We start from the raw sequence: 72,089 nt of genomic DNA on the forward strand, positions 1-72,089 counted from the left end.
TAATTGCTTTAGAAAGTATTTCAGTGTAGATAAACAGTTCATAATAGCTAAACAGGCAGATTGAAGGACAAGCAAGGTATTCAACACACCATCCTTAAACTAAGCCATGACCTATTTGCAAAATATTATATATGACACAAGGGACAGCATGTAACCCAGAGAAGCAAGAAGATCAGAAGTGGGTGCTGACTCCCAGCATGGGTGGCTTCAGAAAAGGATTGGACCAATTCATCAAGTCACACTTGATGTCGATGTGACCTCCTGTGAAGGCTACCATTGAGTAACTAGTGGGCCTCCTTGTGCAGTTGGTTGAATCAGAACAGACTCCTGGACTAGATCAGCCGGAGATCTGATCTAGCCAGCTACTGCATATGTATAGCAATAGCAATAGCATTTAGATTTATATACCACTTCATAATGCTTTACAGCCCTCTCTAAGCTGTTTACAGAGTCAGCATATTGTCCCCAACAATGTGGGTCCTCTTTTTACCAACTTCGGAAGAATGGAAGACTGAGTCAGTCTTAAGCCAGTAAGGATCAAACTGCTGGCAGTCAGCAGAATTAGCCTGCAATACTGCATTCTAACCACTGCGCCATCATGGCTCATTGGCCATGGGATGATAAGGCCAGGAACTGAAGAAACAACAGAGGGAGGTAATTAGTGGGATAATGCTCTATCATAAGAGCCAAGGTGGTGCAGTGGTTAGAGTGCGGCACTGCAGGCTACTTCAGCTGACCGCTAGCTGCAGTTCAAATCTCACCGGCTCAAGGTTGACTCAGCCTTCCATCCTTCCGAGGCTGGTAAAATGAGGACCCAGATTGTTGGGGGCAATACAGTATGCTTACTCTGTAAACAGGTTAGAGACTGCTGTAAAAGCACTGTGAAGCGGTATATAAGTCTAAGTGCTATTGCTATGAGTTAATGCTCTTCAACATTTTCATAAATAACTTAAGAGGAAGGGGTAGAAGTTTGCTTACAACATAAAGCTGGAGCTGTGGGAGTAAGCTACTTCAGAAGACAGCCTCAATGTTTGAAAGATCTTTATAGGCTTGAACACTGAATCTTAGCCCACAAAATACAGTTCAGTTGTAAGAAATGGATGGTTCTGCACTTAGGTAGGAAAAATATAGGTGGTGCCTGGCTCAATAATACTTATGAGCAGTTATGAAAAAAATCTGGGCATCCTAGTAGGCCAGAGATTATCTATGACCCAGGTGTGTATTGTAGCTGCCCAAAAGCTATAGTCTTGGGCTGTATCAACAGAAGTAATAGTGTTGAGATCATATGAAATGAGTCTGACTCATGCTGCATTGGTCAGACCACTTCTGGAATCCTCTATCCATTTCTGGTCACCAAAGTACAAGGAGGATGCTGAGGAACTGGAAGGAGTGCAGAGAAAGCAACAAAGATGGTGAGGAGCTTGGAGGCTATGAAGAATGGTTAAAAGAAATGGGTATGTTTAATCTAAAGAGAAGGATGAGGGGAGACATGCTAGTGATCTTCAGATATTTGAAGGGCTGTAACATGGAACATGATGTAGAATGATCTTCCGAAGTTCCCAAGGAAAGAACAAGAATCAATAGATGGAAATAAATTTGCTTTCAACAACTTTTCCTATACTTATCAGCCTATGCAGGTGATTTCCTTTCAAATTGCAGATCTGGGGATAAAAATAACATAATTTACAGTGTGTATCTACTCAGAATTGAGTCAACTGAACCCAGTAATTTTATTAGCAACACTACAGAACTTACCGTTTCCTTCCAAGGTTTCGTTTTTCTTTACAGTGATGTCTGGGGGGGGAGTTCTCGGGTACTGTATTGACTTAATTTAACTCTTCTCATGATCAACCAAGTTAAATTTGACATTGTATTTTTTTTTCATTGTTTTTCATTGTATTTTTCATTGTATTTTGTTATTCCCAAATTCAATAATCCTTGATTTATGACCTGGAATTTCCATTCCATGATAGTTGTAAACTGAAGCACTCATATGACTGACACAATTTTGTAACATTAAGTGTCTGCTTTACTAACGCTTAAGTGAACATGGTGTTTGTAAAGCAAACACGGTAGTTGTTACGCAAACATTACAGTCATTATGCGAACCCATTGTCAATAATGGCCATTTGTTGCCAGGAACCAGAAATAAACGCTGGTTTCCAGCAAAAAAAAAACCCCTCATAAGTCACAGTCATGTGATCATGGGATGTTGCAAATAGCCATAAATGCAGCCTGGTTGCAGAGCACTCAAAATGTGATCACATGACTATCAAGTGGGTATCTGAACTTCGGATCTGGGTCATAAGTAACTTTAAGGGGGGAACATTGTAACCTTAAACAGTTGTTAAGCAACCGGTCATAAGTTGATGACCACATGTACAGTCTTTTTAACATTTGCATGCATTGTAATTGTTGCAGTAAATATGCAAGTTGAGTTTATAAAATATTTAGGAGTGGAATCTATATCAGGGTTTTATTAGATTGCAGCCTCTGTGAACAAATATGTAATGTTAGAATAAGTGCAGTTTCTCTTCAGACATGTGATCGTCCCTCTCCTGGGTTAATAGATAATCCTTGATTTACAACAGTTCGTTTAGTCACTGTATGAAGTTACAGCAGCACTGAAAAAATTGACTTATAACAGTTTTTCACCCTTATGACCATTGCAGGATCTCCATAGTTATGTGATCAAAATTCAGACTCTTGGCAACTGATTCATATTTATGGCGGTTGCAGTGTCCCGGAGTCATGTGATCACCTTTTGTGACCTGACAAGCAAAGCCAATGGGGAAGCCAGATTCACTTAACAATCATGTTACTCACAATTGCAATGAATCATTTAAGAACTGTGGCAAGAAAGGTCATAAAACGTGGCAAAACTCACTTAACTGTCTTGCTTAGCAACAGAAATGTTGGGCTTCAATTGTGGTCTTAAGTTGAGGACTACGTGTATCTGCTAAATACAGTACCAATTAATGCCTTTGTGAATGTTGACATATAGGAAACATAAAAAGAAGCACCAGAAATGGAAAGATTGACAAAAGAAAGAGAAATAGGACAAAGTATTCCCTCCCCCCCTCTGAGGAAAAAAACAAAGACCAGGAGAAGAGGGAAATTGGGAAAGAAAAGAAAAGAGAAAGACAAAAGAGAAAGAGAAACAGGATGAAAAAATTGTAAGAGGGCAAACACAGGAGCAAAATTGACAACTGTTTTATCATTCATCATTCTATTCCTATGCATGTAGTAGAAGTTGCTCTACAGAAGGCAGCACTCTTCAGAGCAGGTGCTTTACAATGTGATGGGAAACTATTCTATTTAAGGAAGAGGTAAGGGCAAAAGAGGAGGTCAAGATGATATTTAATTCATGCTCACATCCACCCTTTTTAATTTAGCTGTGCCTCTGCCACAGGAACAAACCATTCCATTCTTTCATTCTGTGATTTGGCTATTCTCGGCTCACCATTGTTCCTAGGCACAAAAAGCCTGTCATCTGGGATTCCTCTCCCTCGGCAGCTTTCATTCCCACGTTTTCACAAGAACATCTATCTGCTGGCTGACCTCCTGGCTGCTATTTCGAGCAGGGAAGCAGCCCGTCTCCTCACGTCCTCACCCTAAACCTCTCTAGCCCACAGAGCCCAAGGCGGGCTACCCCTAATCTCTTTGCAAAACGTTTTGAAAAACAAAAAACAAAAAACGGTGAGCAAACTCTCGCAAACCAAGTGGTGGGGACTGCAAAGGCCACATGATGAGGGGAGGCGGGGAGAAGAAACTCCACCCCCGCAAAAGCCATTCTACCCCGGGCAAGGGGCCCGCCTGTAGCCAGAGGCCACTCCCTGCTTGGGGCAGCGGGTGAAGAGCGCTGCTTATAAGAAGGGGCTCTTCTTGGTCTCAACTCCTGCCGCGCTCCCGCCTTCTCTGCGCGCCATGGAGATATGCATTCAGTGCTGTGTGTTGGGGAGCATCATAACCTACCTAATCTTGCAGATCCTACGCTGGATCCGAGCTGACAGCGACCTCACCGTGCAGTGGACGGAATGGTGGGGCAAGAGTCCCGGTAAGTCACCAGCGGAATTTCTTCTCTCTCTCTCTCTCTCTCTCTCGCGGTGGCGCTCAACTTTTTCGCTTCAATCTGCTTGGAGTTTGTTGCTTCCTCCCGCGCGGGGACGTGGCACAAGTTCTCCGGGGCTGCGCGCGGCCCCTCGATTACAACAGTTCGCAAAAGAGATTAAAAAAAAAAAAAAAAAGAATCGGACGAGGGAGGAAGCGGCAGTTTCACAGTCGGGACAAATTGCGAGAGTTTTATTATACGCCCTCCTCGCGCCCAGCAAACCGACAAGGGCGCGGCGCGATCTCCCGCACAGGCGGTGGTTAACTGTCCGTGGAAATTTCGGGGATGCTGCGAGATTTGTTAACATTTTAAGCGGAAAGCCTTCGTGAATTTGGAATCTGCCAGATGTCGGGATTACAGTTTCTTGACTATTTGAAAACAGCTCTATTTACTCAAGCATTTATCGGACCACGTGGCCAAATTATCGTTTAGTTTAGTTTATTTTGCTGCTCCCCGCTTTTTTTTTTTTAAACTATTTTACTATTCTAAATGAATTTTGTTTTAAAGTTTTGAGCATTTGAGCAAACTTTTTTTTTTTTAAATTCTATTCCAAACTGTTCTGGGATTTTCTGAGGAAAAAGAGTAATAGGAAAAAGTAACAAAGTTCAAATAAACTCTCTAAGTGAAGCCTGGGGCTGCCAGTTCTGGGCTACAAAATGTCAGACTGTAGGATGTTTGTAGGCTGTGGCTGTCATCTGGAGTTTGTAGCCCAAAACTGGTAATCAATCAAGCACTGGCCATGCTGGCTGCAGATATGGAAGCTACAGTCGACACTCTTGGAGATCTCCAGGTTCTGACTAGGGTGTGGGCAAGCCCTCTCTTCTGTCCCTGTAGTATTACTCATCAGAGTATGTTTTCAGGCATTGCTTCCTAATCCCAAGTAAATATACCCAGGCTTCTTTCAGCTTGGTTGCTAGAACACAAAGCTGCATTTAACATATTTTGAAACTGTCATTGAGCCAGTTTACTTGTGGAAACTGGACAGAAGTGGTTGATCAGGCCCATGTCTGATTTCCAACTGGTTACTAGTGGATTGCAGAGGTTTTACAATCCATTTATTTACTGATCATGAAAAGGGCTCACCTCTCCCCTACATTTTGAGGCAGGGAAACTCTCATGGGAAGGGAGAAATCCAGGAGTTTGTGGGAAAGGATTTTTTTAAAGGCTATTCACAAACACTTTTTTTTTTTGAAAAGTATTTTTTTATTTTTTTCCAACATAAAACATAAAATATATCTTTCAAGAGCGAAGTCTCGATCAGGTCATAGATAGGTACAAACGCTTAAATATTAAAAAGCTCCATTCATAATTTTCCATTACATCTTTTAAAATTGAAGATCAGAACATAATTAAAAAAAAATTTTTTAACATAGATTCTAGTATCTTGATCAGAACCATTTTATTATATCCCCACCAATTTAATTTCCAAATAGAAGCTTAATTCATTTTATATACCCATTTATAAATTCAATTATATTTGGTTCTTTCCCAAGCTCCCTTCATTATGCCTTTTAACATCAATATCAAAACATAAGATTTTAAAAAATATTCTAACCTCTTGGTTGATTATTTACCTTACAATTTTATCACCACACATCTTAGTTTCAAATTGACTATACCTCTATTTTTTATTTCAATTTATAAATCAAAGTTCTATTCATATTTCTTAATCTCTAGACCCCTCATCAAATCTTTAAATCTTAAACTTTATCAATTTACCTTTAATTTTACATATTTCATATTACACAGATTTATCTCAAAATCCATATCCTCCTCCATATCTCCTCCTATTGTTTGGCTGATTTCCAGCATATTTTATTTTGGCTGATTTACAGCATATTCTCCTCCATACCTCCAACTTTTGTTTGGCTGATTTCTAGCATGTTTTATTTTGGCTGATTTCCAGCATAGTCACCTCCATACCCCCATTCATTGTTTGGCTGATTTCCAGCATATTATGTTTTGGCTGATTTCCAGCATATTTTATTTTGGCTGATTTCCAGCATATTCTCCTCCAAATTTCCACCTCTTGTTTAGCTGGTATACCAGCATGCTTTCCTCCACGCCTACTTCTATTATTTTAGCTGTTTTATTTTAACTAATTCACAGCATATTACATAAATTGCTTTTTCAACGCATTCTCCCACAATTTTTAACTCAACATTATTTTAACAGATATCTTCTCACATATTTTCTCCTGAATTGTAAATTTCCTTTAAAGTCATCTCTCTTCATATTTATTTTAAAATTCAAAAATTCATTTAAGCGTTCAAAACATTTAAAAACTCATATTCTCATTCAATCATTTATAATCTTATTTCATGACCAAATTAGTATATGTCTATTTATATAATCAAGTTTAAAAGGAATGGAAGTGAAAAGTAAGAAAGGAAACAGAGAGAGAGTAAAAGTAAAGAGGAAAAAAATAGCAAAAGAAGGAAAAGAAAAAAAGATAACAAAAGAGAAAAAGGGAGAAGGAAAACACTTCATATCAGTATTCAGGCTTCAGGTATGCATTAAGCATTACATTTCCATTTTAATCAAACTATGTTATTTTTCTTATCTTGCAAGCCACTATATTCCATTTCTTCTTTTTCCAATCTGTCCAAAACTGTTCCTTTTCAATTTCAATATTATATTGTGTCACTACACATAAGTCTGATAGGGTTTACCTACTTCCCTGTAACAACACCTAACAAAAGAGAAATAGAATCAACAATTCATCTGGTAGATTGAGTCTACTTTTATATTGGTGATTAAAGCACACGTGTACACACTCACAGTACACAATTCATTTTCTAGGGCGATGGCACTAGTTTTTACATAAAGCCAAGTCTTGTGAACATGATTTTGTATATGGCTTCATTGGATTAAATGAAGGGTTGCTTCTAATATCCATTTGTTTAAGCTTTAGTTAGATTTAGCTGCAGTACAGTATCTACTAATACATTTATTAATACCATGTAGATCTTTTACTAGAGTAATTACATTTTTTTAAAAAAGCCAAACTGTTGAAAGAGAATTATAAAGTCAGAAGGAACATTAGAGGTCATATTGTTCAATTCGTGCTCAGTGAATGATCCATTAGACCATCTCTGATCAATTATATACAGTACTTGAGGATCTTGAGGAGAACTTAACATTTCAGGTGACGCCTGTTCCACTGGAACAGCTCTTATAGTCAGGAAGCTCTTCCTGGTGTATAGCCTGAATTTCTTAAATTGTAGGGAATAAATCCGCCTCTTCTGTGTGACAGTCCAACAGATACTGAAAGACTGCTGTCTGCCCACCATTGTCATTTCTAAAACACCTAAACTTATAACAATCAAAGTCTCTGAGTAGTTCTGTCTATCCTACTTCAGTTTCTGGACTCTCAAGGTATTTAACTGACTCCCCAGCCAAATTGAAATCTATACTCTGATAGTGAAAAAATATAAAAAGATTGCACAATTGTATCTTACCCGTTTGATTACGTAGTAAAGAAACTGAGCAGTAATTGGATAATTTTTTTTTATTTTCTAAAAAGATTAAATAATTGCATTGCTATTTATTCTGTACATAGTTGTGTGCATGAACAAATTGCTGATTAAAGGCAGGAATCTAGAAGTAGTTATTCTTAGTGCAATTATGAGGTTTTGCCCGAAGCATTTGAAAGACAAAATCTTTGTGTGGGTGTTAGTTGACTGAGTTTCATGTTTAATTAATGAAATATATTATAATAATAATGATGATGATGATGTTGATGATGATGTAGGGTCATCAAGGATTTCAAACATATGTCTACTTTAAGATTAGCAATAATATTTCAATCCATTGAGTTTTGTTTGCTCAACAATAAGAACTGGTTGAATTAATGGAACACTTACTCTTACCTGCATAGCACAAGAATTATTGCCGTAGAAACATTTTCCTCAAGTGATGCAAAACTTGAGGAGAATGTCAGAGTCAGAATGTCATCAGTCAGAGTGGCTAGTGTTGATATCTTATGAGGACAAGCTTATTGTTCTGACTGGCAGAATATAATGGATGGATTGATACCTGTTGGCCATATTAACTGTCTATCCAGACCTTCATGGAAAGCTGTTAACATTAGTAAATTCAGTGCTATAAAATACAAACAGGAAAAAAAACCCCTCATGAAGGATGAGAAAAACATCTGTGCAATCCATAAAACCGATAAGCTGAAATCAGCATTTGATTTATTAACATTTTGCATATTACCTTCCATTAAATTATTCTATGGCAGATTTCAAGATTATTTTAACATGTAAAACCATAGGTAAGATATGAGCTATAACTAAAATGAAAGGGGCCCTCAGCAGATCTTTAAAAAATAATTTCACCTGGTATTTCAAAAAAGACAAAAGTGATGTTGGAACTGGAATTATTAAGATAAGAATTATATTTATAATCTTCAACTAGAAACTGATTTAAAACATGAGATCCCCCCCCCCCAAAAGCAGTAGTCATCATTTTCATTAAGCTCCACAGAGCTTAATGAAGCTCTGTGGATGGGGCAAATATGAGCAAACACAGATTATCACGGTAAACAAGAGGGAATCATATACAAGGAGACATTCTCTCAGGTGACCTGGACCCAAGAAACAATTAATTGGCATATTATTCTATTTATATATCATTTTATACATTTTCTTTAAATACTGTATCATGATATGTACATCAATTGACTCCTGGTGGTTTACAACAGTAAAAATAGTAAAAAAAAAAAAAGAAAAGAAAAGAAAAGAAAAAGAAAACCAAAACAATGGGAAAGGCTCAGATTCTTTCCATTAGACACAAAAGCCAGCTGGGGAATCTTGGATCAACCCAAATCATGCCCAGTCTTGTGACAAGGTAGCTGAAAAACAAAATCCCTGATCTCACCATGCATTGACAAACTTTGCTGTAAGAAGTAGGCAATCCTAGGAGACCTTGCAGCCAGCTGGAACAGATGCTAGAAAAACCCAAACAATACCAGAAATACAAGAAACAGAAAGACTTCACTCATCGATCCCGAAACACCTCCAGAACAATTCATTTTTTAAAATTAACTTTTGAAAAGCTCTTAAGAACGCTGCTGGCTTGGCTTCAAGAGGAACACCTATTTTTTTTTGTAAGAGGGCAGTCTAATAATATCCTCCTTCAAGTAAGGGTGATCTGAGTGGCTCACAACAATCAAAACAAAGAAATTATAATAACCAATAAAAGAATAAAACATGGCAAGAATAACAAAAGTCACTAATGCTAATGATTGAAATTCCTAATTGATGGCTAAAGGCCACATTAATCAAATCACCTGGAAGACAATTAAATTTTTTAATCTTCATAGTACTTTATATATTTATAGATTGTTAATTCAGTGCTGTACGTAGCCCAGAGTCATTTTTTATGATATGACAGCCATATAAATTTGATAAATAAACTTGCTGTAACTCTGCCAAGAAAACTGCAAGAATGTAGCCACAGATGTCTAGTTTGAACTAGAAGGTATTATTACTTTTAACAATACAAGGAGAATTACCAGATCTATCTACGGCTAAATATGCATCAGAGGTGGCACACAGTGGCTCAAATGCTAGGGATGTTATCTAGAAAAATATAATTTAACACCATCAGAACAAACTACTGGAGATTCTGTGATCAAATTCCAGAAAGAGAAGTACAACTCATTTCTTCCTGTTACTAATTAAATAGTGCTGTGTGTTATATAAAATGCTGAGTTGTCAATAGCAAGAACTGCATCACAGTGTTGATCATAACATTGCTAAAAACATTTAAGCAAAGAAAGAGCTGAAATAAGTGAATAAACATAATTTTCTGGGAAATTTAAAGGAGAGTCAGTTCAGATCCCCTGCCTACTGTATAATAAATATTTTCATTAATGTTTTGGATGAAAAAAATGGATAATTATTAACATCGCAATATTAGGTGGGGTAGCTACAAGGCAGAAAATAATATTCAGAAATGTCTGTATAAGTCAGAGAAATAGGTATAAAGAATCACAATGAAATTTGAGGGAAAGTGCGAGAGTTATTCGCTTAAGACATTACAATCAACTGCACATAAATACCGTACCTAGCTTGGTATAGTACTTGTGATAAAGATCTTGAAATTGTAACTGAAAACAAACTGAATAAGAACCAGCAGTATGATATGACTGCAGAGAAAGAACAAGCAGATCTAAGGTGCACCAAATCAAATCTTTGGAGACCATGAGAAGAAATTATCCTATTTAATTCTGCTTTGGTTGGCTCTGACTTGGGAATTGAGTCTCCCATTGTTTCTGCCCATTCAGTGCATTTACGTAGAGAAGGGTGCACTCCAGGTCTGCTTAATTAAAGTCATTCTGTTGGACCAAGGAACCATGGCTTAACCATTGCTCTGGCCCTCTGGAATAGCACCCAAATCCCAAAGGTACGCGTGGCTCCCACTCTTCAATGTTCTGAAAGTCTCTTAAAACGTGGCCTTATTCCCAGGCCTGGGGTTAGAGTGGCTGTGGTAGAACCCCTGTTGAATCTTAAATGCTGAGAGTGCTGTTTTTGTCTCTGCAACCTTCTGGTTTTAGCTGTGTTGTAATTTATGCATTGGAAATATTGCAAGGAGTCTTTTTGGTGTTGGGCAGCCTTAGCAAATCTAATAAACAAATAAATACCCTGTTTCCCCTAAAATAAGACCTCCTCGGATAATAAGCCCAATCGGGCTTTGAGCACATGCGCTAAAATAAGGGCCCCTCTGAAAATAAGCCCTCCCGAAAATATTAAATCACATGTGCAGCCGGTCTCCGCCATTTCCTCTGGTTAGGGTTAGGGAGACAGCTGGAAATCAGGTAAGACGGCAAGAAGAGCCCCGTCTTGTTCCATGTGCCCCAAAATAATAAGACCTCCCCGAAAATAAGGTCAAGTGCTTATTTCGGGGTTCAAAAAAATATAAGACAGGGTCTTATTTTGGGGGAAACACAGTAGTTGTGTGTGACCATAAATAATATGAAGAGGAAGGATTTGTTTTCTCACTGTGTTAGAATTTCAGCACTGAATGTATTCAAGATGGCAGAGTTGCAGCATAATGAAAGACAAATACAGTCCTTACAGTTTTATGTTTTTGTGGAGTCTAGAACATGTGCTCAACCGCTAACAAGAACCGCAAAGAGATCCAGAGTCAGCAGAAGAAAATTATTCTTCTTTTTCTACCCAGCCTGCAGTTAAATTGTGAAATTCCTTACCAGAGTTATAGTAAGGGCAATCACTTTAGATTGAGGTTAAAAGGAGACCGAATACCGTACTTTCCTGGAGCTTCAGATTATCAGTGGTTGCTGTATTAATGACTGCTTACTGTAGATGCCATTTGACACTGGCTGCTGACAAGCGATAGTAGAAAGGAGTTACCACCCTCCAGTGAGTTTCCCAAATGCATTCAATTAACCTCATGTGACACAAAATGTTATACCAGATGCCCAATATATTTTGTTCTTATCTAAACAATATTCCATCTGTTTGCTGTATTGAGCCAAAAAAAAAAAAAAAAAGGATTGTTGAGATTGGTTACACCTTTGTGCAGCAATCGTCTTCAATGTGGTGTTTTCCAGATATATTGGAGTTTGGTCATGCTGGCTGGGTGTTAACATTTGTAGCCTGGTATAGCTAAAAGGCTTCAACATAGAGACTGTTTACAGTTTTGATCAGTTTCCCTAAAAAGGGAGATTTTGAATAGTTCTAAATGATATAAGAGAGGGCAAGCAGAACGATCAGAGCCTAGAGCAGTGATGGTGAACTTTTTCGGTACCGAGTGCTGAAAAGGGAGCGCGTGTGCGGCACCAAGTCCCAAAAAGGGAGCACTTTAAGTGTGCACACTTGTCAGGGCCGTGACCAGGAAGAGGAGCTGCCCAGAGGGCATGCGGCAAGCAAATCTTCCGATTACTGCCGCGCATGTGCACGTACTGATCCTCTGGCCGGTGTGCATGCTCATGCCGGAAAACAGAAAACCAGCTCTTCTGGTTTCCGGCACTGCTGCACACACTGCTGCGGCTGATCGTCACGTGCGCATGCATGCCACAAACCCATAAGAGGAACGGGCGATGCCGCGCATGCCAGGTGACATGGCTTTGCATGCCACTTCGGGCATGTGTGCCATAGGTTCGCCATCACGGGCCTAGAACAACTCCTGTACAGTATGAAGAAAGATCTTTACTGGGGGAAAAAAAAGTAACAGCTAACACAATTCTGAAAAAGGGTGCAAAATTTGAAATGAATAAGCAGATGTTTTTCTCTATTTCATGACACCAGAATGCAGAGTTATTCAAAGGAACAGAATTGGTGGGGGTTCTAGACAAAATAAAGTATTTCATCTATTATTTAGTTCATGGGATTTGCTATCAAAATATGTTGTGGTAGTCTTCCTTTCAAAGATTAGGAGATTACAGGTAATCCTTGAATTATGATCATAATGGAGCCTGCCCATTAGGGTAATAAGTCGTGGGTCATCATGTAATCAACCTGATTCTATAACTTTTTTTGCGGTGATCGTGACTTAGTGGTCATTAAGTGAATCCACAGTTGTTAAGTAAATGCCATGGTCGTTAAGTGAACTCATTTTTCACTATGGGGCGATTTTGCAAAAGCCAGAAGTAAATGCCGATTTTCAGTGGAAATGTCTTAAACTGCAGCCATGTGATTGCAGGATCCTGCAAAGGGCCATAAATGCAGGCTGGTTGCCAAGCACTTGAACTGCATCATGTGACCGGGTGGGGGGGCTGTGTGCGGTCATCAGAACTTCAGAACTGGTTCGTAAATACCATTTTGGCAGGGGTGTGTGTGTCTGTCCGAACTTCAAATGGTCACTAAGCAACTGGTTGTAAGCCAAGTACAAGGGAAGCGAGGGAGTCAAGCTACTTTCCAAAGAACCTGAGGGAAGGACAAGAAGCAATGGGTGGAAACTAATCAAGGAGAGAAGCAACCTAGAATTAGGGAGAAATTTCCCGACAGTTAGAACAATTCATCAGTGGAACAACTTGCCTCCAGAAGTTGTGAATGCTCCAACACTGGAAGTTTTTAGGAAGAGATTGGATAACCATTTGTCTGAAATGGTGTAGGGTTTCCTGCCTAAGCAGGGGGTTGGACTAGAAGACCTCCAAGGTCCCTTCCAACTCTGTTATTCCTATTCTAATCTTAATATAATCTAGCACTTTTTTTTTAGTTTTTATTGTAAGCCTCCCACAGTTGCTGTATCACTGAGATGGGTGCCTAGAAATTTAATAAATAAATAATACCTGTAGTTAAATAGTAATAGTAATATATTATAGTAAATAGTAATATATTAACTTTGGTATCTCTATCATTATGAATATCAGGATTCTATTTCATTCCTGGAATGCATGGGGGTTTCCCTTTGGCATCTAATCACCATTGTGGGAAACTTTGGAATAGATAGATCTGTGGCTTGATCCAGCATAACCTTCCTTGGGCTTCTACATTTGTTTAAAACAAAGTTTATTGTCATTATATCCTGTATAGAGCAAAAGCAAAAACAAGATTTCCACCATTATGTGCTATGAAAACTCCAGAGAGGCCTTCTGTATTCCAGAGCATATACCTGTCTAGTAACCTGTAGCTAAAGATGTAAATAGATATTTGGCAGACTTTCTTGTTTGCTTTGTTGCCTGTACATTTTGTTGCCTGTGCATTTTGAAAATGGGTTCTTTCTGTTGACACAACAAAGTCCAAATGGTACACAGTTAAAGCCAATGACGTCCCTAGGAAGAATTACTTTCTGTAAACCACCTTGTAGTTCGATTGTTTGCATAAAGAGTTCACTCTCTTCTGCTGCCTAATGATGAACTGGCCTCTGTTGTGCCTCAGCAGCCTCTGAGTAAGTTGAAGGTAAGAAAGAACGTTGACCCTTTAAACAGAAATCTATTTATGATGGTTGAGGTTTTGTAGAGTTTAATCAGAAAAAGGTATGATGTAATACATTTATTAATCTTCAAATGTCTTAAGATACTGCTATCTTTGGTCTTAACATTTATATTGTATTTTTAAATTTCTGTTAGGAACGTATAGTTGCATTCATGAAATAGGTGGCCAGATACAATGATTTAAATAAGTAAATACCCTGTTTCCCCCAAAATAAGACATCACTTGATAATAAGCCCAATTGGCCTTTTGAGCACATGGCAATAAGACCAAGTGCATTTCCTGGGTTCAAAAAAATATAAGATAGGGTCTTATTTTTGGGGAAACACGGTAAGAATTTGGCTAACAACCAAATTCTTCTTTGCAGATATGTACATTTTCATGAAAGTTAAGAATTTGATTAACAACCATGGCTATAAATAATGTCTTGCATGCAGATATGTACATATTCATGAAAGTTGCTATTGAGCACCTACCTAGGAGATGACCTACATGATGATCTTGCAGGGCCTGAGGGAGGGGTCAAACATGTCATCAGTCTCAAGTCCCTTCATGCCCGCAAGAGATCCAAGTCTAGCCCACCTTGAATTCGGTTGACTCTTATCTACCACCAATTTGTTTTGACCATTAGTAGTTCATATTCTTGTAGAAAGCATTAGCATGCAATAAATCTATGCTCACTTGTACTGCCTGGACTCCTAATATCCTGTGCTTGACACCTATTCTTATCATATTTTTTGGTGTTTTTTTTCTTCTTCTCCAGAAAAGGAGCTGCCTAGGAAAGTTGTCTGGGTGACTGGTGCCTCCAGTGGAATTGGAGAAGAATTGGCCTACCAGCTGGCCAAGATTGGCTCATGGCTTGTGTTGTCAGCAAGAAGAGAAAACGAATTGGAAAGGGTGAAAAAGAAGTGCCTTGGTAGGGGCGATTGATTCTAGAAGTTTGTGTATGCGTTTTTTCCTTAACTAGGTTGCAAGAATTGCAAATAAAATTACAGAACAAAAATTAGTGTGCCCCTTTTGGCATATTTATAAAGAGCTGTTCTAATTCCAGTTAGGTTTTTGCAGCATCTGCTTGACCTTGCCTGGTTAATAAACTGGTCTAGTATTGAGTTGGGATGCTACCCAAAAACCAAGGCAGTAAGAAAGAAAATAAGAAATATTCTGGAAGGAAGCAACAGCAAACCATTTTGATACTGGTGCTAATTAAACTTGGCAATTATAGGAGGTATCATGCTGACAAGATTGTGAAAAACTGAATTATCCATGGACAGCTAATTGTCAATAAGATTATTTTGTCATCCTGATATTGTTTGTGCCTTGGGCTGGTTGAGCTAGGCTGCAGTTGCATAGGTTTCCTATAGCCTATCCAGGTTTCCTTCCCTTTCTTGATATATATAGTGGAGCAGAGAGGAAAGTTTTGGTGTTTTGCAAGGCTTTCTTGCAAAACTAATGTTGCACATTACCTTTGCTAATCTCCAGAAAGACGCCAGATTAATTATCTTTGTTTGATTTATGGCAAGTGATTTAATCATTAACAGATGCCATCATATGTAATCCATGACTTGAATTCTAATGTTGCTGATAACCTAATAATTCAAAGGAGTATACAAATAATAAACCAAGGGAATGACCTGGATACTTTTCCTATATTAGATTTACCAAAGAACTTGTGAGAATACTTTTTGGTTTTTTTCTAACCCAATGTGCCCATGTGATAACTCTCGGAAAAGTGAGCAAAATGTGTAAGGAGAAACTCAGTTCAGTTCCAAAAATGGGATGGATCTGGCTATGGAGGAAAACCCCCCAAATCCTCTGATCATCCATAAAGGAGAAATGAGCACACAGCAGCTCTGCACGATATTTCCATTCTAAGACACGCACACCCCTCTCTCCTCTCTCCCAGGCATATGCCTCAGAGTGGATTTATATATTCCCACCCTATGCTTCCCATGCATGCATACACACAGACACAGCTCACTGCCAGTAAAGAATTACTGAAATCCAGTTCTGCCTGCTTTCCTTACCTTGCCTAAATTACAATATGAAGAGAAACTCCCCTTACTGTTATATTCTGCTCATAGATAAGCGGGGGCTATATAAAAGCTTGGATGAAGCTGTGCAGAAAAGGGACATTTCCCCAACTTCATGCCCTTCAGACATGTTGAACTGCAGTTGTTCCTATCCTCGGCTCACAAGACCCTTGTTGGGAAATAGGCTGAGAAAAGCAGCTCCAGAAATTATATTTGCCTTCTGAATACTTTTTTTAAGGTCACATACCTATATTCTCTCTCAGATGCCATCTTTTCTTTTTCTGACACCAGACAGTTCCTCCCAAGTAGCAGGGAAGGGACAAACCCCTTGTTGTGTTTCAGAATCCATTTCTGCAAAGTAGTTTTAAAAATAGGCCAAGGGTCACAGGCAATCAATCTGAGCAATGCAGGTTTCTCAATCCTGATTTAACAAGCACCATGTTCTGAAGGGCTGAAATGTATATTTGAATTAAATCCCAGAGGGCCTCAGTAACAATATGTACTATGCTAACTTGGCATATTAGTTAGGGGAAAAGAATTATAGTAACAAAAAGGTACAAATTGTCAAGGGCATGATTTCCAAGTTGCAACATAAGGCTGTGAAAACTGCACTTTTAAACTATGATGTTGGAGAAAACTTATTTATTATTTATTAAAGAAATGTTTATAACCGTCCAACTCACATATAGGTGACTTCATGAAGGTTACAATTTTTTTAAAAAATCCATCATATAATAAAAACTGTCTCCACCATCCATGGTAGGAACAATATAATCAAATCTGCCGCTTGATTGGCTTTGTTTCTATTTGTGGTCCCCAGGTTCTCTTGCAAAGCCATGCTTTTAGGGCCTTTTGGAAAAGCAACAGAGCGGGAGCCAGCCATAGCTCAAAGACATGTGAGAATATCTTGAGTTGCAAAAAGTACAAATCATGCAATACCAAAGAGGTGTTCGCTGAAACCTGAGCTTAAATATTGGGGGCGCTAGTCATTGGAGAGACTGTTCAGATAAATAGAATAAAATTGGAAAACAGCCAATAAAAAATAAGTGGACTAAATACAGTCACGCATGACAAACTTAAAAGAATTCCAAAGAAGCACTTACTGGCCAAATGATGCCCATCAGATCGTGAAGATTCAGAAGTGTGTGTAAAATTGAGCATCAAAGGGAGGGAGGAGAAGAGAACTTTGGATGCCCTTTTCTGCATGTTGAGTTGTGTTTATGGGGTGAGATCAGGGGTGGGTTCTACTTACCTTTACTACCGGTTTGCATCGCGCCTGCTCTTCTGCGCATGCACAGAAGCTTCTGCACATGCACAGATCACCTATGCTGAAGTCCGGGTCAGTGGGCGGAGCCTCCCACTGGTTTTACTACCAGTTCTTGCGAACTGGTCCGAACCGGGGGCAACCCATCACTGGCTGGGATGGAGGGAAGATCCATTGTTTCTTCAAGACATTTTGTTTTTATCATTTTCCCTTTAGAGATCAGCAGCCTAAGTGATAAAGATATCCTGATTTTGCCACTTGATTTGACTGACAGGGGATTCCATGAATCTGCCACAAAGACAGTCCTTCAGCATTTTGGGAGGGTAAGTTTCATTTTTTGAGGGGGAGAGGGAGACAGAGAGGGGGTTGTGATTCAATGTAGCCAAGAGGGAGCATGAAAATGCAGATATATGTAAGAAGCCCTATAATATATTCCAGACAGTGATGTTGAAAGCACATAATGAGCTGGTGCTTCAGAAATTCAAACAGAGACAGTTATTTGAGGTCTAGCTGCGTTCTGAATCCATAGCCACTTTTTTTTTTTTTTAATTTGATTTATATGCTGCCCTTCTCCGGAGACTCAGGGCGGCTTACAATGCGTTAAGCAATAGCCTTCATACTTTTGTATATTTTATACAAAGTCAGCTTATTGCCCCACAATCTGGGTCCTCATTTTACCTACCTTAGAAAGGATGGAAGGCTGAGTCAACCTTGAGCCTGGTGAGAATTGAGTAATTGCAGGCAGCTGATGTTAATAACAGCACTGTTAATAACAGGGCTTTAGTCTGCTGCGCCACCAGGCTCTGCACCACTTCAGTTCTTGATGCTGACAAGAAGCCATAGTATAACCAATTTCTCCTTCATTTCCTTTCTTACAAAAGATTGATGTTTTGGTGAACAACGGTGGACGTTCTCAGCGTTCTCTTTTCGTAGATACAAGTATTAATGTTTATAACGCTATAATGGAACTCAACTATCTGGGCACTGTCTCCTTGACTAAATTTGTCCTGGACCACATGATCCAAAGGAAACAGGGAAAGATTGTCACGATGAGCAGCGTCATGGGAGTCATGGGAGCTCCCTTAGCAACTGGGTATTGTGCCAGCAAACATGCTTTGCAAGTAAGTCTCTTTTCCAGCTGCTTTGGTCAAGTGAGGTTTCCGAAATGTGTTGGGAGTGCAGCTCTCAGAAATCCCCCAACTAGCATTCGTGAAACTGCAATTCCATGATATTTGCAGGAAGGCAGGCTATGTTTTACAATTATGTAGAGAACTTGTTGATGTTTGAAAGGCCCTGTACTAATATTAAGGCTTGCTAGGCCACAAAGATTTGGCTAAGAAAGAAACCCCAGCATTTATTCTGCTTCCCCTGGACTTCGTTGCATTTATATCTGGGCAGTTCATATTAGTCCTATGGGCTAATCAACAACAATAAAGTATTTCACTTTGAACAATATATCTGGTCAGTTGCTCGTATTATGAAATTCAAATACATACCAAAGGTGGTGACATTTGTTTATTTTTCTATATGTCTGATCTGTCCCGATCTGATCCCTTAGGAAATAAAAACCTTCGACTCCATTTAGTTAAAGCAAAGGGTTCCTCTACTAAGGGTGTTAGTTGCAGTAAAGTCAAGCCAGCTCTAAAATTACCGCACTCGCTGGATGCAAAAATAAGGTGTAGGTTTGCCCCCCAGCCTATCCCTGCCCCTGTGACCAGTCTGTTTCCAGCCAACCAGAGCTCACCAAGATGTTTTGAGAACTCGGGTGTGTGTGTGTAATCTGCATTTTTCTCAGGGTGCCTGGCTGTGGGATGCTGGTACAAACAGGATGCGGCTGCTTTGGTCCTTCTCACCAGTCATTCCCCCTCTAGATTTCCTATCACGTATACACAAAGCTTTATTACCCTTTCATCTTCCCCCCTTCTTTTTATGGTAGAATGCCTGTGAGGCCCCCAAGCCCAGCGAGACAGATCTGATAGCATAACTTTGTAGTCTGTGGATATCTGTGTCAGAAATCCAGTAAAGATATTATACGTATTTTAAAAATGCTGGGTTGAGTAGGTTGAAGTACTAAGTACAACAGTTGTTTCCCTCTCAATTAAATTTGACCAGAATTCAGTGACTATAATAATGTGGGTTTCTGTAATAATTAGCAACAGGTGGTTCCTGAATGCAGTTGCTATATCTGAGTTGCAACTGGGTTGAATGACTATGAGATACCAGCAAAGAAATATAGAAAATTGTCTTTGTTTTGCTAGTGGATACTTGGATTTTTGTAGGTTAATTATGGCAACCCTACATCAAATCTGGGTCCCGCAGTACAACCAGCACACTTATTTTTTTTTCTAGCTTGGGTGATATTGGTACTTGGTATCAAGATCCACAGCATGGGGTTCAGAAAAGTACATGTTTTTTTTTTACATGTGTAGATCAGTTTTAGCACAGTCATTACCCAGCAAATAAAATAGGCAAAGTAAGAAAAATGGAGAAGCCAAATAGGTAAAACAGAGATAAGCTTCTATAACAAATCCATTTCAAATGGTATTATGGATCCCTTACTGAAACCTTGAAATTAGATAACAAAAATCTTACAACATTGTAGGTTGTGTTTATAATTGCATCTATATGCATTTAAAATCTTTGAGGCACATGATAGTTTACTCTGTTCGTGGTTATGGTGGTTCTAATAAAATTACTGCTTTTCTTTCTTAGGGTTTCTTTAACTCTCTTCGGCCTGAGCTTGTTGATTATCCTGAGATAAGTATAATCAATATCTGTCCAGGGCCTGTCCAGTCACAGATCATCCAAAATGTCTTTACTGAAGAAATTTCAAAGGTAGGAATTTATTTATTATCTCCTCTTTATTATTTTTACAAATAATTCAAGGTGGTGAACATATATAATGCTCCTTCCTCCTCCTCCTCCTCCTCCTCCTCTTTTCCCCACAACGGTCCTGTGAGGTTTCATGTCGAAAGTGGGACTAGAACTCTGTCTCCTGGTTTCTAGACTGGGGCCATAACCACTAGACCAGGGGTGTCAAGCTCAATTTCATTGAGGGCTGCATCAGGGTTGCGTTTGACCTCGGTGGGCGGGCGGGCGTGTGTGGGCAGGGTGGGCGTGGCCAGCTCGACGTCACTCGAGTCTCTGTTTTCGGCTGCAACGGCCTCCTGCAGCCCTCTGCCAGTGAAAATGGCGCTTGGGAGGGCCGTGCGCAGCCCCCCTGGGCTCCGTTTTCACTGGCAGAGGGCTGCAAAAGGCCATCGCAGCCGAAAGAGCCTGGGAGGGCTGTGCATGGCCCTCCCAAGCTCCATTTTTGCTGGCAGAGACACTACGGACCGGTCCTTCACTGTTTCCAGGGCTGGCCAGCGGGCCAGATCTAAGCACCCTACAGGCTGGATTCAGCCCGTGGGCTTTGAGTTTGATACCCTTGCACTAGACCAGGGGTAGGCAAATGTGGCTCTTTTACAACCTGTGGACTTCAACTCCCAGAATTCCTGAGCCAGCCAACTGATTGAAATGACTTAAAGGACAATGAACTCTAGACTGATAGTAAAGAATGAAAAGAAATGCAATCTGCTCTGGTTAATTATTGCCCTGTTCCGTGATTGCTGATGACACTGCAAGATAGGCCAGGTTTGGGCCCCTAAGTTGCGACTGCAATTATTTGCTAAGACCATTAGTTTAACTGCCTAGAGACATGTGCACTGTTAAATGTTGCTTAACAGGAAAGGGATGCCCATGGCATTTAATTCAACCAATGGCGCACTGGCATTCTCTAACAGCATATCTACTCCTAATGTGTAACTTGAAATTTTGTTGTTGTTCCTGTTCCGATTTGGAGTTTTAGTTTTTCCTTAAGATAGCAAAGGGGAGGAGACATTCCTCATTAGAAGTTCTGTAATGTCAAGCAGCTAATTTTTTTAAAGGAGGGACACAGATTAATTTGCCTAGTAAGCTACACTTTTAGCACACTCTGATTTTGACTCATTTTCTATTGTATACCCACCCCATTACCAGGTTAATGAAAATGTTGGGGACCAATCTCACAAAATGACAACTCAACGCTGTGCTCGTTTAACCCTGGTTAGCATGGCTAATGATGTGAAGGAAGCCTGGATCAGTGACCATCCCTACTTGGCAGTATGTTACTTGTGGCAGTATGCGCCCACTTGGGCATGGTGGCTATTGAACCGCATGGGAAAGAAGCGGATAGAGAACTTCAAGAGTGGAGTGGTATGTTCTTCAAGTAGAACCTTTTTCCTATCCTGGTATCATTTAAACCTACTAAATTGACTGATCTGAGAAGGTAGCATGTTATGCAAAATGCCAAATTTGTATCTCCAGATTTAAAGTCTCCTTGCAAGAAATCAATATTTTGGCTCTATATACTCTTTAGGGGTGATTCCAGTTCTGTTTTTTAGCATGGACATCTATAGTTAAAAACTATGCGCTTTAATTGCAGTTGGGTCTGCCACCTTGATTTTTAAATTCCATCTCTCTTTTGTTCATACTTGTATTTGTTCCTGCAATTCCAATACCTGCATGATATAATGTACCTGCCTGTTTGTTTTGGGCTGGACATTAATGGGGAGCCAAACACAAACGTTCCTACTTTGAATATTAGGTACACAATCAGAAAGCTCATCATTTGTTTTTGTGTATGTTCCAGAACATGGCCTTTTGTTCCAGGTCCAGATTTTTGGCTTTCTCAGAGGCTGAAATGCAGATATAGGCAACTCCTATTGCTTGATGAACGCACTGGGCTTTGCCCAACATTCAGAGGACTGCATTTTAACAATGCTTGGGACTGGGATCCAATTAATCTAATTTTTGGAATAGTTGAGGGTTTGTGGGGTAGAATTAGCTTCTTGTGTCCTTATGCAGTTTTCCCCTTAAATCTGCAAAATGCAAGAGAGGAAACAGACCACCTTTTTGGCTATCTATTATGGAACTGGAGGTTTCCCGACTTCCCAGTAGTGGTGGGGTTTCACTTTTCTTTCCGCTGTGGATGAGAGACAGGAGAATATAATCAGGAGCTCTATTACAGGTCAGACCATCAGTCTTCCCATTATTTGTACTGAGTTCTTCCCAAGAACTAAAATTATTATTATGGTTTGTTGCCCAACTCCCAGTGACTTTTTTTTCCTTTCAGCTCTATTGGGAGGCATTTCAAAGTTTAAAGGAAAATATTACCACTTTCTGATTTAAACAGAAGGTGAATGCTTTCTATAATACAACTGCAGAATCGAGGCAAACCAGATTCCCCAGGTTTTTTTTTAAGTTGCCTCAATGTATATTCTGGAAATTTCCAAAGCCAAGTCCATAGCTTATCATGTCAAATAGGGCATTAAAACCAGATGTGATCCTTCCACCACAGGATTTTTAGCATGCTTTAATTCCTGACACAATTTTTTTTAAAATTAATGAAATGCTTCAGATTCAAGATTTCATTTTCAAATGTTAAAAAATATGTAGTCCTTGAAGGTGTATTGGATTAGCTAAGACTCACTAGTTTAGTATGGATTATACATTATCACAGTTTTATATTGTTTTAAAGTAAATAGCTGAGTGGGAATTATATGTTAATGGAACTTATTTTTTTGCTTTTTCTGACTTCTGCATATATGTTATATGCATATGATTGAAGCATTCCAAGAGTCTTGCTTACTTTATTTGACTGGCCTTGCCTCAGTAGCTTGTATTGTTTCTTACAGGATGCTGATGTTTCTTATTACAAAAAGTCTTCATAAGGAAAAGGAGCAGCTGAACATTCCTTCAAACATGAACCAGCATAAGGAAAAGCGAGGCACCTCTGCTTGAAAAGTTTATGGTTTTCTTTTGCAAACACTTTGGCAAAAAATTTTGCTGATGCAAAAATGTGCAACAAGACGGGTGTACCTGTATAAAGCTTCTAGCTTTGCAGCATGAGATGGCTAAGAAAGTTCATTCACTTGTTGGCTTTTCAACATATATACCAAGATGATGATTCAAATCTGTCTTTCTCCCAACCCATCTCCTCAAATACTGGCTGGATTTATATAACACTAGCCTATAACAAACTTTTCATAGTATGCCAGGAACTGTATTCCTAAAGTGAATTGGCCAGGATCCATTTTCAGGAGTTCCATGGATGCCTTAAGCCTCTGTAGTGCTTTTTTAGCCAATTAAATCCCCTTCTTTCAAAATGCAAAAACAGCAACATTTTTGGGGCCAGTCAAGATAAGGACTGGGGATGGAGAAATTAATGGCAAAGGGACACAAACAAGATCCAGCCACATTCTGGATCAACCACCATGATGATTCTGCTCTCTTAGTAAATAGCTTTTTATAATATGTGAGCTCAGCCATACTTTTAAAAATACCTATTTTAGTAAATCTCTCAAAAATGTGCTCCACTTCAATTTTTCATAAGATAGCTTCATAACTTGGGAGAATTAAAACTTCCATCTGCTATTTCCAACTCAACAATGAAGTACTAAAATGCCAGTGTTGATTCTTGGAGTTACACTGTATGCTTTACAGTTCTACCAACTGCAGATGAACCGAATGCTTTGTCACTCTGACAAGACACTAAATAACGGATTTTATAGTACCTCTCCTGCAAGCAGTATAGCCTTATGATGGTAAATCTGCTTGGTCAGGCCCCTGGCAACCCAAACGTCATGGCTGATCTGTTAGGTAGTATATTTGTTTCCCATTGTGACTTGGCTTTCTGCTTTTTTGCGTATCCTCACAACTTCTTCTGTTGACCTCTATTTTTTTCCTCATTAGTAAATAGGCAGGATTTGTTTGTTAGTAGGAACATGGTTACAAGTCTCTATGTTTGTGGTTGTCCAATGATGCTGGAAAATTCCATCTTATTAAACCAGGATATTTCTTTCCCCTAATATTCAATTTTGTAATTCTTAATTACAAATTTTTCAAAATTGGACAGACATTAAATATTTTTCAAGTATCCCTTTCATAATACAAATGTTATGATTTTGCAAATGAAAAAAAATAAACTTATGCTATAACAATAATAGATATAGACTCCATCTTATAGTAAAATACTTATCTATGGTTTAAGGTATATAAACTTATACCCCTGTGGAAGGTACTTGTCAATACAGTATTGGTAATGATTTGGGGGATTTTATATAAAAATGTATTCAATATACAACATTAAAATGCATAATTATCTTATTGCCTGCATTAAGTCTTCTCCCATTGTCATCTGATGCTGAAAGGCATGTCCTCAAAATCCCTCTCCAAAGAAGTGCCCCCATTCCACCCAATTTTCAGTGAAGGAATGAAGTGGCTTCATTCTGGGAACTACAAGAAAGTCAGATGAAGAGGTTCAGAGGAATAAACAGGATAGCCAAGGGGAGGATCTGCTGCTTGTATGGTCAAGTTCCTCAGGAGTACGGGGTGTGCTTGGATGCTATAGCGTTCCTCATCATCATTTGTGGCATATAGGAGCTCCCAAGAAAGGTTACCCCACTGTCCTCTGACAGCTTCGTCGTTCAATTTTCCCACTTGTACTAGGAATTCCTGAAGCGTGAGTATCCTGCCAGTATAAACTCCCTGGAAAATAAAGATAAGTACAAAAAGTCGCTTTGTCTTTGAACACCGCAGAGAAGTCAGATTTTATTTTTCTTTAGTAAGAAAAATTTGGGCCATAGATATTGTGAAATATCAAGATCAAGATATGGTTGGTCTAGATCAGGGGTGAAATCTAAAAATTTTTGCTACTGGTTCTGTGGGTGTGGCTAAATTAGTGGGCGGGGCTTGGTGGTAAGGACTGGGAGGGCGTGGCTTGTTGGTCAGGTGGGCGTGGCCAAGTCAATGTCACTTCTTTGCCCTTTTTTAACCTACACAACACAACAGGCTCACCCACAATATAAAAGCAGCTGTGCTAGACCCAAAATGGCCCCTGCAACAAGCAGGAACCTCACACAGCCACAAAAAGCCCAAAAAAACAACTTTCACACTTTACACACACACAACACAACACAACTGGCTCACCCACAATGTAAAAGCAGTTGTGCTAGACCCAAAATGGCCCCTGCAACAATCAGGAACCTCACACAGCCACAAAAAACCAACTTTCACGCTTTACACACACAAAATTCCACGTACAGCTTTGTGAGATTTTCCTGTGCGCTGCTCCCACTATCCAGGAATGGGTTAATGCTTCAGCCTTTGGCAAACAACTGAGTGTTAAAAAATACTAAAAATAAGGACTTCCCCTTTCCCCTCTGCCTAGCCACACCCCCACTCCCATGATTCCCCAGTCTTCGCTCAGTTGCTTGGCAAACGCTGACGTGTCTCTCGGGAGCTCCTGACTTCTTAAGGTATTTGCCTCCTGTTCTTTTAACCGTTTCACTCCCTACCTTCAGGGACGCTTAGGACATTTTCTTTATTTTTGATTATTTCCTTTCCCCGGGTTCTTGTTTTAGTTCTGCCTTATTTTTGGTTTATTTTTTCTTCTCTTTATCGCTGCTCACAGCGGCAGCGCTAATCAGCTGGGCGTCGGGCTCGGAAAGCCGAGCCGCCCACACAGCGCGCCTCTCGCAAGCAGGCGCCAGATTTAAAACTGCTACAAGCCCCAGGATCAGCTTGCAGCCACCGCGTGGGGCGAAGAAGAGAGCGATCGGCTAGGATTAGAGCCGATCGCCTCGCAGAGCAGCGTGCAGCCGCGGTTCGCCCGGCTAGCCCTGCAAGCCGCCGCCGCGCTACAGAGGCCCCCCACGGAGCATCGAGGGACCCGCTCCAAGCGGCGCTGAAGCACGGCAGCTGGCTGGACCCTCGGGCCTCCAGCATAAGTCCGTTGCTACCAACAGGCACCAACCCCGCACCACGTGGCGCCCGCCATCTTGAATACCACGTGGGCCGCCATTTTGGGGCTAAATCGCGCCAGCGCCCTCTAGAGGCCCAGCCAACCATTCCCCAAGGGCGGTGCCTGTTTACTATAAGAGTTAGCTGGCGAGACCTTCGGGCTCTCAGCTGCTCTTATCTCGCCTGGCGGGGCGAACTGAAGGAGCTGCCTCAGAGTCACACGAGAGGAGAGGGGTGGCCTTGATCCCTGCAAGCACCATGGCTGACTCCCCCTTTTCCTCAGACCCGGACCTGGAATTGAGCCCACCCCGCAAGGGGGGCAAATCTTCCAAAAAAAGTGCCCGGAAGCGATCTGATGCGCCCAGCCACAGGTCCAAATCGGGGGCGGGGCTGCCTTTCCAAGACAGGGATGCCCAAAGACGCCACCAGGCACTCGAGAGGCAGTGCGCCAAGGCACAAAAGGCGCTGGCTATGCCACCCAACAGCGGGCCAGGTCCAGAAAACACTGCCCCACCCACGCCTAGGGAGTCTGACCCAGCAATGGCAACCTGGACAGACTTAATACAGACCCCGGCGACCCCAGTATTGTCGGAGAGGGGGCCCCAGAGGGACGGATCTCCCGCCCCGGGCCGGAGTGAGGCAACTCCCTTATCACCTGCAGCGGCATCATGCAGCCCAGCACCAGGCGCTGAAGCACAGGGGGCCCCGCCACCTCCAATGGACTTTCAAGCCATGTTTTCCACAGCCCTCTCATCTTTCTTAGCCGCCAGCTGGCAGCAGGCGATGCCACCAGCACAGGCCCAGGGGTCTCATCCTCATCGAGTCCAGAACAAGACACCTGGCCCCCTAGCACGGGAGTCCTCGTCTGAGGATTCAGATCAAGCAGAGGACGCCCCAGAGGACATCGAGTTCTCGGAGGACGAAGGCCTAAACCCAGACACCCCCGCTTTCACTGGGCTTTTCCGGCCAGCACTGTTTAGATCGCTCCTGCACAAGGCTCGACTCACAACTAACCTGGGGGTGCCAGGGGACGTGAACCCAGCCCCACCTCCTGCAGTGGGGCCCCACGATGCCCTCTTCAAGTCATCCAAACAGGAAAAGGACAGCATTCCCTGTCCACAGCTGTTCTCTGAAGTTATCCAAAACGCCTGGGGGCAACCAGCTTCTCAGACTACACCAAGCAGCCTGGACAAGAAGCTCTACTGCTCAGCCCCGGAGCTAGAGGATCTGCTACTTCTCCCGACAGTGGACCAACCGGTCGCAGCACTCTCATCCCCATCGCCAGTTTCCACTGAGGCACTGGACGGGCTCAAAGCGGAGGAGAAGAGGACGGAGTGGTCCTTTCGTAAAACACACCAGGCGGTAGCCTGGGCGATCAAAACAGCCACAGCCACCTCCTTCTTCAATAGAGCGGCCCTCATTTGGCTACGCCAGATGCAAGAAAGGCTCCCTCCAGAAGACACCAGGCTGCAACAAGATATCAACAAGATCATTGCGGCCACCGAGTACGCCTCTGATGCCTCCCTGAACTCGGCAAAGTTCGCCTCAAGGGCCCTAGCCTCCACCGTCACGACTAGGAGGCTGTTCTGGCTCAGGCCCTGGAAAGCGGACCTTAAAGCTAAATGGAAGCTGGCCTCAGCTCCCTACAAGGCACCTAATCTTTTTGGAGCAGCTCTAGATCCTGTCCTCGTGGAAGACAAGGACAAGAGGAAGGTACTGCCGTCGGCCTACCGCCGCCAAGAGCGGAGGTACTCCCCGTATCCAGTCCAACAGCCCTTTCGGCCTGGCCCAGGACCCAGGGGGTCCTTCCCACACCGCTCCAATTATATGGGAGGCGACAGATCACATGACAGACAGCAGTTCCGAGACCGGGGCAGGAACCAACATTCCAGAAGACCTTTCCGGGGGGCAGGCTTCAAACCCGCCAGAAGGGGGAAGTGACTCCAAGACCGAGGGGCCCATAGGGGGAAGGCTACATCTCTTTCACCGCCAATGGGCCCGGTCAACATCGGACTCGTGGGTAAGGCGCACCATCTCATTGGGATTATCAATAGAATTTGCAGGGCTGCCGCCTCAGCGCTTCGTGCGGTGCCCGGTCCCACAGTCCTCCGAGCTACAAGCTCTAATGTCCCAAGAATTAAAGCATCTGCGAGAGATCAGAGCCATAGAGTCAGTACCACCAGCCCACCAGGGCTCCGGGTTCTATTCAAGCCTGTTCTTAGTCCCCAAGAACTCGGGAGGATGGAGGGCCATTCTGAACCTAAAGAAGTTGAACCTGTCGGTGCACTATCACAGGTTCAAAATGCACTCGCTACAGTCTATTCTAATGGGGGTGAGACGGGGGGGACCTCCTCCAGTCAGTCGACCTTCGAGAAGCCTACCTCCACGTCCCTATCCACCCGGACCACAGACAGTACCTGAGGTTCGAATACGGAGGCCAACACTTTCAGTACCGTGCCATGCCCTTCGGGCTATCGTCGGCTCCCCGCACCTTCACCAAGCTAGTGGCGGTGGTGGCAGCCAGGCTTCGAACCATCCCGGTCCGAATTCTCTGTTACTTGGACGACATCCTGATACTCTCATCGTCTCACGACCAAGCGGCCAGGGACTCGCACCTAGTCCTCGAAGCTTTTCGAAACCACGGTTTCACAATCAACCTCGAGAAGAGTCACCTTCAACCGTCCACACGGATTCTCCACCTAGGCGCAGTGATAGACTCCGCCAGGGGCCAGGTCTTCTTATCCCCGGACAGGGTCCAGAGTCTCCAGCAACTGACCCTTCAGATTCTGTCAGGAAGGAGGGCCTCTCTTCTGCAACTATCATGCCTACTGGGAAAGATGGTCTCCTGCTTCGGCATCGTGCCATGGGCACGCAAACATTCGAGGGCCCTCCAGTGGTTTCTCCTCCCGTTCCAACGTTCGGGGAGGTCCAACTCCAAACACAAGGTTCAACTCCCCACCAGGGTGCGTCTCTCCCTCAGATGGTGGACTTCCACCGCACTCCTCAAGGGGTCAGAGTTCCTAGACCCGGACAGATTGATCCTCACCACAGATGCGAGCCTGCGGGGGTGGGGAGCACACCTGCACAACGGGGTGGCACAGGGCCAGTGGTCCAGAGCCGAGCAACACAGCAGCATCAACCTGCTGGAACTCCGGGCGATCAGATTAGCACTACGCCACTTCCAGGCCACACTGCAGGGCCGGCACGTGCTGGTCCTGACGGACAACATCTCGGCCAAGGCGCACGTAAACAGAGAGGGAGGCACAAGATCCCGCTCCCTGATGCTGGAATCAGAGGCCCTATTCGAGTGGGCAGAGAAACACCTGCTATCTATCAAAGCAGACCACATCTCGGGGTCGGCCAATGTAAGAGCAGACTGGCTCAGTCGAACAACAATAGACCAGGCAGAGTGGCAACTCCACCCTCGCCTCTTCAGCAAGCTAACCTCCAAATTCGGGAGACCAGGGGTGGACCTATTTGCGTCTCCAACCAACGCCCAACTCCCTCGTTTCGTGTCTCGGTACCCGACACCACAAGCAGAGGACCACGACGCCCTCCATTGCAAGTGGCCGACGGGACTTCTGTATGCCTTCCCTCCGGTCCCGTTGATCCCTCGCCTGATTCGAAAGTTACTGGCAGAGAAGGCCGACCTGCTCCTGGTGGCTCCAAACTGGCCTCGAAGGCCGTGGTTCGCAGACCTGGTGGCTCTGTCGGTGGAGCAACCATGGGTGATTCCACCCCATCAGATTGTACTATGCCAAGGCGAGGTCAACCACCCAGAGCCTCAGTGGCTCCAATTAGCCGTCTGGCACTTGAGCGGGTCATCCTAAAGAAGGACAATCTACCTGACAGCGTAGTCAGCACTATTCAGGCGGCCAGACGCCCGTCAACAACTCGTATCTACGAGGCCTCCTGGAGGGCCTTCTGCAGCTGGAGTGCCGTACACCATGTGGACCCCACCAGGGCCACGATTCAAGACATTCTATTGTTCCTGCAGTCAGGGTTAGACAAGGGGCTGGCCCCAGCGACCCTAAGGCGTCAGACCGCAGCCCTATCGACGGTCGTCTCCTGCGCTCCATACCGGACTTTATCACATCACCCGCGTATCAGGGAGTTCCTGCACGGGGCAACAAACTTGCACCCACCAACGGTACACCGTTACCCATCTTGGGATCTGTCTCTAGTACTACAGGCCCTGACAGGCCCTCCCTTCGAACCACTAGACTTAGCCACCCTCAAGCACCTAACTCTCAAGGTGACCTTCCTCCTAGCAATCACCTCAGCAAGGCGAGTGTCAGAATTAGCAGCACTGTCCGTGCGTAAAGACCTCTGCATTTTCAAATCCTCTTCGGTGGTCCTCCGGCTGGACCCGACCTTCATCCCAAAAGTGAACTCCTGGTTCCACCGAGCCCAGGAACTTATTCTGCCGGACTTCTGCCCGTCACCAAAGGACCACAGGGAGAAGCGCTGGCACACCCTTGATGTCCGGCGAGCGATCCAGACGTACATACGCAGAACGGCAACCTTCCGTCGCACAGAAGCCCTCCTGGTCTCTTTCAACCCGGCGTCCATGGGCCAGAAGATTTCAGCTCCCACGGTTAGCAGATGGATCAGAGCTTGCATCGAGCTATCTTATGACCTGAACTCCAAGCCTCTACCGGCCAACATTCTGCCACACTCAACTAGGAGCGCGGCCACCTCGGCAGCCTGGGCCACTCAGGCCTCTGTTGCCGACATCTGCAGAGCAGCAACCTGGTCCTCTGTGTCGCCTTTCATCCGGCACTACAAGATCGACACCTACGATTCAGCCGAGGCGGCATTCGGTCGCCGGGTGCTCCAGCGGGTCGCGACTGGAATGGACCCAGCGGGCAGTCAGCCCCCCACCCTGGAGATTTAAGCTTGGGTATATCCCATTCCTGGATAGTGGGAGCAGCGCACAGGAAAATGGACGTTGTCTTACCTGAACGTCCCTTTTCTGGGCGCTGCGTACACTATCCAGTCCCGCCCGTACATTTGGGCTTCCTGCCCGGTGGGAATTTCCCCGTTTTCTCAGTTTGAACATGTTGAATATTGTTGTTAATAAAGTTATGGTTATTAATTCATCATGGTCGTGTCACTGGTAGTCCTTTTCGCCACACCTTCGCTCAGACTGGGGAATCATGGGAGTGGGGGTGTGGCTAGGCAGAGGGGAAAGGGGAAGTCCTTATTTTTAGTATTTTTTAACACTCAGTTGTTTGCCAAAGGCTGAAGCATTAACCCATTCCTGGATAGTGTACGCAGCGCCCAGAAAAGGGACGTTCAGGTAAGACAACGTCCATTTTGTGTATTTGTGTAGTTAAGAGTGAAACACTACAGAAACACACTAAATCTCAGAAAGCTGCACAAATATTATTTTATTTTAATTTATTTTTTATTTTTATATAAAAGCAGCTATTGCTGAGCACATTGTAAGCCGCCCTGAGTCTCCGGAGAAGGGCGGCATATAAATCAAATTAAAAAAAAAAAAAAAGCTAGGTCTAAAAAAAGAACAACTAAAAAAAACTCCAATTAATCATTTTTTTAAAGCTCCCAAAGGGGAAAAAAACTTACCCAATAGAACAGAGGTCTCCAACCTTGGCAACTTTAAGACTTGTAGACTTCAACTCCCAGAATTCCTCAGCCAGCTTTGCTTTGCTGGCTGAGGAACTTTGGGAGTTGAAGTCCACAACTCCCTGCCTGCTTGATTGCAGGCAGGGAGATTCAGTTGCTTGCTGATGCAATGGATTGCAGGGATTACAGCAAGGCATTGCGACCAGCAACTAAGGTAAGCAAGCTGAGGGGGGGGGGGGGTTTGCTACCGATTAGCAGGCAACTCAGCTGAGATTGTCAGAGCCATTTAAAAGAAAAAAAAGGCTCTGATGATCGCACTGCTCAGTTGGGCATGGGGGGGGGGGGTGGCAGGGATTTTTGCTACCCGTTCTCCGAACCACCTGCCTCTATTGCTACTGGATCGGGTGATCCGGTCCAAACGGGGAGCATTTCACCCCTGCTTTGCTCTCAAATTATTGTTACATGGTTTTATTAGAGATGATATGTTTGAGGCTCCAGGCCACACACAAAAATGGGGGCCCCTACAGGTCTCTAAAAATGGTTATCAAATTGTAATTTTAATTATAATAGAGGTGGTAATATTAAAGCATGGCTAGTGTGTGGTCATATTACACATAATTCATTTTAGTACAGGTAGTCCTCCATTTACTATCATTTAATTGTTTGAAGTTACAATGATGCTGAAAAAAGTGATTTATGATCAGGCCTCACACTTACAACCATCGCAGCATCTCTATGGTCATATAATTAAAATTCAAGACATTTGGCAACTGGCATGTATTTACGATGGCTGCAGCATCCTGAGGTTCCATGATGTCATTTGCAACCTTCCCCAGGGACAAACAAAGTGAACTGAGTGATTTGCTTCACAACTTTGGTGGCAAAATGGTCATAAAATCGGGGGTGAATCGTTAATGACTACTTTGCTTAGTGATGGAAATTCCAGTCTGAATTGTCTTTAAAGAACTACTTGTATGTCATGATCCCACTTTAAAAAAAAAAAATGCATCCCTCCAAAATATAAAGTCCTCAGTCAAGAAAAAAATTGTGCATCTCTCTCTTAAAAGATCAAGTACAGGAATTAACTGAAAAATATTCATACAATGAAACTTTAAGCCCTAAAAAGACATCTAAAACATAACGTAATAGCTTTTCTGAAATCAAAACAAGTGGATATCAACTGCAAAGGCAAATTCTGAAGTTTGGAAGTGACACAAAAGTACAGCTTTTCTCTAACAGGATTCCACTGGAAGGAATGTCACAATCAACTCTGGATATCTTAATTACAAGGTAAATTTTTAATGAAACAGGTCTTAAGCTGTTTTGTTAAGGAACTGATATTAATAAACAAATCCTTCATTGATATTTAGCTTTGCCATCTAAATCCATAATTAAAACATTAATTAATAAATTGTGCCACCCATCCCTGAAGGCTTCTTTGTGCTATACTAATACAAGGGCTAGGATCACAACACCAGCTTGACAAACAATTACTTGACAAACAACAACAGAAAACATACGTAAGTATTGCCATTAAATTCAAGAATGGAATAAGTGGCATATTAGTGAAAAATCCACTTAAAAGTCAGGAAACTCTTACCATATTTGGGTCATGCCCCAAAGAAAAAAGATACGGCGTTTCTTGTAAAACAGCTTGTGGCCATTCCTTTTCAGACACCAAACCAATGTACCAGTCATTTTCATATTCTTCAAGATAGTTTAGCAGCTCTTGAAAGTCTTCAACTGGACCCAGGCTTGCTTTATCAACCATAAGCTTCACTGTATATCTGATAAACACACAACACAAAGAAAAATATAATGAAAAAAAAAAGAATAATTCTAGAGATATATCTGGAGAATAGCCTCTGTAACAATATATAAGTGGTTGGCAGACCTACAGTACTAGGTTTAGCTATCAACTTGATAGATAACTTATCAATCCGACAGATAACATCTCTTATCATACCGGTATATGTTTTGAAGCATACATTGCAAGCGTTATGAAGGCAGTCATACAGCCTCCAACCTATTACTCAGTTAATTCAAATCCAATTTCTCAATATTAAGATTATAACCTCCCAAGAATTCCTATTTTTAGTCTTATGATGATAAATATTTGTCTTTATTTAGCCAGTAATTCCAAATGCTGATAATTGCAGACTAAGCTACAATCAGATTTGTTGATTTTAGTTTGCCTTTAGCAAACTGAAGGCATAGAGGTTTGTAAATTAGAACACATGGATTAGCATGATATGGAAGCTCACTCATTACAGTTTAGCTGACTGCCATAACTTAGTGCAATATGTGAATCAGATTGTTAACTTCCTTCTAATATGTTGACTTAGCTCTAGTTTTTCATTAAGCATTTATCAAACAGCACATATTCATCTGGTTGGGCATGGCATCTTATTTGCTAAACACATCAAAGCAAAATTTAAAATTGCTTTGAACCTGAATGATTTTCTAGCAATTTCACACCGAAAAGACATCTCAACAATTCCTCCCTCGTTGAACACTGGAACAAAGTGAATGTTGTCAGGAGGTATATACATCTACCATTATTTCAAACCAAATGGTCTGGACAGCAATAGCCTGTGGAGTAGATGAGTAAAGCAGTCAATTGCCAAGTGATTCTTGCGCATAATTTAAAAGTTATATTTTATAATCTTTCACTGAATTTCACTGGGCAAACAATCCACATCTATGCATCTGCTGATGTTTATATATTGCACTGAGTGTCACATAACACAATGATCTGCCTCCTAGCTGTGGGTGTGCATAAGGAACGGCTGACTCCTATGCAACACATTTATTTTCTTGCCACAAGAATATAAGAAAGCTTTGTCACTGAGAATTTCAAGGACACATTAGTGAGATTTTATTACAAAACAATAGCTCTTCCGCTACAGTATTATAAAAATGGATCCCTTAGAATAATTATTTTAAAAATTCACCAATACTATTTGTAGTATGTGATATTGCTCTCTCTCCTGTTCTGAAGTTTTTGAAGCCTTTGAGTTTACTTTTTTTGAGCAATACCATTTTCAGAATGTCCCTTACTATTCTACCTGTAGGGCTTTTACAAAGAAGATATACCTGAAATACTACATCGTCCATTCCACAAGTCTTCTGTATTATAAAGTACAAACTTCAAAATCAAAATCTTGCCTGGGAGGCTTTATTAGCACAGAAATGATATATATACATGGGCACTTTTGGGGATGTGCCTTCTCATCTTTACCCCTTTGGCCTCTGACAAACTAACAGGGACAGCCAACTCATAGACCATGATTCAGAAACACCTCGCTCCCGGATCATATGTACGATATACGTTTCTTCAGCTGGCATGATCTAGCTGGCCTTGCCTAGGCTTAGATGCTTACCAGGGATGAGAATGATCTTGATTAGCATGTGGATGGGGGACCTCAATATTCGTATTCAGAATATTAGTATACAGACTATTATTCGTATCTTAACTTTATTGTCACTTTAAATGTACACTAATCGGCATACATTAAAATGAAATTTCGTTGCATACAGCTCTCAAAGGGTCACCACCTCCAATATACACTACATAAACATGACAAAATAAATAAATAAAAAATTTATGCATATACTCACATACCCACATATATTATGTGACAAACAGAAACAACGCAGTCTAGTTCGGATGCATACACGTACATGGTGAAAAAATTAATTACCTGAATGTTTTTAGTGTTAATTGATATAACTCTTGTTTTCCTATTAACCAGTCCAAACAGACTGACCATGGAAGGCTTCCATTGTAGGCTCTGAAAATATGACCAGGAGAAACAATAGTATCATCTAATCCAAACATTGCAATGTAACAGGATAAGGCACTCTGGACATACAAATCCTTCAAAGCAGTGTCTTTAAAAAGATCTTTGAGTAAATTCGAAGGATTTTCTTTCAAATGAAATAGGTCTAGCTGGCCAAGTAAAAAATGATACCACTCTACTGGAAACTTCTGCTTCATCTGATTTAATTTGGCAGCCGATAATGGTGCAGTTCTCCATTCTTCAGGAATGCTTAACAATTCAGAATAGAAGTTACTGAATTTAATAGGGGATGAACCCATATTTCCCCAGTGTTTTCCAACATCTACAACAGGAAGACCAAGAACAACAGTTTTATAGAGTTTATTCACACTGGCTACTTCAAGTACTTCATCATCTGTGGTATGTATTTCTACTGAACCTGGAAGAGAATAGAAAGTTCTTGGTGAACCATCTTGTGGTACTGTGACATTTGTTTTTAATGTTTTTTTGCTAGGTTCATCATCAAAGAGATTGCTATCATCAGTCCACTCTTCTGTAGATTCCACACTGAGTCCATCTTCATCTTTCCATGAATCTGGTCTTTCTACTGCCTTATTTAAAACTTCAGACGGTCCTGCTGAAGAGTATTCCTGTTGGGGTTTAGGTATCTTTTCAAGAGGTCTAGGTGTTTTTGATTTCTTATAACAGTACTGGATAAGCATCCATAAGAGTACTTTTATGAAGTCTTCTTTCAATTGCTTCCGATTTTCAGGGGAATCAATTATTCCAGATAAGGTATTTCTGGCATCTGAGTAGAGTTTTACAGGAAGAGCAGCACAAGGTGTTAAAATATTTCCAAAATGGGAGTTGAGGGAGAACATCTTATTATGTTCCTGATGTTCAAAGGCCATTGCAAAAATATCATCAACTCTGTGAGCTTCAGCAGTATGACAGGAGGTTTCCTGCAATTCTAAACCCTGGATTAAAAGAAAAAAACAACAAAACCCAAGGTGTTTCAAATACCTAGCAGCACAATGCTTCAGATATAGGTTGAATGCATACCAATTTACTGACCCATATCAAATCATAATGTTGAGGATAATACTATTTACAACACTTCTTGATTTGGATATCAAAATAATTTGGAATAAGAAGAATGAAAACAATGTGGAAGAAGAGGGAGGAGAAAAGATCATCAATGCTAACCATATAAACCAGGGGTCTCAAACTTGCGTTGTCACGGTGGCATCATGTGACGTATCAGGACTTTTTTCCCCTTTGCTAAACCAGGCGTGGGTGTGGACCACACATGACGCATCTGGCCCACGGGCCACGAGTTTGACATAATATAAGCCATACTAAAACATTATGCTCCTTTTCTATTTCTTTCTTTGTTTCTCATTTAAACCCAGAGCAAGGGTTTAGATTTGTACTATAATTATCACATGGTGATACCTAAGGTGGTGCATAATTTAAAAACCAATCAAAAAAAGCATTCCAGCCTTGTACAAAAACAGTTCCTCTGTGCTAGTCATTAAAATTGTCCAACCTTATTAGGATTTGGTTTAAACTTGCAAAAAGGTGCTGCTGTTCTAAGGAATTTGCTTATTAAAAATAAAGTGATGTTAAATGATACTGAATCATTTTCAGAGTGTGCACAACTTTACAAAATATCTCAGTATCAACTTACATGGGACAATTATGAGAATCATTAATATTAGATAATATTCTTGCTCTTATTATCCGAAATGACTTTCAAAATGTGTTTGATTAATTGTATCTGTGACATTTTCACTAGGGAAATGGAATTAAAAATGCTAAAATACAAACAATGACATTGTCAGCACTTCAACCTGTATTTACTCTAGTGCTGACATAAGAAGGTGAAGCGAAGGCGTCTGGAAAGGGACGTTTGACTTTTCACCTACTTATTTTCCCTGGAGATATTATCCCCTAGGACTGTGATGGCGAAACTATGGCACGCGTGCCACAGGTGGCACGCGGAGCCATATTAGTGGGCATGCCAGCTCAGCTCTGGGGTCCATGCGGGCACCGGCCAGCTGATTTTTGGGCCTTCTGGGCCCATCAGAAGTAGAGAAACAGGATGTTTCCTGCCTCTGGAGGGCCTGGGGGCGGGGTGGGGAAGGCCCGTTTTTCTTTCTTACCTGGCTCCAGATCCTAGAGAGACTCCAGATCCTAGAGAGGCTCCTAGAGACTCCTAGAGACTCCTAGAGAGGTTCTGGAGGCTGGGGACAGCAAAAAATGTCACTTCCTGTCCCACTGAGCGTTGGGAAATGGGCCCTTTCAGCCTCCATAGGGCCTCCAAGGGAGTGGGAAAGGCTGTTTTCGCCTTTCCCAGATACACAGAGAGGATCTGGAACCAGGTAAGAAAGAAAAACGGGCCTACCAGGCCATCATGTGCCAGGAGCGGGGGGGGGGGGGGTGAGGGGAAGGGCACGTGCACGCGCGACCCTCCCCTGCCCCCCCCTCTCCTGGCACGCGATGGCAAAAAGGTTAGCCATCACTGCCCTAGGAGATGAGATGGGAGAGGGGGGAATTCCTTTGAGCTGGAGTAGATTAGGAGTAGAATGATTTGGAAGATGGCCAATGAGTGCAGGGGAGTGGGGAATGGAAAGGGAGGGTTTTGGGACTGGAAGTCAGTGTTGGCTTCGTTTGGAGTCAGGTTAGAATGTTGTGCTTAATAAATAGGAGTTTTTCTTCAAAGACTTTGTTGAATGCAATTTGTTTGAGACGACCTCAAAACTTGACAGACATTTTGTAATTAGCCCCATATCCGATTCCTTCATTTTATATAACACAGAAGGAAAGTCAAGCTGGAAGTAGTGGAGAAGAAAAAATAAAGATAATTTTTTCCCCTTGTTTTTATCTTCTTTTCCTCCATTTCTCCAAGTAAAGGTTAGATAATGGTATAAAGGTTATTAGATAAGAATTTTCTTGCCCTACACAGAGAAGTCAAAAATTGGAACTGCAGAATTAGTTTGTACCCCTAAACTAAATCTATTATCCCTGACTTTCTAAGAATAAAAATATATCACTACTCTATATTATTATATAGTAGCAACAATTAAAAGTATAGAGGAATGGTGGAATATAGTGATAACTGTTAGACAGGCAATTGTAACCATATCATAGCTATAAAGTGTTACCGGACTAGAATGATTGGGGCATAACTAAATATTCAGACAGGAATTCTTTCATAGCTATGAAGCATACTGGACCAGTTACTTTCTCAGAAATTCCTCTTTGTGATTATTACAGATAAGTGATAAAGCAACACAAGTCTTTAGAGGAAGGAAGGATAAAAGTGTAAAAGACTGCAGCATGGAATATTATGATTGGTTATAATGCCAGGGAATTTCTAGGAGCCTGGCATTCTGACAAATCAGATATCAATAGACACATAGACATTAACTACATCTATAGACTATGCAAAAGAGACACTCAACCAGCCTAAAAAGAGAAAAAGACTCCAGCATCTCTCCACCAGTAATCAGCACTCAGATCAGCATAGATTAACTCCAAGATTAACTTCAAACCAACAACCAAATAAGCAATATCCCAATTAAGAAACTGCCAAAGAGCCATCAGTTATCAAAGAATCTCTAAGATCACCCACACAGACAGAATATAAACTGACAGCAAACAGCTCTCCTTACTAGCACTGATGATGTTACCTAGTTAAGGTAATGAAATGTCTGCAAGAAAACAAGCAAGCTCAGAGACCACCACCAAGGACCTCTCAATATTATGATTAACTTTCATCCATGTATTCAAGCTCTTACTGCATGGGTGTCAAACTCGCCATGTCACATTGCCATCACATGACATATTGTGATGCAGAACTGGAGTTGGTGTGGCCTGCGCATGACACATCCGGCCTGTGGGCCACCAGTTTGACACCTCTGTCTTACTGGATACTCCCTCCCACAACCCCATCTGTATTTGTTTGGTAAACTTTATTTGATGGGAGACTACAAATAGAATAACAGAGTTGGAAGGGACTTCGGAGGTCTTCTAGTCCAACCCTCTGCTTTTTGTTTTGGTATACTTTATTGTTTCTCTAGCTCAATGGTGGCACCATTTTGGCTAGTTTCTAAACATGGAATTTGAGAGAATAGTAGGGTATTGTATATGTAGTCAGAAAATACAACAACCTCTTAAATGGAAGCTAGCATAAAAATGGCTGTTGGTTTTGACTTAATAGAAAATTAAATTGATTTTAAGTGAATCAAGTAAGCTTTTATTTTCAACTCTTCTTAGTTATATTAGAAAGTTAGTTCATGTACATGTTGTACATTTAAGAAGTATGGTGATTTCTACTAATATGTAAAGGAACTACAGCAAAACAGCACATGCTTTTAATGCTACTTGCCTTAATATTGAGACAACAGTAAGTATAGCCTCTTTCTAAAACAAGGATCCATATTAATCTGTCTTGAAATCGGCACAAGTAGTGGGATCCAGGTGAACAGGAACCTTTGGAAACAAGAATCCCCAAATAAGGATTAGCTTTTACTCAAGGATATTTTGATATACACTATCCACATCTTAATAAAACTTGATCATATAATGTAATAACACTAGTTGGAAAAGTGGTATATAAACAAACTAGACTGCATTATGGATTCAGTTTAAAATCACTATGTGAAGCTTATTATAGATACGAATTCTAGATACATGGCTATTAACAGAGCTTGCATTTTTTCAGCTATTTTACTGCTTAGAAATTGTAATAAATGTGGTGGTTTTATAACACAAATAGAATCTTATAATGATAAAAACGTTATTCCTGAAATATCTCTGTGACAAAAGAATTAGTGACATTTTGATAACTACATTATTTTCAGGCATTTCTGCTGGAATTTAATACAGTTTTGCAATTTTCTGCAAAATATTAATTACAAATATATATTAAAACAAAAACCCACTATTGCGTATAAAATGTTACATCACTTCTTTCTTTGATATACCTGTAGTCATTATTATTAAATTTATTTGTCATTCATCTCACAATTTGAAGCAACTCTGAATGGCTGAGATTAGGGATATATCAGTAATTAGTAAATTTCTGGTCATGCCCAAACTATCACAGCTGAAAATCTTGAGTTTCAGAATAGCCTAAAAATGAATTCAAGAAACCTGCCTTTATGTCATTAAAATTAAATAGCCTTTTTAGGACTGCTGAGAAAAAAGAGTGCATTCTCTTGCTACCATTTTTATAGAAAAAAAATCTTAAATCTATACTGCTGTCTAAATGGATAAAAATATGCTCAGCATGAAAATATAACATGATACCCTGCTAAGAATACCTAGAAAAGAATCCCATTAAAGACCAGAGGGTTTAAGAAAAAAAGATTTTAAATAGTCCCTAATAATCAGGCTCCTGCTTTTATTTCTTTGGTTAGTTGTGGAAATTTCGAACATCTCTCTTTCTGCTCTCCCCAGTCATTACAGAATCAAATCAATCACCTACATTCAGCTGCATTGAGTGAACTTTGGGCTACTTGCTATCATTAAATCAAATTACCCTTAGGATTTTGTTGTAGGGATTAAATTGGATGACGGAATACATGTAGGCTACCTTAAACTCATGGAACAGAGATCTGATATAATCTACAAGCAAACCAAAGCATCAGTTTGTTAGTATAGGAAGAAATTCTATTTTCATTTTTACGATACTGAAATTTCACTCAGATTATTATAGCAGCAAATAATTTCCTACATCTATGAGATTATCATACAAGAGCCTGTAAATCAGTCCTGCTGTGTCTAGAAACCTGCAGCAGATTCCTTTGCAATTGAGGGCAAGATAATGGATACTTAATCAGCTGGTCTCATGAGCCAATTTTTAACTTACCTAACCTGCCTGTTGAGAATGCTGATTGCAATGCAGTCCTTAAACTTGGAATCATCTGTTGATAATATACAGCATCAGGACCTATGCAGGCCATCATGCCCACAGGTCCTGGCCAGCTTCGGATTGGTCTTGGAAAGCCTATCAAAAATATTGGGAGACTAAAAAGTGATAGCAAGGGAGAAGAAAGCAATGAAGAGAGCACTATGATGGCCAATACAATTGGAAAGAAAGCAATGTTCAGTGTAATCAGAGTAGCTGTGGATTTCCGGCGTTGTTTTTTTTCTGTCCACGATGTCAAGAGAACAGTAATGGCAAATTGCAATTTTGAAACAAATTGAAACAGCCGACTCCGAATAATTCCAACCTAATAAGAGAGAAATAGCAATAATGTATTTCCTTCATTTATATGCTTCTTCATGGGATTTCATTTTTCTAAAGCATTTGGAGTGTTCATGAAAGACCCTGAACTTTTATTAGTAAAGCAAGCTCAACTTCAATTCTGAACTTCAATTGAAGAATCTGAATTGATTTTGAAGGGAGGGTAGAAAGAGGAAATTAACTTTGCCAATAGAGAATGATGTGAGGCTGCTTTTGAAAAATCAGAAGGCTTTTCCAAGATTAACTGAAGTAGGCAAATCGGAATGTATGCCAGATGTTCCGCTTGCCAATAGGTCACAGAGTTCAATTCAAAGTAAAAGTCTTAAGATTTGAATAGTCTTAACTCTAAAACTTGACCAAAACTGTATCAGTTATACACACCGACATGAATCTGCCCAATTTCAAAAATAATCTACTGGAGGCCTTGCTCAAGTGATTATGAAGAACAGGACAGTTTCACTGATACCAGAATACCGGTAATTACAATTATATTGAACTATTCAAGCCTTGTCACTGAGTGGCAGATTTATTTTTCTCAGCAAAACTTAAAACTTTACTATTTCACATTTATTTCAAATCTGAATTGAGTTTAACATCATACTAATGTCTCTTGGCTAGCGCAACAAGATTTGTTCTCCCTTTCTATCCTATAATCTGCAGTGTGCTGTCAAAGTCTGTTCCAGAGAAGACTGCAAATTGTTTTGGATTCTAGATGAAAATCATCTATCATCCAATTTAGCCAACAAAATCTACATTTGCTAATGAAATAATTAGAACAACAGAGTTGAAAGAGACCTTGGAGGTCTTTTGGTCCACCCCACTGCTCAAGCAGCAAAACTTATACAGGTAGTCCTCAACTTACAATAGTTCATTTAGTGACCGTTCGAAGTTACAATGGCATTGAAAAGAGACTTATGACCATTTTTCACACTTAATGACTGTTGCAGTATCCCCATGGTTATGTGATTTACATTCAGATGCTTGACAACTGACTCATATTTATGATGGTTGCAGTCATAAGTCATGTGATCCCCTTTTGCAACTTTCTGTCAAGCAAAGTCAATGGGGCAACCAAATTCACTTAACAACCATGTTACTAACTGCAGTGATTCACTTAATGTGACAAGAAAAATCATAAAACGGGGCAAAACTCACTTAGCAAATTTCTCACTTAGCAACATAAATTTTGGGCTCAATTGTAGTCGTAAGTTGAGAACTACCTGTACCATTTCAGACAAATGGTTTTCCAATCTCTTATTAAAAACCTCCAGTGTTGGAGCACCCACAACATCTGAAGGCAAGTCATATTAATAGACTGCATTCCACTGTTGTATTTTTTTTTAATAGACTTTTTTATCCAGTAAGTGTAGTTCCCTATCACCTTGGTTCTAGTTTGTTTCTCAAATGGGGATTCAACCTAAAATATGATAAATAAAGGCGTTTTACCAGCAAGAGTCTAATTCCTGTATCAATGTTTTTGTTCCACCAGAGATCAGTAGGGAACACCAGCAACTGCACTGCAGACACTACCACCATATCCAGCAGAGCATGCTCTGTATCTTGCCACACCTAAAACAAGTATTTTTGCAGTTTCATCATACAGATATAAGATACACTTTACAGTTCGTGACTGATCAAGCCCATTGTTCAGAACAATAAAACAATATTGCCTAAAACCTCTCCATGATCTTGCATCCCATGCAAGTCCAGGCATCAAAGCAAACAATGGAGTATGTGTGTGTGTGTGTGTGTGTGTATTACTTTATAATTCTTTCCATTTTACCACATTTTATGATCTTCGTTTCAATTTCTAATTTCAACATGTGGAAATACATGATACTCCATATTCTTAATGGAAAAATAAGAACATACTTGAGAATAAATGAAATATATAGGAAATTTGCAGACGTAGAATTACATAACACAGAGTCTCCCTCATACCGGGTTTGACTCCTGATGGTTTCAAGGATATTTCTAATTAGTTTTTTTTCATGGACACATTAATTGAATTATAATATCATGAGACATTGACTTATTCCAATACAGGTAGTCTTTGGTTAACAACTGTAATGAGAACTGGGAACTTTGTCGCTAAGCAATGTGACTGTAAAGAGTGATGTCACACAACTGCACTGAGTTTCAATGACAGTTCTGGTACTTCCTGCTTTTGTTTTTAGGTGCAATGCCACGTGATTACTAATTGCAACCACCTGCCAGTTTCCTCATTAATTTTGGTTGTGAGAAGCCAGCAGTGGAAGTCAAAAATGGCAATCAAATGACCACAAGATGCTGCAACCCTCATAATTGTGAGCTTGTTGCTGAACCACCCAAATTGCAATCACATGACTGAGGGGACAGTGTGATGGCCATGACTTTGAGCCCTGGCTGTAAGGCTACTTGCTTAGCACTGTTGTAACTTTGAACTGTTTCTGAACAAATGTTGATTAATTGAAGGGTACCTGTATGCTTTTAAATTTCCCCATCTAACTAACAGCCGTTAAAATCAAAGGTGGTTTCCCTAGGTAAATACTAATTAGGATGACCCTTTCTAGAATCCAAATTCAACCAGGTTTCACCTATGTGTGGCTGCTTGCTGTGGTATGCATCTGAATATGCTTCATTAAAACAGTAATTCGCCGAGTATAATGAGTCTTGGTTGTTAATGGAATGTTATTGTATCAATATTTACCAAATGCTAAAAGATTCTATACATAGTCATTCTAAAAACATATCTTTACTTTTGTATTAGTGTCAGACGCCAAAAAGTGCCACGTTTGAGGTCAAGCAATGCTACCCAAAACCCTTTAACTAGAGATGCCTAAATTTAATACTGGTCCTAACATACAGAAAAAACATTCTCTACAATTTCAATTTCATGGAATCAAGTACTAATTTCTAATTAGAATGAGTTATTGTCTTTTATTTAATAGGTTCAGTGGTTACATTGCAAGATATTGGGTCGTCTTATAAAAAGCATAAAATACTTGAAATTTACCATTCTAAAGCTTCTTGAAAATCCAATGGAAATATATATGGATGAAAGATGATGTAGAGAATTGTCTATGGAAAGAAATGCTATCATAGCAAACGGTGACACTGAAATTGTAAAAAGAAAAGATACAAGAGTGTTTTTCTTATACAAAGAACTATGTATAAAACCTTCAACTGCATCAATAGCTCTATTCAGTTTTTGTATGATCCTCTGATTTTTATTTTGTTTCTGATATCTCTTTCAAATTCTCTGGCAAGGTAAAAAAGGGAAGCAAAAAGTATGAATAATTTATAAAGTTTTCTCATTTTTTTTTTTAAACAAATGGAAAACAGTGGAATATGTATAAACGGCCAAATAAATAAAAGTGATACTCTCTAGTGATTGTATTTTGGAAAATGGAATACTGGACATTCATTCTGGCATGTACAATTCTAAAATGTTGTCAAAGGTCTTTGCAGAAATCAGATGTCCATAATCATTTCAGTACTTGGATCTTTCAATTTCAGAAAACAGTACTAAGTCATAATATAAATTTAATATCTAAATTATCAAATACATTTTAGCTTCAAACCTGATATAACATCAAATGGTTACTCTATCACTAACTTTTGAAAAGTGATAGATTGAGGAAACCAGAACATTTTAAGACTTGAACAATATATTGTTACATATTTGGTAACAATTTTTGCTTTCAGGGTTAATGAATGAGAAGTCAGATGATCTAACATATTTCAAACAATGTTGTATTTTTGCATGAACTATAATACTAGCATTGTCTAATGGCCAATATCATTTCCCCAGAATTTACCTCAGAATTTGCATCATCTGTTTGCATATGATAAATCCTGGGTGTATAACATGTTCATCCCCCAAAAATCAAAGTTTGTAGGCAAACCTTCAATCTCTCCTGGTCTAATAACCACTTTCAATGTTAGATTAAACTTTAAACTATTAAATTTTATGGTGGGAGAGGAAATCAATTTCAGAAACTAAAGTTTGGAAATGTGCTTTTACTCAGTTTCTGATCTGATCATCACCACCTTTCCCTGGCTCTAAACACATTTCATAATTTCACAAGATGCATTTTACTCTTTGTGTACTTATATAAAAGAAGAAACTGAGATTTCTTACCTAAAGTGAGTAAAATCTTTCTTAACATACCAATTTTCTTGAGGTTCTTTTCCTTCCTTCCGGATACATTCGTTGTCATTAGGTCTTTTGGGTAAAAGGGATTTCGGAACAATCCAAACAAATACACTGTTTGAATCTCTCTGAGAATCCATAGAGCAAGAAGCAATACTATCAATATGTAACTAATAACACCTTGTAGGCTAGTCTTGGAAAATGTCTGAAAACCAAGGAAGAAGTGCAATAAGCCAGCTTCCAGAAGAGCAAAAGTCAATACAATGAAATAGGACATTAATTCCTTCCATACAAATTGTGTCCTACAGGAAGACGTGTTTTTAAATTTTCTGGAAGCTAAAAAGCTGATCATAGTGTACTTGAAGGTTAATCCAATCTCATTTAGATTAAGACTTAGTATAAATCCACATCCAGTCATGAACAGAACCATACCAAGCGTGTTAGGGATGAAGTAAGATGCAATAGCTGTTCCCAAAGAAATGATAAACATTGCTAACAGTCTGTAATAAAAAAAAAAATGTATATGAAAGAAAGAATTTGTACAAATAGTTCATCTATTTTCACTAACTTTTTCCCACTTAACTAAACCCACCACCCAGAGTCAGTCTCTGAGGGAGATGAGTGGTTTATGAAATATACATATATATATATACAGTATATATAAATATGAGAAAATTTCTCTTTCTATAAGACTCTGCCCATTATATATATACTGTATAATGTGATGACATCATGCTATACAGTACTGAAAATACAGATTAAGCAAAGGCCTGCAGATTTAATATGTAAAGTATTTAGAAGACATTTTAGCAGCCCACATAAAATTACACAATTGGGAAAAAAAATCTGTATAACTCTTTATCCAAACAAGAATCCAAATTACAGCATATGTAAGACTTTTCAGCTTCTGCATGAACATAACCAGTTCAGATGAAGTTTACACCTCCTATGGTAATTGGTTTATCTGTTCAACTGTTCTATTAGGAAGTAATCTAAGTCTAGAACTCAGGACTCAAGACAAACTAGGATACTTGCATTTATCTCAGAAGGTATACAACAGGGGTGTCAAACTCGTGTTGTCACAGTGGCATCACGTGACGTATCGGGACTTTTTCCCCCTTCACTAAACCAGGCAGGGGTGGGGCCAGCATGTGACTCATCTGGCCCACAGGCCACGAGTTTGACACCTGGTGTATACAAGTTCTCTAACTGAATTACTTTGCTTTATACAGAATCTCAGCACCTTTAATAATATTTTGTGGAAATTTCATCAGACAAATGAACTGCTTTGTTTATTCAGGCTGCTGTTTGTATAAGAGATTAAATGATTTGCATGTGTGGAGTATAATTACTGAAATCACCAGAAAATAAAATGTGGGCAATTTCACCTGATTTCACTAATGGATTATTCTGCCGCTCAATAATTATATGACTATGAACCAGGTGTGAAATCTTCTTACCTTCCCTACCGGTTCAGAAGTGTGTGCGCCCCACGCGCAAGCAAAGCAAGCCCCCCCACCACCCTCAGGTCCAATTGTAGACCTCCTGCTCATGCGCAAAGCCTTCTGCGCATGTGCAGAGGGTCAAAAAGAGGTTACTTCCTGGTTAAAACCAAGAAGTAATGATGTCCGGGTGGGTGGGCGGAGCCTCACGCTGCCGCTGCTACGGTTCACCAAAGCATGCGTCGCTGCTGCTACCGGTTAGCCTGAACTGGAGCAAACTGGTAGCATTTCAACCCTGCTATGAACTGGTCATAGTCCATGAAAACTTATGCCAGAATAAATACCTTCACATTTAAGATACTACAAGGTTTTTAAATTGTTGCTAACATGCTTAACTATCTGGAAATACTTTAGTTATGCAAAATAATGTTTACCTTACATTACTTGACATAGGTGAGCCTCCTAGCCCAAGTTCCAGCACTTGTTCCATTCCCCAGAGAAAAAGTGCATCCAATGGAGGCAGAATCCCCAAAGTCCATAAGAGAGGCAACGACAAAAATATGATGTGCATAACCTGATTGACAAACTTTAAAGCTGCAGCATCAGCAACAAATCTAAATGGAAGTAGAATCGAATATTATTTCTAGAATGGAAAAAATGGAATGGAAAAAGATTCAATATGGCTCTGCCCACATTTCACTGTATTATAAATTTACTTCATTATCTATAAATAAGCCCATGTGCATCAAACAAGTCAGTTGCAAAACTAGATTAATATCCTTTTAAGAGCACAAGTCAATATTTGTATTTTTTTTTACCTGTGAGCAAGATCCACTGCTATGAAGACAAAAATGTAGAATGGTCTCATAAGAGGAACAATTTCATAAGTGTCCAGTGCTTGATAAGTAGCCGTCTCTGAAGCGGTATTAACAATTAAGGAATATTCTCCAATACACACTGTCAACCATCCAAATACGAAGATCACCACAGTTGTTCCAATATTATCTCCGTACAAAGAGGCAATTCTGCTGGGCAGCAAATACCAAGTTCCTAAGCCACATAGTACTCCAGCAACAAGTGAGTGAAAAAACACATTTATTATATATTTTTTGCCTGGAATAATAAATTTGATTGTCTCTAAACCTATACAGCTAGAAAACTCCCACTCATCTTCCTCTGTTAGTATATTGTGGACATGCATTCTTTCTACAGGTGCAGTTTTTTGCCTGGCATACAAGTTTATTCCTTGAATAATAATAGCTGCAACAAGCATTAGTCCTCCAGAAAGTGCAGCTGTGCAATAGTCTTGCAGAACATTTAACTGATATATAAGCGTCCCAATTCCACCTAGAATCCATGGTATCAAGAAGAGAAGAATCTGATTCAAATAGATGTAAGAAGGTGCACAGTATCCTAACTTAAATTGAGGGCCACCCAAAATGGTCTGTGGAAATCGCTTTAACAGGAATTCTTGCTTGTGGTCATTCAATAGAGGCACATCTGGGCCCATAATTATTTACTCAAATTTTGGCTGAATCTCATTTTTCTAAAAAGGAAAGAGAATAAAAAAAAAAAAGAAAGCAATTTTACCAAAGGTTTACTTTTTCAAATATTGCCAATAAAGCAATGTTTTTTTTTTTAGAAAACTGTGCATGCATGCCTCACTTTAAACATCAGAGCTTCTGTTAATTTATTCTTTCAAAACCCAATGATCTCTACTATATTGCTTTGTCCCGAATCTAAGAATACAGAATAACAAAATTGGAAGGGATCTTGGCGGTCTTCCAGTCCAACTTTGCATAAGCAAGAGAGCCTATATATGCTGGACAAATGGCTGTCCAATATGTTCTTAAAAACATCTAGTGATGGAGCACCCACAACTTCTGAAGGCAAGCCATTCCATTTATTAATTGTTCTGATTGTCAGGAAATTTCTCTTTAGGTTCTAGGTTGACACTCTCTTTGATAAGTTTCCATCAGTTACGTTTTGTCTTGCCCCATATGCTTTGCAGAGTAGATTGTTCACCCCCTCTTAGTGACAGCTCTCAAATATTGAAAAACAGCTATCATGTCACCCCAATCCTTTTTGTTAGACAACACATAGCCAGTTCCCACAACCATTTCTCATATGTTTTAGCCTGCTTTTTCAATCTACATTATGTTCATATATTCTTAAGAACTGCCTTTTCTGTTGCAATAAAGAACTATCAAGATAGCTACTCAATAAAATGTATTACCTTGTTCTAGCCCTGTTTTTAATTGTCCCCGTTAGTAAAAAAGTGAAGGGCAATTCCCAAGCTTTCTACTATAATATTTAATATGATTTATTTTATAAAACCCATAGAAACTAGAAATGTAAGACTTTCTTAATAAATGCTCTTTGGAATACTGGTTTTTATACCATGTAACATGATAAATTTAAACCAGTATGATATTAAACTGACTCTCAAGGGAACACATACTTTTAACAATTTATCTCCCCCTCTCCATACCACATTCCCTGCTGAATTTTCCATGGTCTGCTTAATCCAGGGATCAGCAGTATGACGCTCATGGATACGTAATGTGCCTTTCAAACATTCTCTGAGGTTTACTGACCCAACAGGTTCTTGTTTCTTTTCCTGATTTGTGAAGTGTGAAATGTTTGAAATTTGAAATAATCAAGCTTGAAAATAGCTGTTGTGCCTTTATTGGAAATGTTCTGGTCCTGTTTTAACCCGTTTTGAATGGAGTTGAAATAGTATCGGAATTCTGATAAGGCTAGAACAATCTACCTGAAAATAATTGTTTCAAGATGGCGTGTTTGAAGCCCAAAATATTCCAAAATGTTTTACACATCTCTAATCCTGACTCGCTCTCCACTGCAACAGACCCTAGTATCCTGCATTACCCAATTTCATTTGTCCTACTGATCAACTAAGAAAATCAATTTGTTCTCCCTGTCAGGAAAGCAGTTGAAAATGACTCCTTTTCCCAAAAGCAATAGCAACAAAGCTATTTTAACCTGAGCTGTTCTAACCTGCAGGAAGGGAGACTTAGATGAAGACACTTTTTAAAATGTGAGCTCCTATGTACATTTAAGGGTATAATATATAGTGGAGTTACAAACAGATCTATGTATTAAAACTCTTTGGAGGGATTAAGTGTGCCCCTGAAGCCATGATCTGGCATCTAAAAAAGTTGTGTTTTCTTTCTTAAGATAAATTTTTGGATCAAATTATATTGGCACAAGAAGGCTCACTAAATTTAGAGTTACTGTGATCTGGAAAGTATTCTTATTGTTAGATCAGACTACATCTATTAATATATTTTCAGTTCTTCACTCAGTCATGGACCTCACAGAATCTAATCATCCTTTATGGTGAAGATAAAGGCATTTTTGACAAAAAGGCTGGGATATAAAATAAATGTTTAACTAATAGAAGAGGAAAACACCAACACGATTAACTGTCTAGACAGCAAAATCAGTTACATATTAAATTCTTTTGTACTTATATTGAAGTAAGAAAGTGAGCTATTGGCATAGGCTTCAAAGATCATCTTCCATCTATGAGATTTGTAACATATCAGGGTATATCTACATATGAAGGTTTATGGAGATTTAAATATATACAGCAACTGGTCAAAACCAACCTTTTTTTATAGCACGCCTTATTGTTGCCAGTTAACCAGAAAACAGAAACACGTGTGCATTAGTGCCATTCAGATATGCAGAAAGTGTGATTCGTTGTTTTCATCATTGGTTTATACTGGGACATCAAACTCTACCTTAAAAGCACAACCCTGAGGAGCCGATTCCAGAAGTTGACAACAGCACTTCGCTCTTGTTTTCACATCACCGCTCTAACTGATCACCTTACCTGTCTTTATATTTCAGAGTCGTTGCAACGACTTGCAGGCTGGCTGGGGCTTTCAGGCACATATATTAATAAATGGTCAAAAACTGCCAAGTGGCCTAAAAATACACAGCAGCTACGATCCGACTAAAAAAGAGCAGCTCGGTTCGCCCCTCCACACTTGGCAACTGCAGGAGCCACAACAAACAAAAGGCTTTCCCTCCCCCACAGCCCCCCCCCCGCTTCTACCCAATGCATAATTACGCAGACGAAGAAATGCGCGCACACAGGCGCGCGCACACACAAAAAGACACCGTCGGTTTCGGCGGCTCGAAGGGAAATGCCCATTATGCCAGAGCTGCGCCAAAGCCAAATGCAGGAGATGGGGGGGGGGGGGGTAAAAGCGAGCACCTCCACGCATACACAACCTTCCACCCCCCCCCCCCAGCCCCGTCTGGCTGCTTTGTGCTGCGGTGGAGCGGCGCGAGGCGAGCGCGGCCGGAGGGAAATGAGGAGAAGGAGAAGGCCGAGCTTCTGTTAGGAAGACAGGAAAGCGAGCCAGGTCGCCTCAGCGAGCGCCGCTCTTCCTCTCAGCCGCCTGTCGAGGTTGGCTGGGCTGGGCCCGCGACTGCTCTTGCCCGCCCCGCTTCTCCTCACGGCCGACGCCATGTTTTTTTTTTTTCCCTCCCTTTCTCGCTTGCGGGAATAAAAGCGGGGATGCAGAGAGGAGCGGGAGAGGAACAAGGAGGTCCCGAGCGGGCGGGCGCCATACATACCTGCGCTTCCCCCTCCTCCCTTCAACGCAGCCATGCCCTCCGCTCGCCCATCGGCGGCTGCCCGTGCTCCGGCCTGCCCGCTCCCCCTGCAAGAGCGAGAAAGCGGCGTGGGAGGTTTGGCTCGATGGCCCGTTGTCTCGGAAGGGGGAGAAAGGAGGTGGTTAGGGCCGAGCGGGAAAAAAACGTCTTCTTTGGCTGCCTTCAGCCGCCTCTCCCCTTTAGGCTCGCCGGGTCTTAAGCGCTCGCTTTCCTCCCGGAGAAATTCCAGAAATCCGGAACCCCGAGAAGACGGCTGTGCGTGGCGCTTTGAAGGCTACTTGCATTGCGGTCCTGCAGATGCCGCCTCAAATGTATGTAGCCTTGAGTCCGGCGGTCTCCTAGGAAGTGAGTGGCAACCTTGCAAGGTTGTGAAAAAGCATTTTTTCCGCGCGGAATTATCTGACGTTTTGCGGATTTTTGTCCGCTGAATGTTATCAGAAATCTACATAAAGAGGGTCTGCACGAACACCACCTTTTAAGTGCTTGTTTTAGTGAATAGAATAAAATAGAATAGAATAGAATAGAATAGAATAGAATAGAATAGAATAGAATAGAATAGAAAATAGAATTTTTTATTGGCCAAGTGTGATTGGACACACAAGGAATATTTCTTGGTGCATACGCTCTCAGTGTACATAAAAGAAAAGATACGTTCATCAAGAATCATAAGGTACAACACTTAATGATAGTCATAGGGAAACAGTTTGGTGTAAACAAAGTCATGCGCATATAGTGTGTTAATGTGAAAAAGTAATTGCTCCGTTTAGATTCAGTAAAATGTCTATGGAGATTCTCAGACATCCAGTCATGGTTGTCCCAAAAGTATTTTTCAAGAGGCAACTGGACTTTTCTGGTTTTTCTTTGAAGACGTTTCACTTCTCATCCAAGAAACTTCTTCAGCCTTAGATTCAGTAGTTTTATTTAATTTCTCTGCTTCTCCCTGGGGCACCAACTTTAGCTGCAGTAACTGAAACCCAAACACTCTGTAACTGGGATCAGTATCTCACATTGCAATTGGACAGGCTGAACTCATACTGAGTGAAAGTAGTAAATCTCAGCATCTTTTCTGGATCTTCACAACTCTTACCCTGCTTTCTTCTTTGGAGTGGTAGTTCCACTATCGCTATCTATTTTCTGGGACATATTTCACTTAACATTCACCTCATAAATCCAATGCATGAGACAGTCCTGCAATGGACCACAACATGCCAGCCCCCACCCCATCCTCCACTATCCCCCTGAGTCTGCCTTACAGTACTGGCAATTAAAAAGTAAAAGTGCAAAATGGTTTCAATACTGGATCCTTCTGATTATGCATGTAGCATAGAGTCCTATGGCTAGGTAGTTGATCTTCTATGGGAAATATACCAATCTCACTAGAGATAAACCTACTCAAATTTATTAAAAATATGTTATAGAAATTTAAAGTTAAAAATGTTAAGTTTCAAAATGCAAACACTCAAAGAGGAAGAGAATAAATTCCAAGACTAGATGGCAATAAAATGCTTTTTAAAAGAAATATACAAAAGAAAATGCAGTTCATAAGAGTATAGCTAAATGTACCATCTTGTGGTCTGTTTGGAGCATTGCATCCCAGGAAATAGCTTTGGCACTAAGTCTCATTAAAGGGTACTTATTAGATGTGTCAAATTAATATTATACACTGCAATATGTTTTTCAAGTGATACAGCAGTGGTTAAGATATGTTTGGGTTGTTTGTCTTTCTGCATGACCTGCTTGCACTGCAGCCTCAGCTGACTGATTCTTCTGCAGCTAAATTAAAAAGGCAGCAAAATTATCTGTCCTACTAGATGGCTCTTCTTCAGTTGCCTTTCCAAAAGAGCCAATGTTGATAGCTGCCTCCATCTAGTTAGAACTATACCTATAGCCATGTCTCACAAAATGGGCATGATTAGGCTATCAGATGTGAGCTGCAAGAATCTAGATTATTACAGGATGACAACAAAAAGACAAAGCAAGTGAAATTTGGTGCTATCTTTGCATCCCTGATCTGGTACTATTACTTGGAATTACAAAATTGTAGAAGTTGAAAATACCTCAGGGCAGGGTACTTGCAACTACAACTCTGACTTGCCATATAGTCACCAATGAATAGATCTGAAAACAATTTATTGCATTTCATTTCTCTTCAAGCTAAAAATATCCACTTTTATCTATTGCTTCTTGAAGAATGTAATTTCCAGGCATCATTTTTCCCAGTTTATTCTTTTAGGTTTACTCCAATTTTACAATATCCTTAAAATGTGACAGTCAGAATTAGTAATTATGGTCTGGAAATTAATATAGCTTCCCCCCCCCCCAAAAAAATATGCTATTGCAGTGCATGAAACCAGTCTTCAGATTATAATGTATATGCATATATTAATTCTGGAAAATAATGTTCCTTTGCCATTGGAAGTTTGAGAAATACTGATTTCTATCTGAGTATCAAGATTACAGTTTACAGATTATTATGTATGCATATTCTAAATCTATAAATAATTTAGCTGCTGTAGAAAATTTAATTGGATTAATACATTGAATCACAGTTTAAAGCTGTGATTAGTTTTTAACTGCATCTCATAACTTAAAAATAGGATTTTGTTTGCTGTTGTCCAAATGCTGTTGTTGAGGTTTTAAATAGGCCTTTATTATTTTATTGCCTAGCTTTATTTAATTTGTTTGGACAGATTCTGACAGTTTCTGTTGCTAATGTAATTCCTTGCAAATAGAGCAGAAGGTTCATCAGAACAAAAGAACTGATTTATTTTTAATAATAGAGCAAGCAATGTCCATCTAATCATGTACTATTCATCTCCTATTTCTGAATGTTAAAGTTCTCTTTTTGCTCCCAATTTGGCCTCATTTGCATCAAAGAGCATGAGTTATGTTATTTTTAATCTAGAGCTTCATATTGAATGCCTTCAAAAGTATATGGTATATGGCGGCTTACAATGTGCTAAGCAATATATATGGGGTATTGCTAACATAATTTTAGGTACACTCAAGTGATTTTCTAAAAATGAGGTAATCACATGCTAAAGGATTGCAGAAAAGGAAGGAAACAATCCGACATTTTGTTTCATGTCCAGTTATGTTTTTTGAGCAACAATGAAGACTTTCTTTACGAGTAATGTGGGGGTGGGTGGGGGAGGGAGGAAAGACACTTAGATCCCTGCCCTGAACGCCTTACAATCCAAAACAGCTCTCTTCAAACAGTCAAAAGATTTATGAAAAATGTGAGTTTTGAGCAGGGTTTTCCAATGACTTACAATGAAAATTCTGGTCCACTCAAGATTACCTGTAAATGGACATACCATCAAGTTTAGTCTTTACCTTGGAGCATGGTAGGCATGATCTGTGGATGCAAGATACTGACTTCTGTCCTTTGCCATGATCAGATACCATTGTTACATTTTCTTTTATGATTGCCATTAAATGAAACATAGGAGAAGTTCAAATAATAAATATAATCTGAATAAACAATGGCACAAAAAGATCATATCTGGAAGAGGTAATCCATAAGCAGCTCAAGTACAACTTATTTTTCACTTTCAATAGAGAAAGATACAAATGAAGTATCCTGACAAAGGAGAAGGAGGCCTCTAACTTCATTCCATTTGGTGTGTCACCCTTGCCATCGTTTTTTCTTTTATGTTTTATTGGTTTTATTGTAATTTTTAAAAATTTGTTTTGAGCTGTCCAGTGTCATTGAGAGTTGGATTGAATACACATGTATTAAATTATTATTATTTTTAAAAGCCTTACCTGGCAAGCTGGAGTACCCCGTATTGCAATATTTTCAATATGACCCAGTTGTTTAAATGAATGAACAAATATGGCTGGGACGAGGTTGCATATAATTGGAGCTGGCAACAGCATTTCAGCATATAACATCTTATTCTCTTTAGTTTACATATAGATGAACCCATGCTCAACTGGAGGGCTAGAGATCGCCTTCACACACATATCAAAACATTATTTTATGACAAAGGTGTACAATCTGCAGCCTAGAGGCTATTTATGAGAGTCAACTGTTGCCCCTAGAGTCTTCCTAGCTCTGTTATCTCCAGCTACAAAGCCGCCTGTTGCTGCTACTACCATCACAATCTCCCTTTGCCTCACCCTTCAACCCCGCTCTTCGTTTTAAAACTCTGTTTGAACATTAGACTTTGCTTTCAGGTTTTTGAGCTCACATCTTAATTTATTTTAAACTTGGAGATGAATTGAGATGTGAAGGGAAAATGTTATTTTAAGAATGTTTGCATGTCTAACTCAATTTCTCACCCATTTAAAAATATTTTTTCATTTCCCTGCCGAACATGCTGTTCAGAGGCTGATGTTTGGTGCTGCAAAAGTTGTGTGTATGTGTGTGTGTGTATGCACATGCTCATCTTTGGCATCAGTGTTGACTTCTGACCACTGCCTGGTCAAGTCCCTGCAGTTTGGCAAGATTTCAGAAGTAATTGGCCATTGCCTCCTTCCTAGGGCTGAGAGAAAGTCCAAGGTCACCCAGCTGGCTTTGTGCCTAAGGCAGGATTGGAAGTCCCAGTGTCCCAGTTGCTAGTATGATGCCTTCACATTATACCAAACTGGCTCGTATACACCCTGTGTTATGACGAATACTCATATAGCACATGCTGATTTCAGTTTGCCATTTATTTTACAAACTTGAAAAGGCGTTTTCAACTTCTTCTCAGCTCTCTCCCATCTTTCTGTTTTGACTCACAGTGAACCAGCAAAATGCCACATTCTACATTAGCAAATAATTAAAAAAAGAACTAGCACTGAAGGAATCTTAAAGAGTATTAAAATGCAACAAACTAATATGTCTTAATCTCATCATTTATTTCTGAAAGCAGATTTTTCTAATAAGGAGGAAAGGCTGTTTTCATCAAAAGGAAAGCTGATAAAAAAGCTCGTTGTTACCGGATTATTTTTAATCATTATTGTGTTAGTTCTCTTTTTCAGCAAGATTTCTCATTAGAGGTTTGATTTAAACTGCCATCCAGTGTCCTCTTGTGGCCAAATGCTAACATTTCACAATCTTTTTTTCTCCTCACTGGCAAATCTGGCAGTATTTTCATTTTCTCTCATTACCAGTACTCTGATGATCTTTTAAGGAGATATTTTATAAAGCAAGAATAGCTATACTTTGTTAATCTATTCTGTTTGGTTAATGTTATCTTTCTCCTTTTAAAATCCCTTCTTAAAACTCTTATATGTGAATGGCTTTAGCCTTTACATCCTTTACACTTGGTTTCTGATGGGAATAATGATTAAATATCTGTAATCATATTTTTTTCAAATTACTCCTTGTTCCATCTTCTTTCACTTTCTTTCACTGCTGATCTTATGGCCTGATCTATCCATGAGCAATGATGAAAACTGAATTCTACTGAAGCAGGAATCCTGAATAAAACAAAATGAGTTGAATTTAGTCTTAAGCCCTAGAGTTTGAATCTAATCAAACGCTACAAAGTCCTTCTGTCAGGTTTGATATAATATTTTCCATGTGCTGCCCTACGACTCCATGCATGGAACATTTTTGACAATTTCCTATAAGCAAAGTCAATGGGGAAGCTGGCAGGAGATTGCGACCTAATGTGACCATGTAAGGTTCTAATTTAACAGTGGTGTGGGATTCACTTAATGATGGCAACTGGAAATGCCAAATTGTTGTTGCTAAGTACTAAGCACATGACGTGCTTTACGATCACCTCATGTAGTGATGGAAACTCCTATCCCAATTGCTGTCATTAACCAAGGAATACCTGTAATGAAGAATTCATTTGTTCTTACATAGTAATACTTTAAGTTGCCAGAAATATATTACTCTGGTTTGGATGCTGGAGACCACAACAGGACAATGGCAATGAAGCATTGAAGGACGAGTCTATGTTTACTATGTGGTTTATTTAGTTTCCCCATGTTAGCTATTTGCATTTCAGTATGGTAGATAATAATTTTTTTTTGCTAGCAACAAAGAAGATGTGGCTAACCATCTAGTTAGCATTTATATTTTGAATGTCTATTAGTGACCAAAAACTCCGGGGCTATGTCATTGTAAGTATTTACCTAAATAATCAGCTTAGGTATGAAGAATCTATTTCACTCAGAAAAGAGCCTTTACTGAGTAAAATAGATTCTTCATACCTAAGCTGATTTCTGAGTTGTCCTGCAATCAGAAGGATAGCAATTTCGAAAAGCTCTCCCCTTGGAAATCTGATAGTCCTTACTATGATGGTTGTCTGGTACTAAACAAAAACTTTTTAAAAATCTTTAAAAATCTTTTGTTCATCTTTTTTATTTTGGAATTATTTTGTATCACTTGTATGGATTTGCTTTTTTAATATATATTTGTTTAATAATTTTTTAAAATTTTATTTCAAGCTGCAATAATAACAAACAGGAAGTTATTATTTCAGTTATATTTGGGTTTTCTTTCTTCCCTCAAGACAATGCTATAGGGCAGTGATGGCTAACCTTTTTGCCATTGCGTGCCAGGAGCGGGGGGGAGGGGGAGTCACACGCATGCGTCCTACTGGAAGTTGGTAAACAGGCCGTTTCTGGCTTCTGGAGGGCTTCTGGGGGGGAGGCTGTTTTTGCCCTCCCCAAGCTCCTAGCAAGGCTCTGGAGCCTGGGGAGAGAGAAAAACGGGCCTTCCCCACCACCTCCCGAGGCCCTCCGGAGGCAGGAAACAGCCTGTTTCTCTACTTCTAGTGGGCCCAGAAGGCCAGAAAATCAGCTGGCCAGCTCGCACATGCACGCCAGAGCTGAGCTCGCTTGCCCACCATTATGGCTATGCGTGCCATCTGTGGCACGCGTGCCATAGGTTTGCCATCACAGCTATAGGGCATTGCACACCAAAACAATTAGACCCCAGGATAGTTTTTCCCCAGTTCCTTCACTCTGCTAAATAACTATTTCCCACAACATTGTCTTATGCCCTGGGGTGTCAAACCACCTAGCAGGGCTGTATTACAGATAGTCCTCAACTTAAGGCCACAATTGAGCCCAAAATTTCTGTGCCTAATTGAAACATTTGTTGTTGCTAACTATCTGAATTTTGATCACAGACCATGGGGATGCTGCAATGGTTGTAACTGTGAAAAACAGTCTTAAATTACTTTTTTTAGTGCCGTTATAACTTTGAATGGCCACTAAATGAACTGTTGTAAATCGAGGACTACCTTCACTATTATCCTTCTCATTTATTTATTTATTTATTTATTTATTTATTTATTTATTTATTTATTTATTAAATTTTTATACCGCCCTTCTCCCGAAGGACCAGGGTGGATAAAAATCAATGGTTTTTTTTTAAAAAAATCAAAAAAATCAGATTTTTTTGATTTAAATCGGATTTTTTTTATTTTTATCGAATTTATTTTAATAAAAAACTTTTGGGGTAAAAAATCTATCGTAGATAGTTTTCTATTTAAGATACATAAATAATTTAGTTTATTCAGCATGAAATGGAGCTTTGTTATGTAGCATGAGACTGTATATTCTGCAACACTGGGACTATCGGTGAGTCAACAGTGGGTCAAAGGAGTAGCAGAGATGACAGTTGCTCTTTAAAAATTATGATTTAAATCAACTCGATTTAAATCATAATTTTTAAAGAGCAGCTGTCATCTCTGCTACTTTTTACTAGTGATTTTTACTAGTGATTTTACTAGCCTTTTTACTAGTGATTTAAATCATGATTTAAATTGTGATTTAAATCAACTTGATTTAAATCAAATCCACCCTGCGAAGGACTCAGGGCGGTGAACAGCCAGGGTTAAAATACATACAGTATGAAAATTAAAATAATTTAAAAAATAATTAAATCCAATTTGGCTTCCCAATTTTAAAACCCCTTACCCATAAAATTAATCGATTAAAATCTTAAGCCAGCCCGGCTCGCTGAAACAAGAAAGTCTTCAGAGCCCGGCGGAAAGTACGGAGGTCCGGGATCAGTCGTATCCCTGGGGATAGCTCGTTCCAGAGGGCGGGTGCCCCCACAGAGAAGGATCTCCCCCTGGGGGTCGCCAGTTGACATTGCTTGACCGACGGCACCCTGAGGAGACCCTCTCTGTGGGAGCGTATTGGCCGGTGGAAGGTTATCGGTGGCAGAAGGTGGTTTCATAGATATCCAGGCCCTAACCCATGGAGCGCTTTAAAAATGAGAACCAAAACCTTGAAGTGCACCCGGAAGACCACCGGAAGCCAGTGCAGTTCGCGCAGGAGAGGTGTTATATGGGAGCACCATGTCGCCCCCATAATCTTCTGCGTGGCTGCATTCTGGACCAGTTGGAGCCTCCGGGTGCTCCTCAAGGGGAGCCCCATGTAGAGAGCATTACAGTAGTCCAGGCGGGGAATAACGAGGGCATGAATGACCGTGCATAAGGAGTCCTGATCCAGAAAGGGGCACAACTGGCGTATCAGGCGAACCTGATAAAAAGCCCCCCTGGCCATGGCCGTCATATGCTTTTCTAAAGACAGCCGTGTATCCAGGAGGACGCCCAAGTTACAGGCCCTCTCTGTGGGGGCCCACGGGGGCCCATGGCTTTCTCTTACTTATTTCCTTGATTTCTTATGACTATAATTATTATTATTATTATTATTATTATTATTATTATTATTATTATTTTGTTGTTTGTATCTTATGATTTATGTTGATTGCTTATTTAGTATCAAATTACTATCATTGAGTGTTGTAGCTTATAATTTATGATGATTGTATTTTATGATTATGATCATGATTTATCACTTGTGGTTTGTTTGTACACTGAGAGCTTATGGACCAGAGACAAATTCTTTGTGTGTCCAATCACACTTGGCCAATAAAGAATTCTATTCTATTCTATTCTATTCTATTCTATTCTATTCTATTCTATTCTATTCTATTCTACTCTACTCTACTCTACTCTACTCTACTCTACTCTACTCTACTCTACTCTGTTCTATTCTGTTCTATTCTATTCTATTCTATTCTTATAAAAATACTGAAGGTTGCTTATAAATTCAATACAATAATATATTTTCAAGAAACTAAAAAAGAAGGTAACGGGTTAAATGATGAAATCAAGTTTCTAAAAGAGACTGCATAAACTATAACATTCACTGCTTGTCTAAATAGGAAATTAAAGGCCAGAGGCTTTAAGAACTTTCTGGGGAAGGAGTTCTAAATTCTTAACACTGTTGTTGACATAGCTCTCTTATGAACTAAACTTCCTTGTCCAGAGCAGCATTTCTCAACCTTACTTACCGGTAGTTTAAGAAATGTGGACTTCAACTCCCAGAATTGCTAGGAGTTGAAGTCCACACAATTTAATGTAATTGAGGCCAAGAAACATAGGTCTAGAAGTTTGTAGGTCAATGCTGAACTTTCACTAATCTAGAAGCAAATGGTGAAACCGATAGAGAATTGAACCACTTATCTGTCACAACCTTGGCAGGAATAGCTAGCAAATTATGCCCAAACCTTGGCAGGACTGTGCTAGACCAATTGGAGCCCCTAAGGTAGAATCTACATTTCATTTAGGATGCATTATAACAGCAGAATCTTTCAAGAAATAATTACAAATAAATCACACATTCAGCTGCATATAATATATTAGCATGAGCCAGCAACTTTTAATTAACGCTTACTGTAGGCATTACTAGTAGAATACCTTATTTTAATGCTTAATAGTAGCATCATTAAAGATAGGGATTACTGTCATATTTTTAAAGTTCAATATTACTTGTTATTTTTTGTCTATTTATTCCCGTTTCTTTGCTTTTGTCTTTTAAAAAGTCTGCATCATTCCTTGCCAAACGATTAACTCTTTGCAATCTCTGATTACTGTACATTACAATGAATATCTGTCATTCTACATTCATGCTTCTTAGCAGTGTGTTTCAATGAAAAGAGGTACTGTTCCCTTACCCAGAGTCTTCTGCCTGTCCTGTAAGGTAAATCCCTCCTAATATGAAAGCAAGTGAGAAAGTAAAACGGTATACCATTGTGACCTGAATTTGAAGCTGGTGCAAAATATAGCAAAATTTATGGACTGATGGCCTATTGTCTTTAAAGCTCTGAATGATTTAGGGCCTGAGAGATTAACCATGTTTATTGCTTGATCACTTAGACATTTGGAAGATGCCCCAACTGCCAGAGGCTCATTTGTGTGGGATATAGGAACAGGTAAGTGGCTTTGGTTTTGAGGCTTCAGAATAATCCCTCCTCCTCAGTATTCAGGAAAATGGCAAAAATGCATTCTTTTAATTACATTTTTGGTGGGTTCTATTTATTATAATTAATTTTAATTGTCTGATTCTATCATCGTGGGGTTCTCCCCCCCCCCCCCGTATTTTGTTTTAGCAGTGAAAGTCAGGTTGTGTGGCACTTGTATTAAGCAGATACGCAGGTTCTAAATATAATGAGAACAACTCCTCTGGTGGTTTGTTCTTCAATTTTAATGTAGGGTACATGTCCTGGATTTTGGTTATGATTGCTGTGCAGTGAACATTTAAAGGCTGGTCCAATAACTAAAATCTCAGCAGCAATCATCAAGTGCCTCCATTACTGGAAAATTCACATCTATCTTTTCCAAAGTCATTCCTGGGCAACAATTGGCAAGGCACATTTACTGCCAAGTTAAGCCTGTCACCTTAATTCCTCTTGTGTTTTCTGTACCACTTTGCACCCACCCACTCTCTGGCACTGTTATTTAAATTCTGTTTAAATTAAATAAGCTGAAATTTAAAGCCTAGATAACTCACCTCTGCTGTTGTAATGGGCAAATTATTTGCTGTATATATATAAAAACAGACAGTGCACATGAAAGGAACTGGTAGAACACTTGAAGGTGATTTTCAGGTTTGAAAAGTGAAAGAGCTACACAAACAGCAATCAGAAACAATTAAGAATACTGGAACAAATGCCTCATTCTTTTCTCCCACAAGCCCACAAGGGAAATTGCACTTTCCTTTTCTCAGTCTCATTGCATTTCAAATAAGGCTCCCAGCTAAGTCATGGCAGGTTTTTTCCCCCCCTCCCCGCTCTCTTAAGTCCAACTCCAATCAAAAGGTATTGCTTAAAATCTTCCTATTACAGCATGAGTGAAAGGGGTGATTGTCTATCTTGATGAATCTAGAAGATTGTCTTGGATAGAATTGGACAGTTTTGTGTGCAGAGTGGCCTCATTATAATGTTATTACAAGCCATGCAGAACAGTTTTTTAAAAAAGATGAAGAATAACAGAAAAGAGGGTTGAATATGTGCATGGGAGCACGTGCGCGCACACACACACAGAATCATACATCTATAATGTGAATATTTTGGTGCTGATGCTCAACATGTAAAAGAGAAACCACTGTACAATGTATGTTACATCTTTAATACAAAAACAATAGAGCTTTTCACTTTTCACTCTTTAACTTTTAAAATTATGAATTGTATATGGAGATAATCTTGTTCTTTGCAGCTAATTTTGTGGAATTCTGGAAAAAAGTATCTGAGATCATTATATATACCCAATTCTGCTATATTTTTCCCTGAAAAAAATTGAGATTGTCAACAGAAAGGTTGTGTTAGCCATTCAGTGTCAGCAGCAATAATAGATATGAAATAGACTAAGTTATTTTACATTAGTCTATATGCAGATGGCTGCATATAGTAATGCAGGTGGCTTTGGGACCATCTTGTAATAGAAAATCTAACTTTTAAAATAGAAAATAGTTCTAATTTTTTAGCATACAGTCTTTTGTGCTGATAACTATAACCATACTGCACTTTTTGTCCAAGCAATAAAAGGTTGTCTTGCGTTTGTCCTTTCCCAATTTGCTTTTTTGATCTTTGCAGGGTTTTATCGGCTGTTCCAGTCAGTGGACTCTGAACAACATGCAATTTCCAAAATATGTAATTTGGGATTAAAAGCAAATATAGATTAATTTACAAACAAACACATATCGTAGTTCCATATTAAACTAGGAATCATATTAAATAAAACAAAAACAAATTTATCAAATGTTGAACCTATAAACTTTGTTAATTTGGAATAACTTGTTTATATTAGTATATTTGTGAGATTTAATTTTAATTTTAATTTGTTCATTAATCTTCCAGTTCAATTGTTTTTCTAGTGTTAGCTTTGGAAACTCTTTAGTTTACAGGTTATAAAGTGTAAAACGTGTGTCTATTGCTGTACCCACAAATAAGTTTCAGTTTGTAATAATATGAAGGTATAGAACTAGCTTTAGCTTTGTGAAATGTGTTGTAGTGGTTAAAAGGCTGTCTTAGAATTAGGAAGGGCCAGATTCAAACTTTATTGCTGAACCTTAATGACTAATATTTACTTCTGCACTGCGTTAATATTCACTAGACTACTTTGAGCCAGTTGCTTAATCCAATGTACAAGGCAAGGTAGTTAGGTTATGTATGCCGCCCTGAGCTCCTGGAGGAAAAGTGAGATGCAAATCAAATCAAATCAGGCAATCAAACACCTTCTAGTGGAAAAATTAGTTGATTCAATAGGCTGGCTTTTACTTTTTAACTTTCTAAAAGTTGGAGCTAACGATGTGGCTTCTCCCATTTTCACTGAATCAATGGTACATCATTGTATAAATCCTACTTAATTTCAATCATCTTAAAGAAAGGGTTTTTTGGATTGAAATTCCACTAATCACGATAATTATTGCTTGATTTACAGTTTTTAACAGGTATATTTAGAGAATAGCCTGTAATGATGTTTTGTTCCAGGGAGAAAATAGGCATTCTTTTGTCATACTTTACAGCTGCCATGCCTTTGTGGATTAGAATCCTGTTTCAGCTTCACAAGGGTAGCGATAACTGATTGTTGTACTTTCCAAAATTAGCGGAATTATCAGAAATGTATGATGGCAATTGATTGATCTTCTGAATAGAAAATCTCACTGTGGCGGTTCTAGGTAAGTTACATCTGACCTTTGTATTTGGTCAAATTTTCGAGATCTTGCAAAACCATGAAGCATGGTTTGAGATCTTCCAGAAATCTCAGAAGCATGACTCTACTGCTGCTAACAATTGGGAATCTCTTATTTTTAGCCTTATGGTAACATGAAAAAGGATCTGGAAATAATTCTTCAGAGCCACCACTATTACCTTATTGTTCTAACATTTTTATGTTTTGTCTTCCACTTCACAAAACAAAACAAAAAAAGTGTATAGCAGAGTTGTACAATAATTAAATAAAGAAATAAATCATACATGCAATTATGCAAGAGGAGAGAATGCCTATTCATGATTATACTGATTTTTTAAAAAGACAAATGTTATGCATTTCAAAGGTTTACTGCAGTCTCATTTTCAAAACACCTATTTTCTCCTTGTCAGTTTCATAATACTCTTTTGCCACACTTGAACTATTAGACATGCTTCCCTTACTTTTGATAGTTTTTTTTAAAAGAATAGTTTCATTCATTCTTATAATTTAGTGAAATGTTTTGTTTGGTTTTTAGACTATAAATGTTTTCTGGGTACCCACTTTCTTCTTAATAGAGTAATACAGTAATTAATACAGTAAGTCAGGTGTATCAGCATTAGAAATAATTAAGTCACACTCAGTGCTGAGATAGAGTAGAAAACGACTGCCAGCGGTAAGACTAGATCCATAATTAGTGCAGGAATATACAGGAACATTTCTTTTCATGGCTTCTTCTAAATTCGTGGGATATTTAGGCTTCATATCTGCTTTTATTTACCTAGGACATATATCATGTATGGATAGCATTATTAATTTATTAAATTAAGCCTTGTGATATTGTAACAGGTCTGTCATGGCAAATTGGAAGAGAAGTCAACAGGCAAATAAAATAAAATACTACCAGTTCTGTCTGCTTTTAATGGGGAGCTGCCAGTTGAACTATCTTTTATAGTAATACTAAATGCTAGATTATAGATTAACAATGACTATCATGATTTCTATATCAAACAAATCCTTGTCTAGATTTCCAATTGTTCTCATCATTGGCATGAATCCCTGGCTTCTTATTTGGATCTCCCTGACTGTGGCCATTCCTCCGACTTGATACTGTCTACAACCAGTCTTGACATCCAGACTGTCAAGGAAAGTCTTCCAATATGTGATTTTTATATGATTGCACGCCATCTGTTCATTGCTGCTAGACACAAAGGAAAGTTGTATTAATAGTCTTCTTGTGCTCCACTTTCCCCCTCCCTACAGGACATGACATATTTGCTAGGTTTTTCACTTTCAGGTTGAAATACTGAGGAATTAAATTTTTTAGGTAATTACCATGCCCCCTATATTCTTTTTATCACAAGGTGTTTTGGGCTTTGAGAAGGAAGTAATGAAAGGAAAATAAAAAAGTGGACATTAAATCAGTGTAAGAAGGTTGTAGAGATTTCTTGCATCTTCCATTTGTCTTTACAATCCAATTACATACAGTGCCACATTGCAGTTGGCATAACAGGCATGTGATGGAATTATCTTGCAATCAGGTTGCCTACAAGGACACCAAGAAGATGAGCGGTTTTATTTTATTCTGTCCCCCTTCTTTAAATCTCCTTAGATTTAAAAATGGTTTGGGCCACCAAATTAATTGTTTCAGAGAAAATCCTTCTTTACGGATCACACAGGATAAAGATAGGAAACATGCTTTCTGTAGACGTGAATCAGATGTTCTTTTGGAGTTACATTGATTTTCGCTTTTAATTCCTTGTCTTGCCGACATATACATTAAAAGAATAATGAGGGCTGTATTTGTGCACTTTAATGCTCTCCTTACCGATCCTCATGTACTTTATCTTTGCATTAAGCCAGTGGAGAGGGCTAACTCCCTATGTCAGGTAGAATAAAAATATTTGCAGTACCATGTAAACAAGAAGATAGTGGCTGAGCTGACATACTGTTTGGACAACTAAATAAATTTGCAAAAATAAATGAATAAAAGTCAAAACAGAGATGAAGACACTATCCAGGTACTGCACTGATGATGATGATGATGATGATGATGATGATGATAATCTAGATATGCTCGCCCGATTGATTAGATGTTGACTCCAGTCATTCAGGTTCCAGTCAAGGACATATGGAGCCACTGTTGTAAAATATATGCTGTTACATGTAGGATAGTCTTGTGAAATGACAGTCTCAAGTCCAGTAAGTTTAATACATCATCACCACCATCAATAATGCAAGAGAAGAAGTTTCATGTTCTGCAATGTACAGTACCACGTAGCAAAATAGTAAACTTAGTAAAGCAGCATGAAATAAAGTGGTGTTTTTTTTTTTAAATGAGACTGTTTAATTAAATAATGTATTTTTTTCAGTTTGCTTTCAATTTTTATATCCCTACAGCATGGAAGAACAAGCAAAAAAATACCAAAGTAGCAAATTTAAAATAATTTCAGTGCTAGTTAAAATACATAAGCAGAACAGTGTCCTCCAGACACGTTGGTCAAAATATTCTTACTATTCTACTCAGCAAAAGAAAAATTAATCTGGGGGCTGATTGGGGTAGCTGTATACATACTCCCTATTCATGTAAAAAATACAGTCCAAAGAATAAAAGCAAAAGGGGAAGTACATAATTTTTTTTGATAATCTCAAATTTTTCCTAACAAATGATAATACAGTACAACTACCAAGACAGTTGTAGAACAGGATAAAGCCACCAATATGTTGACAGGTTTATCACCCTCCCCACCATCATTACTTGAAACCCATAATTGTTTATCAATTGGTATTGTTATATTTATGCAGGCAAAGGAGAATGCACATGCTACTTCCTCACAGCCCTTGCTTCTGACACTAGTCAAGCTATATGTCTGTATTTATATTGTCCTTGCAGGCTAAGTGAGAATTACATTTATGCTGCACTACTACACTCTTTTTTTCAGGTCTTCTTAAAATCAGGTCTTCTTCAGCCTTTGCTATAGGCATCAAGGGCCAACTCAGGGTTTTGTTGCTTGATGCACAGCAGCTAATGGAGCCCCTCCTCGCAAAGTCATGGTATATAATATCCAAGACCAAGCAAGTTGTTTTGGCAGCTGAGGCAGTAAATGTCACAATTGGCTCTTTCCCCCTACTTGGCAGCAAAGACATAAAATCAAGACAAGAATAAAAACCTGCTAAGACAGCTGACTTGGTTTATCTAATGGTAAGGCTGGCTCTCCATAAACAACAATAAACATGGTTGCCACATTGCATCTATGTCGACTTTTGAAAAGCCATGGGACATATTTAGTGTTTTTAAAAGTAAATTCCACAGAATGAAAGCCTGTATCAGGAAGATGTCCCATCAGATATTTTAGAACTTGGTTTTTAGAGGAAGCCCACATCTGTTGTCTTTGGTAAATAAAATGATATCCCAACTTTCAGGCCATATGGAAGAGCCAAATGGATCAGTTATTCCCTCTCAGACACATCTCAAAATTTGCTTCATGAGGTGACAGTCTCATTTTACCTAATTGTTGAAACATTCCCACTGCCCCTTTAGTATTTAAGTATTGCTCCCGGTAACAAAGCTTGAGTTGTTGCAGAGAGGTTTCATCAACTGAACACAGGAAGAGAGGAGATCTCCTGAGCAAGTTTCAGTGAAATAGAAGTGCAGTCTGGACCATGTCCTTTGCCTTTAGCCTTTTACTGCTTATGTCATTATCCTTTGGGCAATGTCACCACCCAGCATGCTTATATTGCTAAACAATTTCATTTTTGCAAAAGCAACATTGCCTAATAATTCTAGGAAGCACCACAGGAGGAAATGGTGGCTATAAAAATAGGGTTATTTATTCCAGAGAAAGGATAAAGCAACCACTTGAAATGGTGCCTTTATCTCTTTTTTTAAAAGGAGACAATTCCTTACAAAGTGAATTAAACTACAAAATATGCCAATTTTGATTTCTAGCCCAGTCAACTACCCCACGTTTATTTGATTCTGCTTTAAGACCCTCTATTCTGTTTTAAGCCCCCTTTTACAGAACTGCAGCTTCCTTTTCACCTTTCTCCTCACAGTTTAACACAGATGTCTAGGCTCAGCCTATTGTTCCAATTGTCTGTAGTTTAAAAAGGCTCTGCAGTATTTTACGGCTTCTATTGTATGCCTGGTTCCCTGAGTGCTCTGCTCACGGCATATTGCTTATCTTGGCTGTGTTTGCTAAACCCATTTATGGTTCTCCCTCCTCCACATTCAGTAGACACTTGTTCATCAGGGATTAAATTGACTTCTCTTCCATTCTGTTTCCTTAACTAAAAATGCACCATTAAGGTTGATTGAAGTCTTTTGAAAACACTTCATGAAAAATGAAAGGACATAAGAAATGAGGCTACCCGTGTTTGCAAATACTTGTTTTTCAGATAAATTGGTGGGAAGAAATCTGAAAGAACTGGGAACTTAACAACGCAATTGATAGGTGCTGATATGTTCCCCTTGTTTTTGCACAAATTGGCAAAGCGTACATAAAAACATAGTTTGGGAAATGTAAAAATTGGCCCACTCAGCAAGTTGTTTTAAATAAAAGATAGACAGGCTAGAGAAAGCCAGATCAAATGCTTAGATTGCTTTATGCATTCAGCCCTGAATAAGGCTGTATTTTTACTGTTTAGATACTATCCTCATCTTATTTTCAATATTGGATTTCAAAAAAGAAAAATGTTAAACAATCTTCACAGAGTTTTAATTAAAGTGCAAGTACCTCTTGCAAAATATTTCTATGTGAGTAAATTAATAGGAAATAATGAAAAAACCCACAAGAATTAGGATTTAAGGTTTTATTTTGAATGCATTTATTCTTATTGTGTACTACTTGTACTGTAATTGCATGGTATTAAGATAAATGTCTGAAATTTGGAGCATGTTTAATCACAAGAAGGACTGGTGAGAAATGCCAAAAATACAGCTTCCATTGAATAGTTGTAAGCATGGAAAAATCTTTCTCAGATGGGCTTGCTTTTGCTTTTTTCATTGGATTGTTAAAATGTGCAATTAGTATTATATTCTTTTTCAGAATATAATACTAATCTGTAATTTAATAGGACTTTATAAATTATATCTTTAAGAAAATATTTGATTAGAAATCAACTTTGGTAAAGAAGTAAATGACTAAATACATAGCTTTAGAGAATTGTGGATGGTATCATAGGTATGGGGGAAGTGGGGGCAAATGATGAAATGTGTATTGTGCTGCAAACTCTGTCCTGTGTGTGTGTGTGTGTGTGTGTGTGTGTGTGTGTAATGTAATGCAATTTTAAAAGGGCACATTTTGCATCATGAGGCCAGGTTAATGTTTTGTTTTTCTGGTATCCTATAGTTGTTAGGACAGATGTCAATGAGGCTCTATGCATCCTGGTAAGTAGAATAATTTTCTACACTTCTAGATGTTAAAAGCATTTACATTTGTAGTGTGTGCTGTTAAATATCAACATGCATATATTTGTGATGTATCTTTAACAAGTGAATATTTTCATATCTTGATATTTTGATAGAGGTTGCATTTTAATTTTTTATTTTGAGCACAAGGCGGCACTTTTAAAACAAATATTACACACAATAAAAGGACAGGGTGGTGTTTTATGTTTCTTTTTTCTCTGTCAATCAAAACTGAAAGATCCATTTGTATAGTCTCAGTACAGGATAGTCTTACCACCAAAATTGGGACCAGAATTTCTGCAAAGTGGGAGAATGAATTGTGCCCGATTTTATGAACTTTTTTTTTTACTAACGTTGTTAAGAGAATCACTGCAGTTAAGTGAATTATGTGGCCATTAAGCAAATCTGACTTCTGTACTGACTTTGCTTGTTGGAAGCTAGCTGAGAAAATTGCAAGTGGCGATCACATGGCTTTGGATGCTGTAGAGTGCCTGAATTTTGATCATGTCACCATATGGGTGCTGTCATAAGTGCAAGGATCACCATAAGTCAGTTTTTTCAGTGCTGTTTTTGGTCACTAAATGAATCTTGAGATTGACCTATACTATTTCTGATTATGGATAGCTCTCTCTGATATACTAGATAATACATTTGGCAGGCTCATAATAGCAAGATGTTGTTTAAGAGAAGCCTAAAGCTTTTTTGGGCATCTGATATAGATGTCTATGACATATTTTAACTATATATGTATGTATGTATGTATGTATGTATGTATGTATATATATATATATATATATATATATGTGTGTGTGTGTGTGTGTGTGTGTGTGTGTGAGATCTGTATGTTTTATGTATAGACACAGACTCAGACAGACTCATCCTGCATTCCAAAGAGCAAAAATGTATTTGTAAATCATCCAAAGAGAGGAGGCAGCTAATTCTCTTCAATGAAGAGATTTGTAGAGCAGATCTGTTGTAAGATAAGGAAAATGCCTCTTATTGTAAAAGAAAATTATCACAAGGGATTACACAAAGCTTAAAAGCAAGCTAGAGCTTCCAAAGGATAAGTGATTAAAGAGAAAATGGCAGCCTGCAGCCAGCTCATGAAGAAAGCTAAGATGGTTATTTCTGTAAGGGGCTGGTCACCCCTGATCTTTTCAAACTGTCTCTGCGGATGTAAGAAACACATTCTCAGCATATGATTATGACTTTTTCCAGAATTTTAAGATTTGTGCAGAAAGCCATATAAAATAAGGGCAAGTGGAAGCCAATGAGAGACTTTTTGTGATGGTTCCTCACTTGGAAAATGTTCTTGGCAGTCAAGGGAAATTTTGTAATACAGACAATACATTTAAGATCTTCTGCTGTTGTCACTGCTGACCTGTTGTTTCTTTACTGGTTGTGTATTACTTTGATCAATTCCTTGGATTTTAAAAGTTGAATACACATTAAACCGTTTAAAACAGAAAAGAAAAAAAACCTCTCCATGTCCATAATGATACAATATTTAAAATAGCTTTTTGATAGCACGGAATGATTTCTCAACTAATACATTAATCAGAGTAAATTTGTGCTATAGAATATACTAAGTTTAAATAGCCATCTGTCTCCTCCCAGACTACTCATTGCCAATAAATTATTTTTGACCAGGTATATAAGTGTTAAGACCTTGCACAAGGAAATACGGATACTGGATTATGCTATTCTTTGACAACCGTGTCTGAATCAGTCACTGAAAGTCTGATCTACCATTTTTAATA

The 72,089-nt window shown here is 39.5% G+C and overlaps 2 protein-coding genes across 4 annotated transcripts; one reads left to right on the top strand and one right to left on the bottom strand.

The window, feature by feature from the left end:
• Positions 1–3,816: 3,816 nt before the first annotated feature.
• DHRS7 (dehydrogenase/reductase 7) lies at positions 3,817–24,332 on the top strand. The gene is made up of 7 exons (XM_070942567.1): positions 3,817–4,057; positions 14,780–14,932; positions 17,527–17,633; positions 18,192–18,431; positions 20,023–20,145; positions 21,328–21,543; positions 23,025–24,332. The coding sequence occupies exons 1-7, from the start codon at positions 3,928–3,930 to the stop codon at positions 23,058–23,060; spliced, it is 1,005 nt and encodes a 334-aa protein (XP_070798668.1). The 5' UTR covers positions 3,817–3,927; the 3' UTR covers positions 23,061–24,332.
• Positions 24,333–24,424: 92 nt separating this feature from the next.
• Positions 24,425–52,016, bottom strand: PCNX4 (pecanex 4). Of its 3 annotated transcripts, none has more exons than XM_070942556.1 (11): positions 51,946–52,016; positions 48,153–48,249; positions 47,769–47,948; positions 45,881–46,392; positions 44,753–44,853; positions 43,204–43,326; positions 41,380–41,743; positions 39,895–39,998; positions 35,424–36,478; positions 33,320–33,506; positions 24,425–24,876 (listed from the first exon to the last, which is right to left on the bottom strand). In XM_070942556.1, the coding sequence occupies exons 1-11, from the start codon at positions 51,977–51,979 to the stop codon at positions 24,625–24,627; spliced, it is 3,009 nt and encodes a 1,002-aa protein (XP_070798657.1). In that variant the 5' UTR covers positions 51,980–52,016; the 3' UTR covers positions 24,425–24,624. The 3 variants fall into 3 exon arrangements, with proteins under 3 accessions (XP_070798657.1, XP_070798642.1, XP_070798650.1); XM_070942541.1 differs by lacking the exon at positions 51,946–52,016 and adding an exon at positions 51,194–51,292 and having other exon boundaries at positions 48,153–48,880; XM_070942549.1 differs by lacking the exon at positions 51,946–52,016 and having other exon boundaries at positions 45,911–46,392; positions 48,153–48,680.
• Positions 52,017–72,089: the final 20,073 nt, after the last annotated feature.

Source organism: Pituophis catenifer, unplaced genomic scaffold, assembly GCF_029215685.1.
Source record: "Pituophis catenifer annectens isolate HBS135680 unplaced genomic scaffold, rPitCat1.0.hap2 SCAF_1, whole genome shotgun sequence".
Taxonomy (NCBI): Eukaryota; Metazoa; Chordata; class Lepidosauria; order Squamata; family Colubridae; genus Pituophis; species Pituophis catenifer.

Bases quoted from the DNA above. Each gene is read 5' to 3' on its own strand.
- DHRS7 (XM_070942567.1), top strand. From the start codon at position 3,928: ATGGAGATATGCATTCAGTGCTGTGTGTTGGGGAGCATCATAACCTAC. The intron at 4,058-14,779 runs GTAAGTCACCAG...CTTCTTCTCCAG, and splicing joins ATGGTGGGGCAAGAGTCCCG to AAAAGGAGCTGCCTAGGAAA. The intron at 17,634-18,191 runs GTAAGTTTCATT...TTCTTACAAAAG, and splicing joins TCCTTCAGCATTTTGGGAGG to ATTGATGTTTTGGTGAACAA.
- PCNX4 (XM_070942541.1), bottom strand. From the start codon at position 48,844: ATGGGCCCAGATGTGCCTCTATTGAATGACCACAAGCAAGAATTCCTG. The intron at 39,999-41,379 runs GTAAGTTAAAAA...TTGTTTCCAAAG, and splicing joins ATTCTCAACAGGCAGGTTAG to GTTCCTGTTCACCTGGATCC. The intron at 36,479-39,894 runs GCAAGTAGCATT...CTTTTAATCCAG, and splicing joins ACTGTTGTCTCAATATTAAG to GGTTTAGAATTGCAGGAAAC.